Here is a 72,089-nt window from a genome sequence, read left to right as displayed (position 1 = left end):
TAAATATTTACGAATCTGATTTACGGTAATGGAGTCTCAGAAATGTACTTTTTGACACCCGTGACTATCAGGTCGTTACAGACACAGTCCACCCTAAACCCTAAACCCTAAATCTAGAACTGTAAGTTCCTCGAGAATTTCTTGCAGATTTTTAGACTCAATATTGCTCATCAATGAAGAATATTCATCATTTTCGAAATCAGGTAATCCAAAGAATTCATTAATAGCGTTTGAGGTTATTGAAACCTTGATTCCGTGAATAGAAACTTCCGTCAACTCGCTTGAGATTTAATTCGTATAAAATTCACGAACTAACTCTTCATCCACACTAGGTCTTTTCTCACAAAACAACTCCCAATTGAGAGCTTTAGCAACCTAACGAATGAGCCCATGAAATCAATATAATTGCTTTCTTTCAGTGTAAAGCCTTTCTCTGGATGCATTTGTTGATTCTTGAAAATGCTTTCGTATCTTGCTTTGGCTTCCTCACAGTGGAATGTATTTTGTGATTCGTCAATTTGAATAGAGGCCCGAGTTCTTTTGTGGGGCATGATTAACCTGAGCATAAGATAGAACAAATATTTTCTCAAAAATTTAATTAGTATAAAATATTAATAATTCAATAATTTGAAAAATTAAATAATTAAATAAAATTGAAATTTTAAGAGAAAAATTTGTATTACCACATTTTTATAAAAGTTAAGAACTCAAAGAAAATAAATCTAAAGCAAGAGAGGTTGGTTTAGGGATGGTTTTAGGGTGTCTTGATGGTGCGGTGTGAGTAGCAAGGCGACAGCGGCACGCTAAGGAGTAGCAGGGCATGTGTGTGCTGCGCAGATGCAGGGAAGTGGTCAGCATGCAGGTGCGTCGAGCAGACCTGGCGAGTTGTTAGAGCTGGACGGGTGACAGCTGTAGCGACATGGAGCGGTTGCTGGCGCGCACGTTGTGCGTGGGGGCTGCTAGGTTCGTGCGTGGGCTGCTGGCCGAATGGGTGAGGGTGGCAAGTGAAGCTGGGCAGTGTTGTGGCTAGAGAGTTCGGCATTAGGTGATTTGGTGCTTGGTGGGTTGTGGATGCTAGGATTTAATTGAGGGATGAGTGAAAAAAAAATGAAAAAGGTGGGTGAAATTTATAGTGGGAGGAGTAGAAGTTTAGTTAGAATTCTTAGAACAAATTAATAATTAAAATATTCTAATTTCTAATTCTACATAAAGTTAACAACTAATATTTAATACAATGTATATTAAATTATTATTTGCTATTAATTTATTAAAAAAACTCATTAAATAAAATATGATCAAATTTAAATTAATCCTAATTCTATGCAAAGTTGATAATAATTAATATATATTATAATAGATATAATTATATATTAATGATTATCATCTTATTTATTAAATGAAAAACATTTATTCTAGATGCCATTTGAAAATATTTACAAAAAGAGACATCTAATTTTTTAATATTTACAAAAAGAGCAACCAAATTTTGAAAATAATTTAATTAAGTACCTAGAATTAAGGAAAATTTGAAATTGAGTTGCAATTCAAAACTTAGATCAAAATTGACCCTTTTATTTGAAAACTAAAAATTTATTTTGCCATTTAGGTAATAATTTCTCGGAAGATTATGTTAAAATCAATTCTCAAGAAAGATTGGAGGGGTCACAAATGGTCCCACTTAAGTTCCAATCTCCTAGACAGAATTTATTTAAACATACTAATCCTGAGAATATACCCTAAATCATTTATTTAAAAAGAAAAACAAGAAAAATTAAATATATGATAAAATGAACGGGATTTGATCCCGTTCAATTTTATCCCCCTAGTAATGTTTTAAGCGTTGAACATTAACTCGAAAATTACCTCCCTTACTTTGAGGTTCGACAACTCCGTATGGATAAACTCAGTGAATCGTAAATGGACAGGACCAACGTGATTTTAACTTACTTGGAAAGAACCTTAATTTGGAATTGAATAACAAGACTTGCTGACTTGCTTTAAATTTTCGAACTCAAATGTGCTTGTCATGCCATCTCTTAAGTCTTTCCTTGAGTAATTTGACATTCTCGTATGAGAACATTCAGAATTCTTCTAACTTGTTGACGTTGAGCATCCGTTTCTCTTTAGCAAGCTTAAAATCCAAGTTGAGTTGTTGGAGAACCCAGTAAGCTTTGTGCTCTAACTCTAAGGGCAGATGACAAGTTTTCCCAAAGATTAACCTATAGGGTGACATCCCTAAAGGTGTCTTGTATGCTGTCCTGTAGGCCCATAAAGCACATCTAGTCTTTTGGACCAGTCTCGTCGGTTTGGGCAAATTACCTTTTCGAGTATGCCTTTTATCTCTTTGTTTGCCAATTTAGCTTGCCCATTCATCTGTGGATGGCAAGCTGTGGCAAACTTGTGCTTCACTCCATGTTTGTCGAGTAACCGTTTTAACCACTTGTTCACAAAATGGGACCCTTCATCACTAATGATGGCTCTTGGTGTTCCAAAACTTGTGAACACATGCTTCTGCAAAACTTCATCACAACCTTAGCGTCATTTATCAGATATGCCTCAGCCTCAACCCACTTAGACACATAGTCTACTAATACCAATATGTACTTGTGACCAAAAAATAGAAGAAAATGACCGAGAAAGTCAATACCCCAAACATCGAATAATTCTAACTCAATGATGTTTGTTCGAGGCATCTCACTTCTATTGGCGAAGTTTCCAACCCTTTGACATCGATCACAACTCTTTATGTAAGCATATGCACCTTTAAATAGTGTTAGCCAAAAGAATCCAACTTGCAATACTTTGGCTGCAGTACGTGTGCCTTCGAAGTGTCCCCCACTCGGATCTGAGTGGCAATGGTATAGAATCTTATGTACTTCATCTTCTACCACGCATCTCCTGATCATTTAATCTGCACACTTTTTAAACAAGTATGGCTCTTCCCAGAAATAGTATTTCACATCGTGAGGAAACTTTTTCTTTAAATGATACGTCTTATCAGTCGGCATCAAACCACACGCTAAATAGTTAGCAATATCAGCAAACCAAGGGGTATTATGAACATGATTTACCTTCAGTATGTGTTCATCTGGAAATGCCTTTTGAATTGGTATAAGTGGAGAATTCCCTTCTTGCGGCTCCAATCTGGACAAGTGGTCTGCTACTTGGTTTTCTACTCCTTTTCGATCTTGAATTTCTAGAATGAACTCTTGAAGTAGAAGTACCCATCGAATTAGTCTCGGCTTAGCGTCGTTCTTGGCAAGTAAATACTTAATTACCGAAGGGTCCATATAGACAGTCACTTTGGTACCTACAAGATAGGATCAAAACTTGTCAAAAGCAAACACCATAGCAAGTAACTCTTTCTCTGTTACCATGTAATTCAGTTGAGCTCCTATTAGAGTCTAACTTGCATAGTAGATGGGGTGAAAAACTTTGTTCCTTCGCTGGCCTATGATAGCTCCTATCGGGAAGTCACTTGCGTCACGCATCAATTTAAATGGCAAATCCCAGTCTGGTGTAACGATTATGGGTGCCGAAACTAATCGACTCTTCAAATCTTTGAAAGCTCTTAAGCACTCTTCATAAAATTTTAACGTCGTGTCCTTCTCTAATAATTTACATAAGGGTTTAGCAATTTTAGAGAAGTTATTGATAAATCTTCGATAGAAACTGGTGTGACCCAAAAAGCTCCTAGCACTCTTTACAGATGTTAGAGGTGGGAGTTTCTCAATAATTTCTACCTTTGCTTTATCTACCTCGATTCCATGTCTCGTTATCTGATGCCCTAGAACAATACCTTCTCATACAATGAAATGACACTTTTCCCAGTTGAGTACAAGGTTTGTTCTTTCGCATCGCCTTAGTACCTTGGCTATATTGGCTAGGCAATCATCATATGTATCTCCAAATACTGAAAAATCATTCATAAAGACTTCCAAGTATTTCTCAACCATATCAGTAAAAATATACATCATGCATCTTTGAAATATAGCAGGTGAATTACATAAACCAAAAGGCATGCACCTAAATGCAAATGTACCGTACGGGCAAGTGAATGTTGTCTTATATTGATCTTCTGGTGCTAGTGTAATATGATTATACCCTGAGTATCCATCGAGAAAATAGTAATAGTCTCACCCCGTTAGTCTATCCAGCATCTGGTCCAAAACCGGCAAAGAAAAGTGTTCTTTCCCAGTCGCCTTGTTTAGCTTCCAGTAATCGATACAAATTCTCCATCCCGTAACCATTCTAGTTGGTATCAACTCGTTATTCTCATTTTCAATGATCGTAATACCTCCTTTCTTTGGCACGCACTGGACCAGACTCACCCATAAACTGTTTGAGATGGGGTAAATTATACTCGTATCTAACCACTTGATGATTTCTTTTTTCATCACGTCCTTCATGATGGGGTTCAGTCTTCATGGTCCATCAATCGTCCCTTTTATTCCATATTCTAGGATGATATTATACATGCATACAGACAGACTAATACCGCAAATATCGGTTATGGTCCATCCGATAGCCTTCTTGAATTGTTTCAATACTAAGATGAGTTTCTCTTCTTGCTCAATGGTTAATTTCGCTAAAACAATCACAGGCAAAGTAGAAGCATTACCTAAATAAACATATTATAAATGTGAGGGAAGTACCTTCAGTTCTAATTTAGGTGGCTCTTCGATTGATGCTTTTGGTTGGGCATAATTCTCATTCTCTAACTCCAAAGATTCAAAACGGGATTGCGGATTAAATCTCCTTTGATTAGCTTCTAGCAAAGCTAAGTATTCGCCCTCCTCTTCATCACTTGGAGGGTCTAATGCCAAAATTTGTTCCAGTGGGTTCTCAATATAGTTAAGTTCCTTTTTCGTGATTAATTCCTCTAAATCAGACACTGCAGAACAATCATCTATTGTGTTAGGAACTCGTATAGACTTAAAAATATTAAATGTTACCTGATCATCCTGAACACACATAGTAAGCGCGCCCTTCTTCACATCAATAAGGGTCCTTCCAGTTGCTAGGTTAGGCCTTCCTAGGATAATTGGCACTTCTTTGTTTGTTTCAAAGTCTAGAACCCCAAAGCTAGCAGGAAAAATAAATTTGTTTACACGTACCAATACGTTATCGATTTTTCCTTCTGGATGTGCTAATGATCAATCTTCTAATTGAAATGTAACCGTAGCAGGTTTAACTTCACCTATCCCCAACTTCCTAAATATTGACACAGGCATCAAGTTTATACTCGCACCCAAGTCACATAGTGCCTTACCACAATATGTTGCTCCAATGTTGCAAGGTATGGTAAAACATCCAGGATCCTTCAAATTTGGGGGTAGTTTGTCTTAAAGATATGCATTGCATTCCTTCGTCAGGGATACCGTCTCAAATTCTCTAAGTCTTCATTTTTTTGATAGGATATCCTTCATGAATTTGACATGGTTCGGCATTTTTTCAAGTGCTTCAACCAACAGAATGTTGATATGAAGTTGCTTGAGTACGTCTAGGAACTTCTTGAATTGAATTTCCTGCTTTTGCTTCTGAAGTCTTTGAGGTTAGGGTGGTGGAGGCTTTTTTACTGGAACTAGTTGATTTGTCTTCTGTGGCAATTCTGCATCTAACGAAGTTGTTAGTTGATCAGAATTAGCTGGTTCTAAAGTTACCTTGTCGAATTTTGCAGATTCTGGTTTCGACGAAACTGGAATTTCAACACTCGATTGAACTTCCTTTGAGTCTTAAGCATCGGCTGGCTCCTTTTCAACTTCGACGGTGTTGGGCTCTAATGTCTTTCCGCTCCTCAATGCCAATACTTTACAATGCTCTTTCCCAGGATTCCTCGGATTCTCCGTATCACTAGGTAAAGCACCCCTTGGTCGGTTTCTGAGTTTAGTTGCAAGCTGGCCCATTTAATTATCCAAATTCCTTAGAGTGAAGTCATTTTTTTGCCTTGTATGCCTTAAATAGGTTCTCTAAGCTATTGGACGATTCAACTTGGGCTGGTTTCTGAACTTGTTGTTGGAAACCAGGTGGCTGGGTCAGTCTAGGTTGGGCGTAAGTGTTATTGGTTCCAGCCCATTGGTTACTCTAGGAAAAATTCAGGTGGTTTCGCCACGATGGGTTATAGAAATTGGATTGCAGTCCTTGCCTTCCTCGATTTTGGTTCTGGTTACCCATGTAATACACGGATTTTGGGTTCGATGGATATTCTTTGAACAAATTTACTTCCCCACAATAGACATAGGCTACATTTTCAAATTCGGTGGTTGTGCTGCAAAACTATTAAACCCATTAGTGGTAAAATTTTTAATCATTGAGAATATTGAGGATACCTGAGATGCGAGTGAAGTAAGAGTGTCCACTTCATGTATTCCAGTGACTCATCTACCTGACGTTGATCTATTGGTTGGCCAGTGATAATTGTTGCTTGCAATCCACTCCATGATTTCATAAGCCTCATTATAAGACTTAGAAAGGAGAGCACCATTAGCAGAAGCGTCCACTACCGTCCTCGTGTGTGCATTGCGACCATTATAAAATGTTTCAAGTTGGATGCAATGTGGGATTTTATGATATGGGCACTTCTGTAATAATTCTTTGTACCTTTCCCATGCCTCATACAATGGCTCATCATCCATATGTTGAAAATCAGTGATCTCGTTCCTCAACTTAGCATTCTTGCTCGGCGGGAAAAACTTCATGAGGAATCTTTCTGCTAAGTCTTGCCATGTGGTAATTGAATTTGGTTGTAATGAGTTCAACTAGGCTCGAGCCCTGTCGCATAGCGAATATAAGAACGACTTCAATTGTAATACATATTCGGGTACTTTGGCTAACTTGAAAGAATCGCTCACCTCCGTAAACAATTTTAAGTGAAGATGAGGATCTTCGGTTGGCATTCCACTGAATTGGCCCACTGTCTGAAGCATCTGGAACATGACTGACTTCAGCTCGAACTGTTATGCCTCGACTTCGGGTCTCCTAATTCCTGGATTAAGATCATGAAACACTGGCACGACATACTGTCTTAGAGCTCTATCCCTATCATCAGTAAGAAGAATGGGATTTTGAGCAGGGTCTGCTCCATTCTTAGATTCAAATTTTCGAGGTTCATCTCTTCGGTCATTCCCTGACTTGCTTGTCTTCTTCGCTGTCAAAAAGTTCGTTCAATCTCAGGGTCTACAGGGAGTAAATCGATAATTCGGTCAATACTCATAAACACCTGAAATAATCACAGAAATATTAATTAAGTTAAAATTGAACAGAAAAATAAACCAAAATGCAAAACTAAAAAATTCACAAATAACGACTTCTTAAAATAGTCCTCAACAACAGCGCCAAAAACTTGAAACAACAAAAATATGCAAGTGTACACAATCGCAACAAGTAATAAAGTGAAAAGTAAAATGTCGAGTTATCATGCCCATAGGGACTGTGAAAAGAATTATTTATGAATGCAATTTAAAAACACTTTGGCAAAGAAAAATATTTTGATTTGAGGAGGTGATTAAAAACTAGGATTTTAACAAAGTAAAATAACTAAAAATAAAATAAAAGTTCCAATGCACGATTTCAAAAGATGATTTTAATCAAGATGACATAATTGTGCTAGATTAATTACATTTCTTAACTTAGAAATATTAAACTCATGTTTATGTTGTTACGAATAAATTAACGACAACTTGGTAATTTGCTAATTAATGAACACACTTACCTACCAAAATCCATTTATCTCTTGACTATATATCTATGTCAATTCAACCGGTTAAACAAATTTTAATAAGCAAATGTGTTAATGCACATACATACTTATGAAATTAAAATAATCTCTTGTACATATCTCTATGTCAATTCAAACAATTAATTCAATCTCATAAGCACAGAAAAGATTACGTGAGGTAACAATGTATTTCTACCTTGAAATAGTTTAATCACAATAATCTTACAAGTTATGCAAGGCTAATGTATCGTTAGATACCGTTGCTAATTTAACCCTTAGCTACCTTAGATGATTAAACATGCACTGATTAAGTATCGTGTCAATTAATTATTATTTCAATCTATTTAAATAATTAATTCATTAGTTACCTTACAATTGTAATGCAAGAATAACTTAGTCATGGTTTTACTGAATCAAACATCTTATCGAGGCCTATAACAACACAAACACAATTTTAATAACTAAAGTAGACGAAATGCAATCAACCTAACATGAATTAAATTTAAGCCATATTAATTAAATTAAACATATCAAAATCACAAATATTCATAGACATGTTCATCATAACAACAACAAAATTAAAAGGATAGGGAACAATAATCAAATTCAGTGTTTCTCCAAGGCTTGACTAGTTTGCTCCGCTCCTCCTTCTCTGCTTGTTCTTGTTGAATCGAGGCTTCTACGAACACTTGAATGCTGCTCCAAATGATGGTTGAAGGAATCTTTTTCAAGAGGTGAAATCGGGAAAGGAATGGGAAAGAAAATGAAGAACAATGGAAGGGAATGAAGAGAGAAAAGTGAGAGAGAAGTGAAGAAATGAATGGGTTCGAAATGTGTTTGAAATGAATGGGTTCGAAATGTGTTTGAAGTGAGCAGCAAAGGGGGGTGGTATTTATAGGTTGGGATACTGTTAAAATTAGCAAAAATCAGCTGCCATAGAGTCCCCCCATGGCCGGCCACACATGTGGCAAGTTTGAAGGTTTCAAACTTGCTATTTTAAGGTAGGGGAAAATCTAAAAAGGCATAAATAGTGAAGGTGTTTTAATGCAATTTGAAGGAGTCTTCAAGGATCATTTTGAAAGTTAAATAATCAGCCAAACAAGCTGATTGGGCCAGCATGTGGGACGGTTTTGGGCTGCCCAGTGCTCAGTTGGTTCGATTTTCTCGGTTCAGCTCAACTAGGCCACTTTTCACAATTAATTAATAATAATTCATTTAACCAAAATTAAATTGGATTAAAATTAAAATTAATTATATTATGAATTAATACAAATAATTTGGACCACCTTAGGCTGAAAAATTATTTCGTCTTGATGCTTCAAAATTGTTTCTCAGTTTTGTGCTTCTAGTAGTGTCTGCCGAGCCATTTTTTGCCCTTTGTGCAAATCTGTCAAAAATAATAAAAAAGAATCAAAATTTGATATAAAATTAATTAAAATTTAACATGTTCATAATTTGGGTTTAATTTAATTATTTTATAATAAATATTTATTTTTCGACAAGTATTTTACTGAAACTGCATGAATTTGAGTTAAAAAAGGGCATGAAAAAGTGTGTATATTTTCGTGTTTCCACACTCCCAAACTTAATTCATTGCTCTTCTTTTTCAGGAGGTGAAATCGGCAAAATAATGTGGAAGAAAAGGAAGAACAATGGAAGGGAATGAAGAGAGAAAAGTGAGAGAGAAGTGAAGAAATGAATGGGTTTGAGATGTGTTTGAAGTGAGCAGCAAAGGGGGGTATTTATAGGTTGGGATGGCTGCTAAAATTAGCAAAAATCAGCAGCCATAGAGTCCCCCCATGTCCGGCCACACATGTGGCAAGTTTGAAGGTTTCAAACTTGCTATTTTAAGGTTGGGGCAAATCTAAAATGGCATAAATAGTGAAAGGGGTTTGAATGCAATTTGGAGTCTTCAAGGGCCATTTTGCAAGTTAAATAATCATCCAAACAAGCTGGCTGGGTCAGTATGTTGGACGGTCTTGGGCTGCCCAGTGCTTAGTTGGTTCGGTTTTCTCAGTTCAGCTCAACTAGGTCACTTTTCACAATTAATTCATTATAATTCATTTAACCTAAATTAAATTGGATTAAAATTAAAATTAATTATATTATGAATTAATACACATAATTTGGACCGTCTTAGGCTGAAAAAATAATTTCATCTTGATGCTTCAAAATTGCTTCTCAATTTTGTGCTTCTAACAGTGTTTGTTGAGCCATTTTTCGCCCTTTGTGCAAATCTGTCTAAAATAATCAAAATTAATCAAAATTTGATATAAAATTAATTAAAATTCAACATGTTTATAATTTGAGTGTAAATTAATTATTTTATAATAATTATTTATTTGACAAGTATTTTACAGAAACGGCATGAATTTGAGTTAAAAAGGACATGAAAAAGTGTGTATAATTTCGTGTTTCCAATATGTAAGGAAATTTTCAAAAAATTTGGGTAAAAATGTAGGTTTTCATAAGAAAGGACTAAGTTGTAAAGAAAAGAAAACTTTCTTTCTCACCCTTTCACTCATGTTGGAAGGATGATGAATTTCCTTTATCCTTCCTTGCTTTTTATACTACCAATTTTTAAATAAAATAATAATAAATATCTAAGTAAAATATTAATAAAATAATATTTAACTAATTAATTAAAAAATTAATAAAATATCATCATCAACATCATCATTACATTCTAGAATTCTCCCTCTTGCTAATTGACCATTTTACCTTTTATGATCTTTCAAATTCCATCCTTGAATCATCACTTAATTTGGTAAAATTATGATTTAGTCCCTCACAATTCTTACCTATTCAATTTGGTCCTTGCATGCCAATTCTATATCTTAGTAAATTGGATAATTTTTACTTTTGGTCATTTAACTTTCTCATTTTTACACTTTGAGCCCCTAAATTTTGAATATTTACACAAGCCAAAAACTTTGCATATATTTATGATTTAGTCACTTCCTTAATACATCACGTCATGCTTCTGGATTTAACTCTCTTTTGATATATTACAACTTTCATTTTCTTTGATCTTATACCTTATTTCGTTAAGATTTTATCTCATTATTTACGACCAATGGGGTTTTGAGGATGTTACAGGGATAGTGTGATAGGACTCCGAAAAAGTTCCAACCGATCGAGCTCCCGATGATCTACAAAACAAAAGAAAACAACTACATAAGCATTTAATGCTTAGTAAATTCATAAAAGGTAAACTTCAACTTATTGAACATCAATTAACAATCCATACAACCATGCTCTTTTCATCATTTAACATTAAACTTTCCTATGCACCATAATTCACGTGGTTAGTAGAAATCATGAAAACATAACATCTATGCATCATCTCATATACTAGGAAATAAATTCTATACTTTTCTTTTTCATCACATAATAACTTCCCATTCATTACATTTCATAAATTCATACACATCTTACCTTTCCAAATGAACATTAGCAATAATAGGTTTTTATACATGCCTTTCTTTCAAACTTTACTTACCCGTTGAACCGTATAGAATAACATTGGATACTCGGGAACACCTTTTCATATAACCGCAACTTTTTAAATAGCGCTCACACGAGTTGTGAAATGGGCCTGCTCACACGAGCTGTGGATCGAAATGTTGGCTACACGATACTGCTCACACAAGCTGTGGAGAATCCGCAACAAATGCAGGACCTTTGTCATCGGTAGGACATTCAGGTCCAACACCCGAAATATATAATCTCTAATGATATGTCATTTGTATCCTAAGTATTCTCTAGGTTCAAACAGGACTTGTAAGACCTCAAGTACTCCATTATCATATTATTGCTGAAGTAAATATATCTAACATATTCTTAACGAATAATCAACCAAAACAATACGTAATAAGCATAAAGTTCATACGAACTTACCTTGATACTACGATCATTTTAGTAGAGTCAAAAACTAATCCAACACCTTAACTTTGCCTCGATTTAAGTTTGGTTGTTGTTGGTTGTAGTGTATCTTGATCTAAATAATAATTTCATTCAATTAATTACTTCAAATAACCTCAATTATTCAATTCGACCTATAATTCATATTATCATAAAATTATAAAATTACCCCTCCTATTTTAACTTTTTCACAACTTAGTCCTTAAGCCCATAACTTAAAAATTCCTCGATTCTCTACCCAAAATATACTAGCTTATATTTCTCTATGCCTATATCAATCTATGTTTTTATCCATTTCACTCAAAATACATAGAATTTTTTATTTAATCAATTTACTCCCTAAACCTTAATTTCTCTAAAAAACACTTAACAAAACATGTTCATTTAACAACCAAAATTTATAACCTATCAATTAACATCAAAACACATTCAAACTTTATCATGGCAAGTCTCTCAACCTTCAGCAATTTCACAAATTAACCCCCGGGATAAGTAAACTAAGCTAAAACGAGTTCAAAAACATAAAAGTCATTAAAAACGAGCTTAAAATCTTACCATGCAAATGAATTGACAAAGACTGAAGCTTTTATCCCCCTTCAATGGTTTGGACAAAAGAGAAGAAAAGAAGATAATGACAATTTTTTTCATCTTTTAATTAAATTACCTAATTTACCTAATGACAAAATTAACCTTTAAAATTTATTAAAATTACACCAAAACCAACCAACATCATCCACTAACTTTAAGTATGGTATAATTACCATTCAAGTCCATTAGTTTATCGTTTTAAAGCTTTTTTATCTATTTGACTAATAGAAACCAACTTTTGCACCTTTTTTGATTTAGTCCTTTTTAACTATTAACTATCCAAACCTCAAAATTTCTTAATGAAACCTTAATACGCCCCTAATATAACCCTATAGACTTTAAATATTAACAACATACTAACTCGATTGTTAGAATCATAGTCCCAAAACTACTGTTTTTGACACAACTGAAAATGGGCTGTTACACTCCTCATTTTCGAGTTTTTCGCCTGTCTAAGTGAACCGACCTCTTTGTTACCACTACCTTCTCCTCATATCTCCTCCCTTATTGTACACTTGTATCAACATAATTAAAACTATATATATATTAAACTTAAAACTATTTCAATAAAAATATAAAGCAAGGTAACGTTATCCAAAGATATTAAAAGAGTACAAAAACCTAAGCTAATAAGTTTACCTCAAACACCCATTCCAAAGTCCCTTAAGATTGTTAGAACAAGCTAAAGCAACATCTAAACTTAAAGTTTTAGAAAGAAACGAAAGAGGATCATCCCAAAAGAATTCATTTGCGTACAATAAAACCCCTAAACTAAATAATAAGCTGCTTTATTAGCATCTCATCGTGTCCAAAGTATGGATAAATGTAAATAATCTTATGTTAAAGCTCCAAGTTTTAAAAGATCTAAGGAAGACATAATCAAAGTGTGTATAGCTAACAACTCTGCCATTTGAGGCTAAAAACAATATGGAAAGTACCAAAAAGCCTTTGATAATACTATTATTATGATCCTTTAGAATTGCAAGAAAAACTGAGCCATTAGTTTTAATTTCATATTACAATAATTAATTTTACTATCATATTATCTCATTAGAATCTGTTATATCCCTTCACCACCTTGACACGTGTTAACAAGGCAGAAGGAATTGATCTCCCATTTGAACCCACTTGAGACATTGTTTTGGTCGACCATCTGCTTTAATTAGAGGAATAACATCCTTCCATTTTTGGGATCACCCACTAGATAAGCATTCCTAACAAGTCTTCCCTGTAACAGCCCATTTTTTAATAGGGACAGAACAGTGGTTTTGGGACCACAAATTTCTATCATTTTGGCTCGTAAATATTCTTTATAGAAGATTTATGGATTCATTAGGGTCGTATTAATTTTTTTGTTAAGAAATCTTATCGTTCGGATAGCTAATTAAAGAAAAATTGCTAAATTGTAAAAGGTGCAAAACTTATTAATTAATGCATTTGGATGATTTAATAGCCTAATTAATAAATGTGGGAGGACCAATAGGTAAATTAGTCCTTATTTTAGATAGTAGACGGTAATGGGGTTTAATTTAAAGAAAAATTGAATGAAAATTAGGTATAATGGCAATTTTGTAATTAAAATAAAATTAAGTAAAGAATAAACACTTTCTTCTTCATTTTATCTTCAACCTTGCCGAAAAACCATGGAAATAAAGCTTGGAGAATCAACAAAACATAATACCTTGAATTTGAGTGATTTCTATAACCGTTTCTTGTAATTTTTATGTTTTTAAGATCATTACAACTAGGTCCATCTAGCCCATACTTTCGTTTTGGAATTTGTTAAAAAATTTGGAAGTTTCCTTGATGAATATTGGTTTTTTGTGATGATAATTATGTGTTTCAAGCTTTAAATATGATTTTTGGTTGTTTTGTAAAGTGATTTTCGTTAGTTTTTTTATTAAATGATTAAATTGTTAAAATATTAAAATTACATGGTTTATTGGTGAATAAGAAGTGTTTTGTGGACTGTTTTAAGGCCTAGAATATTTGGTTGTAATCTGATTTTGAGGAAAATGGTTAATTTGATGATTTTAGAGTTAAGAGACTATATTGAAAAGGTTGTAAAAGTTAGGGGCAATTGTGTAATTTCAAAAAAAGGTATAAAATGTAAAGTAAATTGGAATATGAAATGTAGGCTAATAATTGAGAATTTTACATTTTATATTAAGACCCTGTTTATTTATGAGGAAAAGGGAAAATTGTGGTAGTCTTTGAACTTCTACAACTTAGTCCAGGTAAGTTTGTATTATTTAAAATTTAGCATATATATGAAATGTTGGATGATATAAAATGGTATATTAGATATAATTGATTATAGATGATGTAAGGTTACTTGAGAAATGTTATTGAATTTCAATATTTGGATCAGATTGAATGCGAGATAGAGTACATTAAATATATGGTGTGTTATGGGGGATTGGAGTGGAGATTGTTGTGGAGTGATATATATATGTTTCCTGAGTAGACCGAAGTTCAACATTTGTTGCGAACTCTCGTGTTATACTCCCTACTTTGGTGTATTTTCGATTGGATTAGCTCTTTAGAGCCATTGGTGTGTTATTGGGTGGACTGGCTTGTATGAGCATTTGGTGTATTTCGGTTGGAATATCGATGTACTCATATTCATAAGTTGTTCATCAGATTGTAAATCTCTGTAATGCTACTCATATTCGTAAGTTGTTCATTAGATTGTAAATATCTGTAATGTAACTTGTTTAGTGATTTTGATGGTTATGTCATGAATTTGAGTTTTGAATTGAATTTTGTGATTCACCGGTTGAGATTGTGGATGACAGGGAACACATATGGTTGTATTATTAAATGATTTGTTATACTTATTTTGGTAAGATGTATCATATTAATACGTCGAACTTACTAAGCTTCAATGAGCTTACTTGTGTTATTTTATGTTTTTGTAGATATTTTGAAGGTTGGACGATCGGATCGGCACTCAAGTCACTCCATCCACTCATTTTTGGTAGTTTTTAAAATGTTCATTTCGGATTATATGGCATGTAATAGGCCTGTATGTCGTTACTATTGTTTTGATATGTAAAATGTTAAAGTATGATCTTAAGTGCAAGTAGTTAACGTAATATGATAGGCGAACTAAGGAAGATGTTTTTGTGCCAATATATGGTATGTGTTAATGGAATGATGTGATTAAGGTGCCTATGTTAGGCATATTGGTTGAATGTTAGATGGTGTGATTGAACATACTTTGAATGATAGTTCTTTATGTTATGAAATTGTATATATACTTGTGGAATCAATGAGGATACATTGGTTAGGCACTTAGGATGGTTGATTTATCATGTTTTTAACTTGTTTAATGTCACTTTGAATAGGTCTTTTGGCTAGTAAATGGATTACTTAAAGTTCAAGTAAGCTTGCAATAGTAAACTTGTTGTTTAAGGTTTATTTGGGTCCACATGGCCTGGTGACACAGCCGTGTGTCATCTGATGATTTCTTTAGGGTGCAAGTCAGTGAGTTACACGACCTAACACATGTCCTAGCACACGGACGTGTGGGGCAACTTAGAGAGTTACATAGCCTGACACACTAGCGTGTGACATAGTCGTGTGTCCTTACTCAGGGAATTACACAGGCAGGGACATGGGCTGAGACACGATCGTGTGTCCCTATTTCGAAAGTTACACGGCCTGGCCACACGGTCATGTATCCCATGTTTTGAAAATTTTCATATTTTTCTTAAAACTTTTGGTTTTTTTCAAATTGGTCCCAAATTATTTCTAGGTTATTTTTAGAGCCTCGAGGGCTCGATATAGGGACATTGTACATGATCATGAATGGTTTGTGATATGATTATTATATTGATTGATAAAATGTTCAAATGTTTTTGATTGTTTAGTAATACTCCATAACCCTAATCTAGCGATGGAGACAGGTTAGGAGTGCTACACTCCCACTCTTCGACAACGAGATAAACCCTTGTTTCTTAAGCACTCACTTTTTAAGTGTAAAAACTCTCCAAGTGTGAACACACTCTCAAAACAATAAGGAGCCCACCAGACAATAACAACCTATAATCAACATTTTTTTTTATAATTTATAAGATTCAAAACTAGTTCTAAATCTATAGTCAGCATTTTTCTAGCCCTTACGTTGAGATCTCATGGGCTTTTTAAATTGTACCATTTCTATTGAAAAGTACTTATAAAAATTATTGTGAGAAATTTTTGGAACATTTATTTTAAATTTATAAGAGTTTAAGTATTATCGTTGAAAAGTCCTTTTTGAATCTAAATTATTTATTTTAGATATAATGTTGCAAAATAAATAATATAATTGAATGATGTTTAAATTTATTAATATTATGATATTTTAATAAAAATATAAAAAAAAAAAAATTATAATTTTTTATTAATATTTTGATACACGATATATAAATTTTAAAAACTTTTTAAGTAATTAATATAAATTGTCTATAAATTTTAATCTGAATTAAAATATAACCATTTTAAAGTAACCATTTTAAAGTCAAAGCTATATATTTGAAATAAATTTCAAAAGAAAAATGACTTTATATCCAATATAAATATTACAAATAATATAATTAATGATAAATGAGAGTTAAAAAATATCATTTTGACAACAAAAAATGCTTTTACATTTAGGTTGAAAAGTACTTTTCAATAGTGTTTTTGTATTTAAAAATTATATGTTTAACATTTCTTAGGGCTTGAAAATGTTTTTATCCCAAAATGCTTTTGAAAAAGGTTAAATTTTGCTATTAGTCATTGTATTTTACGAAAGTTGTGGATTTAGTCCTTATACTTTAATTTGATCAATTTTAGTCCCTAATCTTTTTAAAATTTTGAAATTTTAGTTCTAACTCAAAAAATAGTGGTTAAAGTCGTTTGGTTAAATCCAATTACTAGTCCTATACTATGCATACATTTGTAATTTAGTCTATATTCTTCAATTGGATCATTTTAAGTCCCTTACTTTTTCAAATTTTGAAATTCAATGTTGATGCAAATGATAGTTGTTAATCCATTAACTATATTTTTAGTGAGTAATATGTGAAAATAACAAGCTGACATAGCATTACATATATGACAATATGTTTGTTGTATTAGATTTTGGAAATAACATAACTTAATGGATTTAACCGTTATCATCTGGCGATGACTAAAAATTTAAAATTTTAAAAGTAAAGGTGCTAATTGGTTACCAAATTAAAGGCATTGAATCCACAACTTTTAGAAAGTACAGGGATTAAAAAATAAAATTTAACCTTTTTCAAAAGCATTTTGGGGATAAAAACATTTTTGAGCCATAAGAAATGTTAAACATATAGTTTTTAAATGCAAAAACACTTTTAAAAAATATTTTTCAACCTAAACGTAAAAGCACTTCTGAAAAATGTTTTGCATTTGAAAAAAACACTTTTCTAAAATAATATTTTTTGATACAATGCCTAGAATCTTTTAGATAAGAAGATAAACATGTTTCAACGTGCTTTAACTCACGTTGTGCATTGACAACAATGCCAATGGCAACTGAACTAAGACTCAATCAAAATGATATTATTGATTTTGGTAATATTTGTATTCAAATATTTCAATTATTATTCGTTGTAGATTTAGAGAAAACGTGAATAATACTTTTTGAATGAATATTTAAATCTGTTCTAACTTTTGCGAACAAATTATTCAAACAATAGATCTAAATACGAATGAATTTACGATGGTAGATCATTTCGAATAATAAATTTAGATAATATGAATCTATTGTTGGCTATAGATTCTAAAATTTTTAATTTTAATTTTTTTAGCTCATTAGCATCAAACAATTAACAAATTTAAATATCTAAAAAAGTATTATTTAAATTAAATTTGAATAATACCTTAGATCCAAGTCGATCTGACGATCAATGCCGGAAATCGGAGAAGAAAGTTGTTTGGATTTTGGTTCGTAGATTCATGACGTTTAAAGTTGTTTCATGAAAAAATTGAACTGTAAAAAAAAAGAGAAATGAGAGCTTTCAATCAGTATAGATAGTGCGGATAAAAAATGTCATAATACATCAGCAAGTTTAATAGCTCAGTGGCTTAATGAAAACTTTCGAATAGTTAAATGATCATTTTGTAACTTTTTAAAGTTGTGTGACCAAAATATAAATTTACTAATAATTTAGTGACCTTGAGTGTAGTTTACCTTTTAAATATTTATTTCCATATTGGGATAAGTAACTTTTGGCCCCTGAACTTGGCGAATAGGTCCATATTGGCCGATGAACTTGACAACTAGGTTCACTTTAGTACCTGTGCTGTTTTTTGGGGGCCATTTTGAACTTAACAACTAAGTCCATTTTGATCCCTTAACTTGAGAAATCTAAAAATTTGATAATGTGGGACTTTGAGTTTGAAAAAATAAATAAATGATAATGTGGTACAATTTCAAAGTGTCATATTCAATATTTTAATAATCGAGCCTATGATTGAACTATAGTTGGAAAACAAAGAGACTGCAATGAAAGAAGAGACTACAACCATCTGTCTCTAAGATTTTTACTCCTTCTCATCCTCCCACCATTTCTATTCATCATTTTTTTCGGTTTCTCGTCTAAAATAGGTTGTGTTTTGTAAGTGTTGATGAATGGCAGCTAGTGGATCAACTTGGAAAGCAGGATGCTCGAGAACTACACTCAGTTATTTTCCTTCTTTCAATCTAATAAGAATTCATTCACTAAAATCAGTTGGTTATTATAAGAGATAACTGGTCATTATAACAAAATATAAAATTACACAACTGAAGCACAATTTCTCAAAAATAGTGGAGTTTTCGTTTCCCTAGAAATTTTATGAGATACAAAGATAAAATAAAGAAAAAAAACATTTTGGAATAATTAAGAGGCCCTTAAGCTTTAGTTAAAAGTAAAAAAGTGCCATGTGTCGTCATTAATTGGCTAATATGCCACGTTAGTAATTCGTTAGTAGATTAATGAAATTTTTTACGAAAGTTACCAATCTAAATAATTATCTTGATTAGAGTGACTAAATTGACAAAAAAAATAGAGTGATCAAAATAGGAACAACGCTATTTTAGAGTGACTTGTAGTGTAATTTACTCAAAATTTTAAGAATTGTTTTAGCTGAGTTTTTAGGTTCATATTTTATTTTGGTTTAAGTTTTATTATAAGGAAGTTTTATTCAAATTAGGCTTATGTGATTTGATTCTTAAGCTATATTATTTTTTTCACTTTGGTATTTAATTTTTTTTTTTGGTTTTGTTTTGGAATCTAAACGATTTTTCGTTTATAAATTTTAGTCTAAAAAGTTAATTATGTTAAAAAAAGAAGAAGAAGGTGCTTCACCTAATCAATGAGAACACCCCCACATGTTTGTCCTTTTTTTCCATGTCAACAATGCAGTGGTAATTGGTTATTGACGTTGTTGACTGTTAATCGATTCATTGATCGATGTTAACCATTCGTTAATTAACCCTAGATTTGTGTTGATTGATAGACATTTAGTTTGATTTTTTAAATATTTTTTATTTTAAGTTTTGTTTTAGGAAATAAATATATTTTTACTTTTTTTAGTTTTTTTTTGGAAAGTATATTTCAATTTTTAGAATTAGTGTATTATATATGTTACCATTTTTTGAATTTTTGACTTTTTTGTATTTTTCTAAAAATTAAAACTATTTTTTTAAGTTTTTGAATCATTAATATATTTTAATGTTTTTATAATTTTTATTTTATATAATTTATATATTATAAAAATATTGAATTTTTTAATATAACACAATTTTACATTTTTCTCAATATATGTTTTTTTACTATATATTTTAGATTTTTCATATATATTTTTTGAAATTTGGATACTGTAAGACCCCTAACTCGTATCCGTCACCGGAACAGCGTTACGGATCATTACCGAAATATACAAATCAAATACAGACATTTCATATTATTTAACATTCATATTAGAAATTATTCATAAAGTCTCTTATATGAGCCTTCGAAACTCAAAATAGGCATTATAAACAAGTCGAGACTAAACCGAGTACTCAGAGAATTTTTCGCAAAATTTTAAAATTTTTCCTAGGTGCAGGGGACACACGCCTATGTGGCTCATACGGCCAAGGGACATGCCCGTGTCTCAAGCCGTGTGGGCATTCGAAATAGGGCACATGGCCGTGTCTCCACCCGTGTCCATACCCGTGTAAGCTTTAAAGCTTAGTAAGTTCGTATAATGGAAAATTAACTTACCATTCATTTACATTTAAGGTAAGCATATAAAATACATCCAAAGCAATTTGGCCAATACCCTAAACACATATCCTCATCAAGCATGTTAGTCATGTAATTCACATGAATATCAAGGAACATATATGAGCTCATAATATTAAGGAACATATATGAGCTCATAATATTCAATTTCCACATACATGTATTTATCATTTCAAGTATCCATGAACATGTACATATCATATATTTGTATTTCAAGTATTTCTCTTAGTAATTCATCTTGAATTCATATCATCTCATATCAGAACTTTACTCGTTGAATCATTTAAAATATCAATGGATACAAAGGTAGTACACATGAAGTGTACGAATTTGAAATCTTTCAATTCATATTCGGGGGTGCTCATTAGAACATATAAATGAGAAGCCCTCCCTCGAGCCATATAACAGGAAGCTCATATGAGCCATATAACTGGAAGCTTATTCGGGTGGTACAATAGGAAGCTCATAAAAGCTATAATCGGGAAGCTCATGCGAGCCAATAATGGGTAGCTCTGAAGAGCCATTAACGGGATGCTCCGGATAGCCATATATCAAAAAGTTCAAGCGAGCCATATCGGGAAGCTCTCGAGAGCCATTAATCAAGAAGCTCATAAAGAGTCTTTAATTGGGTAGCTCATGAAGAGCCACATAATGGGACGCTCATAAGAGCTGTGATATGTCCACAACACATGCAGGATCACAACCGATCGGGATGCTCTAAAGAGCTATTAACGGGAAACTCACAAGAACCATATAACGGGAAGCTCGAGAGGGCTAATAACAGGATACTCTTTCAAGCTATGGTGTGTCTGCAACATATGCAGGACCACAACAATTGCTCTTTCAAACGGGACTTTATACTTATCGATCATTGCTAGATATGTGAATACTTTCATATACATGACAATAATACAAACACATACATACAATTCAATTAACACATAAAAATTCTCAATTTAGTTACATGAACTTACCTCGACAATGTTCGTGAACTTGTATGCTACTAATCCGTTACTCTTTCTTTACCTCGGTCTAGCTCCGTATTTGGTCTATCCGGATCTATACGAATAAATTTAGCTCAATTTAATACAATTCATATTCAATCCAATTCAATTCACATCTTAGGAAAAATTACCATTTTGCCCTTATATTTTTAATTAATGATGATTTCGTCTCTAGGCTTGGAAAATGAAATCCATGCAATTTAATCCTTATTCCAAGTCTAACCGATTTTTTACATGTAACATTAATAACCCATGTATTTCATAGAATTTAGAATTTTTCCATGAATTTTACATCTTTACAATTTAGTCCCTAAATCACAATTTCATCAAAATTTACTTTACAAAAATTGTTTATCTATCAACAACCTTTCATTTTCTACCATAAATTTCATAATTCATGCATATTCATCCATGGAAAACCTTTAATAATTTGATAACTTTATAAATTAATCCCCGAGATAGCTAGATTAAGCTATTACGATCTCGAAAATATAAAAATTACTAAAGACGGGACAATATTACTTACCTAATTACGCCAAGTAAGCTTGCTTGAATTCTTTTCTCTTAGCTAGGGTTTCCATGTAAAATAATTTGGGAAAGATGATAATATGGTGATATTTTTATTATTTTATCATTTATCATCTTTTATTATTTTACTTTCCAATTTCATCCTTTTTCTTTTTTTAATTTTCTATGGATGAATCATCAAACTTATCTACTAACTCCTCTTAATGGTCTATTTTCCATATAAGGACCTCCAATTTTTAATTCCATAGCTCTTTGATACTTATAGCTACTAGAACTCAACTTTTGCATTTTATACAATTTGGTCCTTTCCATCTAATTAAACATGAAATCGGTAAAATTTTCTTAACAAAATTTTTATACGATATTCCTATCATACGATAAACCATAAAATAATTTTTCTTACGAACTCGGATTTGTGGTCCCGAAACCACTGTTCCGATTTCACTGAAAATAGGCATTTACAACTCTCCCCCTTAAAGAATTTTTGTCCTTAAAAATCTTACTGGTAAAGAGGTTCGAATATTGCTTTCTCATTGTTTCCTCGGTTCCCAAGTAGCTTCTTTTATTCCGTGTCATTTCTAGAGAACTTTTACTAGAGCTATCTTTTTATTTCTCAATTCTTTCATCTCACATGCCAGAATTCTAATCGGTTCCTCACTATAAGTCATGTCAGGCTGGATCTCAACCTCTTTCGGGGAGATAACATGTGAAGGATCTGACCGATATCGCCGTAACATAGACACGTGAAAGATATTGTGAATCTTTTTTAGTTCCAGTGGTAAAGCTAATCGGTACGCAACAGGTCTGATTCTTTCAGTGATCTCATACGACCCAATAAACCGGGGACTCAATTTGCCTTTACGGTAAAAATGAAGAACTTTCTTCCAAGACGAAACTTTTAAAAATACTTTATCGCCAACTTGTAATTCTATTTCTTTTCGTTTAAGATCCGCATAAGATTTTTGACGATCAGAAGCTGCTTTCAAACTATCTCTGATCACTTTCATTTTTTCTTCAGTTTCATGAATCAAATCAACTCCATGTATCTTTCTTTCACTAAGCTCAGTCCAATACAATGAAATTTAACATTTACGACCATATAGTGCTTCATACAGTGCCATTTTAATGCTAGACTGATAGCTATTATTATATGCGAATTTAACTAAAGGCAAATATTTTTCCCAATTGCCTTCGAATTCCAAAATACAGCACCGAAACATATATTCTAAAATCTGTATCACACGTTCGGATTGACCATCTATATGAGGATGGATTGCGATACTGAAATGCAATTGAGTACCTAGAGCTTCTTATAACATGTTCCAGAATCGGTATGTGAACCGTAGATCTCTATCAGAAATAATGGAGACCGACACTCCATGTAATTTGACAATCTCAGAAATATAATTCTGCCAATATGTTTAAAGAGTAATCCATACGTACCGGAATAAAGTGTACAGATTTCGCCAAACGGTCGACGATTACCTAAATGACATCTTTCTTTTTCGGAGATAAGGGTAACCCTGACACAATGTCCATAGTAACTCTTTCCCATTTCCATTTCGATATCATGGCTGGTTGTAATAATCCCGAAGGTACCTGATGTTCAGCTTTAACTTGCTGACATATTAAACATCTAGATACAAATTTAGAAATATCACATTTCATTCCCGGCCACCAGTACATCTTTTTTAAATCATTATACATTTTATTACTCCCCAGATGCACAGACATAGTACTACTGATTGAAATTTAGTAGAATTGATATCAAATCTTTAGATGATAACAATTTTAGGTTTCGCCTCTAGAATAAAATTTGATTAAATCAAATCAAATTGAGTGAAATTTTTTTGAGTTAGTCGAGTTGATGAGTTCTAGTTCATCATCTTAATTCGATTTGAAATTTTTCAAGTGGAGTCAAATGAAATGAAATTGGAGTCAAATTGAATCGAGTGAAACTATTTGAGTTAATTTAAAAAAAAAAATTAAATATGTCAAATTTAAATTTGACATTTAAAATTTTTTTTGGTGTAATGCCAAATTTAAATGTTGTTACAATATAATTAATTGCATGTTAGAGCACATAAATTTGAAACAATATATATTTGAAAAAAATTAAAATCAAAATAAGAGAAAAAAAACGATACTTTAGTATGATAAATTTGAACTAATAATTTATTTGTTTAGGTCCTCAAAATTATTATTTTGGATTTTTTTTTAATTTTAAATTTTTTATATTCTTTAGAATTTTTTGGAATTTTTAATTTTATAATTTTTGTTTAGAGATGTCAATTTATTCATTTTCGAAATTGGTAAGAACTAAAGAGATATTTAAACCAATCTGTTATTCAAGTCTTGAAAAACCGATTTATTTATTCGATTTGAGTAAAAAAAATGAATAACTCAAGTCGATTGACTTATAATTTAAAATTCCTTTTATTTTTTTCGAGTTAAATCAAATTCTACTCACCCTTAACCAAGTGATTGATTTGCCGGACCTAATTGATTTTACCTACTTTATGTAAGACTTAAGTCATAAGTTATTAAACCCTAATCCACCCAAATTTAAAATATTTTTTAGATAATAAAACAAATCGAGCCAGAAAAGTTTTATAGAATGTGAGGAGGACGGTAGGTCATCCCTACCCCTACCACATATTTTTATTAATTTATAAGTGTATTTAATATTTATTCAATTTGTACAGGCCCAATTTTACCCGGGCCTAAATTAAACAAAGGTCCACAGTCCATTCAAGCCTAACTACTCACCTAAACACTAGCCCAATACCCAAATGACATTACAGGCCCAAACGGCCCAACCCCAAACCAACCATGGCCCAAACTTAAAACAATTTCAGCAAAAATCAAAAAAACCTAACCCTAGGGCGCCGCATGCTAGGACCTGTTGCCACCGCCCTTGTCCCATCACCGCACGTCCCATCTGCACCGGCGCCGTACACCTGCTCCATCTGCAAAATGAGAGAAAAACGCAAAGGCAGAAAGCAAGAAAATGAGAGCAAAAATAGAAACAAAATATTGTAAAAATCGGCTATAAAGAGCCGAATGCTAACATTGTAATCCTCTTCTATTCTTTTTACGACACCAGTCAATAAAAAATAGAAAAAAAATGTTGACTCTGGTTTTACGGCTCCGATTTTTGTTTTCTGTTCTTGTTTCTATTCTGTTTTATTTTCTTTTTTTTTACGATCCTTTAAACAAAAAAACAAAAAGGGAAAAGGAGAAAGAATCTTACCAGAATCGCCCCGCGAGCATCGTCGGCCGGAAAGGCGAAGGATTGAGAGAATGTTTTTTCCTCTCTGCAGTTTTTTTTTCTTTTTACACTGAAAGAATGAATTTTTTTAAAAAAATTGCTTTAAATAGGGGTTATGAAACGACGCCGTTTTGCCCTTAAGGGTCAGGAGCCAAAAAGACGCCGTTTTGGCCCTAACCCGCACGGTGACCCGACCCTGGGGAGGATCCGCGTGTTTTCTACTTTTGGGGATATTCACCGTTTCGGTCCTTCCAAATTTTCTATTTCTCTAATGTCGTTTATTTTTTATTTGCAATTTTGACCCTATTAATTTTCTCTCATTTCGATCTGGTCCTCGTCAAAGCAGTGCGCTCTGGAGGCTAGGATTAATTTCCTTTTGGCCCCGCTTACTTTCGCGCGCATCACGATTTGGTCTGTTACAGTGTTTGTTATCACCGATTTCGGCCCTAATGTTTCATTGAGTTTCGATTTAGTCCTCTGTTTAGTACTTTGATTATTCATCATAAAATTGATCATTTTAATATTATTATTACTGTATTTCACTATTATTTTCGTATTATTTTTGTTTACGTATTCATACATTTATATATATATATATTTCTATGTTTTGTATTTGATAATCTATATACATATATATCTACATACTCATACTTTATGATCTATATACACATATCGGCATGCATAATTTCATGATATATATATACGCATACATTTTGTAAAATATATCTATATGTAAACATTTTATATAAACATGTACTTATTTTCATATTTTTATAATTTATGTACAGCTCCATATACATCTATATACGCATTTTACTTTCACAAATGTATATACATACTTATATATATATACTTTTACATATTAAAATATGTATATTTTTACATGTATACATTTTTATCTTACCTTATTTTTATATTTCACATATTTTATTTTTATGAATACGTATACACATTTATATGTTTTTTTTATTTTCATATAATTTTTATATACTTACACATTTTTTGATATATACACATTTATGTTTTCTTATACTTCATAATAGATATGTATATTTATTTTACACATGTATATAAATGCGTGCATTCTTATAATTTTTAATATACTAATATGCGCATGTAAATATTTTATCTCTCGCTATTTGGATTGTTGATGTCATTCTATTGGATATTTGTTTGTTAATCCATTCATTGTGTTCATTATTATTCTTAGGAAATGCTTTAGTTTCTTTTATGTACGTACTTATTATTTCATACTTTTTTTACTATGTATTTTATTTTTATTATTGCTTGTATTAGTGGTGCTTGTATTATCATTTTGTTATACATGTTAATATTGCATTTGTTCCCCCATTTTATGTTAAATTAATTTTGTTTAATATGGTTTAAAATAAACAAAAATTTTGCATTTTGAAATGCGAGAAGATCGTACCCTAACTTACGGGGTTTCAATCTCCATGACAAATCAAAATATGCAAATCATTTCAATCAAATTTTTATATATTCTCGAGAATTAATAAAAGGTTGCGTTCTAACTCACGGGATATGACCTACTTTTTAAACTCGAGATAATCAAACTCTTTCAAAATAAATAATTATTTTTTAGGCATTCATTCTCGTATCGGGAATTTTAGATGTTGTGTCCTAACTTACTGGATATGATTCTCTTTCTCGGATAACGTAAAATATGCCCTTTTTCCTGAAAATTTTCAATGTTTTAATACAAGGATTGTATTTTTTTTAAACTCTTCAAAGTTCTCAATTTTTGACATTAAGACATTAACTAATCAACTAAGTACCAATTTTGGGCGTTACGAGGGTGTTAATCATTCCTCGTGCGTAACTGACTTCCGAACCCGTTTTTTTCTGAATTTTGTGGACCAAAATCGTTGTTTTAATAAAATCAAATTGTTTATTAAAAATAACCACTTTTTAAGGTGATCCAATCACACTTTATTAAAAAAGATTGGTGGCGACTCCCGTTTTTGTTTTCATTTTTCAAAATCCAAGTCAACTCCGTTTTCATAAAAAAAAATGGTGTCAACACAATTCAAATATAAAAAAGTTAAATTGTGTTTTATCTTTTTTATTGAAAAATAAATAAAAAATCAATTTTTAATAATAAAAAAAATTACTTACTCAATTTTCAAATACATCAAACTATTCACCTAACTCAACCTAAAAAGAGGAGAAAGGCAGGGGTCCCCACCCAGGCACCGATGCACACCGCTACATACCCAGAATCACTCGCATTGTCCCACTTATCCATCCAAACATTGTATTTATTGAATTATACTCTAAATTCAATTGATCTCATGTAGATACGGCCAACATACATATTGAGATATAAAAACTTTGTATACCCATATATTTAAAAAAAAATTGAAGAAACACAACAGCTTTTGCTACTTCCAAACAATGCCACATTCCATCCGATTTGAAGATAGAAAACCAAAAAGAATCCAGTACATGTTTAATGGTTGGTTGTATAATACTAATTAAAGCAGCAATATATATCCACATCTCCTGCATAATTCTGGGAAGAAGTAAACTTTGGTAAATTCACGCAGCAATGCCCCTCTCTCTCTCAAATCAATCACCACAAAAGCTTCCATTCTGCAATGTCAAATCGTATTCACGATTTTATCATTTTAGCAGAATTCGAATAAATATCATACCATTCAACCCCAGCTCAATTTATTGTCATGAACCAGATCCGATCCTAAGCTCAAAAGGTTAGCCAACCAAATCGGGTTTAAACAAGACACTGCTAATCAAATAAGTAAAGCAACACATGGTATCTCGCTAGGTAACTACTTTGATCAAGGAGGAACTTGTCCATAAAAGAATATCATATAATCACATCATATCCTAATGCATCTTAATAGAAAACTCCATCAAACTTGGTATGAACAAGTATGTATATAACAATGACGTTATTAAGTTGACTCAAGGGATAAATATAAAGGACACATGTAAGAAACATGGCGAGTTCACAGATGAAGTTTCAGATTTTAAGGACACACTTGTCCAATTCTGAGGCAAAACATAACACTTCCATGTCGTTTGACGCTTTCAAAATCAACCCAGATAAAACAATTAATATATTAGTTTTTTAAAGAATAATGAATGAAGAAATTACCGGTAATACCTTTTGTCGGTGAGGGAGGTGCCATGGCATAACAAAGAATCGAACGGCCCAACATCGAAATCGTTGAAACAATCCCAGCAACGTAAAAGAACATGAGCAGACCAAGAACCCAGGGCATCAGCACGAACCCTAAAAAGAAAGTCACTGATCCACAAAGCATTAAAGAAACCGATATCCCTAGCATCAGCCAAGCGAATCCCACCGCCGATATCTTAGTCGGAACCGGCGTCGGTGGCGATCGGAGGAGATTCAGGACTAGCGCCGACAGCTCGTAAATAACACACGATAACGGATCCCGATGTTGATCATGACTTTGCTGTTCACTTGGCATCATTTTTTTTATTTCTTTTTCTAGGGAAAATTGGAAGACGAAATCTATTTGTAAAACCCGAAAATGAAAATCGGAAGAAAAATTAAGAAAGATTTGGGAAATCAGGAACTAAAGTAGACATTGTTTTGCTAAAAACAAGGCAAATGGATAAAGTTGAGACAGTTAACAAAAGGGGCGTTTGATTGGAGGACTAGACTGGATACTTGTGTTCTGTGAGGAAAAGCAAAACTCAAATGAATGGGCAGCCTTTGGTTCCTATCTTATCGGTCTCAACTTTGACCTTATTTAGCAAATATTAAAAAAAAAGAAGCTACATAATAAAAGTAGATAAAAAGGAAGATCACACTCAACCTATCCTTATTGCTCCTCTTTAATTCGGCGTTTAACAATTAACATTCCCACTTGTATAAATTAAAATTCTAAACATATGACAAAAAATTGTCTCCAAATTTCTTTTTCACATCTCAAATATCATACTCTTTTTTTTATCCTTCTCCTTTTCCTTTAATTTATAATATCTACAAAAACAATTATTTCTATACAAAAATTCATTTGCAAGTAGGGATAACCCGAATCACTTGAATTGATCCACTTTTAATTATTTAAAAGAAAACAGATCTCTTATGTTTTTTTTTTCAATTTTGAAACTGAGCAAATTAGCCCCTCCCAATAAAATTGTAATAATTTAATCTTTGTCAATTTCGAAAGTAAACAATTAAGGACAATCACGATGTTAATGTCTTCCGTCAATTGCACACATTTTTTATTAGTATATAACAAATTTAGCCTCTAATGTTTACATATTTTGTCATTTAGGCCTTAATTCTAAAAAATTCAACTAATTCAGTCTCAACATTTACACAAATGTTACGAGATAAACTTATTAAATTAGGACCAAGTTAATATAATGTGTGAACTTTAAGGGCTAAATTTGATATTCTACCATCAGAATCATTTACAATTGATGGGAAATATTAACATCGTGATTAATTTTCCTTAGCTGCTCACTTTCACAATTGACAGGGATTAAATTGCTCTGATTTTTTTAGAGGGACCAATTTGCTCAATTTCAAAATTGATCTAAGTTTGAAATTATACCAATCACTTGTCCTTAGTTGCTCACTTTCAAAATTGACAAGGATTAAATTGCTCTGATATTTTAGAGGGACCAATTTGCTCAATTTCAAAACTAACAAGGACTAGATAGGTCTTTTTACCAATTTTTTTAATGAAAAGTTAATCTGGGCAGAACAAAGCAAATTTCTTTTTAGACTGTGAGTACAGGGTAACTATGGTAATTGCTTGTCCCACCTTGCCTAGCTATATAGTATGATCATTTTACCTTTATATATAATTATTAAAAGGATAAAATGTGTTTGAGTTCGTATAAAGTTTCATGTTTAGACATAGAGGGGTTTTATATTTAAATATATAATTTTGAAAAATAGTGTTGAAGTATTTGCTTACCTTTAGAATGATTGAAAATATTAAAAATAACTAGTACAAATCAAATTGAAGTAGAGCAAAGCAGATCAGAATGAAAGTATCACACGTCCATGAAAATAGTAGTCCTTTTTTTTTTAATTACACATCCATAATGGAACATGGTAAGTGGTGGGATAGAGTGTTCTAATTATCAAAAGGTAATGAATTTGGTAACATTCATCTCCATCTCGCTCCACTTGCATCCTATTTGCAAGTAGGGAAAATTAGAGAGCTCCAAGTAGTGATTTATATTAATATAAAGTATTAAACTTCATTTCGTGATCCATCATTCATGGCAGCCAAGCCGGCCTATTTTATTCAATGGTTGGTTATTTGACCAGTTTCGCGGACCTATCCTATATGATAACATTGTTATGTATATATCAAAAGGTCAATGAGAGAAAATTTATTTTCTTGGTTCTATATGTTGACAATATTTTTCTTGTTGCAAAGGACTTTAATATATTGTGTCGGATGAATGTTTTTCTCTCTAATAACTTTGAAATGAAATATATGAAAGAGGGATCCTGTAACACCCCAAACCCGGCCTAGACGTTATGGCCGAATCTGGTAATGTTACGATGAAGGGTTTTGAAATCAGTGTTACTTCGATAAAACTTTGTATAGTTGTTTAATAAAACATCCAAGTTTTATAATTCATTTTCGTTAATATAACTTTTACTAAAAACGTTATTTAATTAATTCATTTGCCAAAACATAATTTACAGCGGAAGTCTTAAAAATCGTTATATTTTAGAAATTCAGCTCGTATTTTTAGAAAAACATTTGTTTTCTTAAAACCGTGAATCTAGTCAAACGTCGCAATAAAAGAGTCAAAACGCATCCAAAACCAAATAAAAATCAAACAGTCTGGAGAGTCCAATAATTACAAAACTCTCAGAAAATATTCCTTAATTTAAATAAAAACCATTTTTTATACAGTTCACGAACTTGTGGTCACCGTGAGACTCCGTCGCACATATCCGTTTAAGTCTGTAGATTACCTGTAAAGAACAAACAAAAAGATGTGAGTTTTCGTAAACTCAGTGTGTAACTCAACAGAAGTAGACATGCAATATACACAAAAAATCATATACAGATAGATACAGATTCGAACTTAGGTCCATAATAGATGCAGATAACAGAATCAGATAAACAGAGCAGATATCCAGAATCCTACCCCCATCTTCTACACACCATCTTGGACCATCCCATCACACCATATGGGGTTAAAAACACCCACATATCCATATACACCATATAGTGTCGATGTGACACATGACATATAATATGTAGACAAGCTGCCAGAATATAGGCGAAAAGTCACCATACAGACCACTTCCTCTGCATATACCATTATCACCCCAATCAATGATACAAAATATAGATACAGTAATATCATGCATAACATGCTCATATACAGATAACATATATACTTAAGCAGAACAGTCAGTTATACATATCGGTGTCCTACTCGGACCAGACTATCAAAATATCAGATCACATAATTTAGGGTTTGGTTAGCCCTTACCGACCCTACGATAGGGCCACAATCGATGGGAACGACCCGTGCGACCCTAGAAAAAATTTCAGAATTATAAGCCTACATGCCCCTATGGGCCCACACACTCGTGTGGCCCACACGCCTAAATTGGCCTTCCCCGTGTGGCCCATACGGTCTAGCCCAAAACCCACACGCTCGTGTGGCATGCTCGTGTGGGCCCACACACCCAACTTGGCCTAGCCCGTGTGGCCCACACGGCCACACTCACACCATCACACGGTCGTGTCTTGTGCAAGGCCACACCTTCATCAGACACATGGGAGTGTCTCCCACACGGCCAACCACACGGCTGGCCACACACCGGTGTGGCATCGACAAACAGCACTTTTGACTTTCGTTGAAACTCAGTTTTTCGCGTTAGGAGTACACACCTGGTATGATTTTCATGCGAAATCACTCCTGAGTCAACCATCACCTAAAATAAATACAACAAATCTTCCAAAATCAGTCTAAAATAAATACAACGAAACTGAAAATGGTGAAATTTAAGTGTTCAACGCTTACCCGATTTCCCAAACGACTTCAACTACGATTCCGCAAGAGAATAACCCAGAAGCTCCTGATTCTCTGCTGCCAAAAACACAAATTCAATACCCACAGAAAAACAACATCGTTCTAAATAGATTTAAAGGAAATTTCCCCGAACCCGAGTAAAAACATTCTATCACCACTTACCAAAATACGCAAGGAAACTGAAGAACCGAAATACCGAGATTGAATAATAAAATTGTGACAGAAGTAGAGAGCAATGGAAAATAATTTGTCAATTGACTGAAAAACGTAGAGAAAGGGAAAAACTCGCGTCTAATTTCTTAAGGAGAGAGAAAAAAGAAAAAATAAAATAAAATAAAATAAACAAAAAAAACAAATTAGATAAATCCCAACTCCCCATTCACTCAGACTTCCAATCTCATCGAAACTCTCTCAACCAACTGAGGCAAAAATACCACCTACTCTCACACCTAGATTCAAACACAGGACCTCTAGCACAGCAACCTCTTTACCACTCGAACCAATAGGTTTATTATGATATGAGTTCCTAAAGATAAAATATAACCCAACCCACCAAGGATAAGGCTAGGATTAAAAATTACAAAATTTGCAAATGTAAGACTTGAACCCAAGACCTCAAGCACACACCCAGAACACTTAACTACTGAAGCAGATACACATTTTTTCAAATTCCACAAAAACAAACTTAAATTAATCAGGGCGTTACAATTCTACCCCCTTAAAAGAAATTTTAACCTCAAAATTTACCTAATCCGAACAGATGAGGATACTACTGATTCATCAAGTTCTCAGGTTCCCATGTGGCTTCCTCAATGCCATGATTTTGCCACGGAACCTTTACTAACAGTATGGACGTTCTCTTCAGAACTTTGATATCTCGATCTAAAATCTGAACTGGCTCCTCCTCAAAAGTCAAGTTCGATCTAACCTCGATCTCCTCAATAGAAACAACGTGAGATGGATCAGACCGATACAGCTTTAACATCAAGATGTGAAACACGTTATGGATACGATCTAACTCTGGAAGTAGCTCTAACTGATAAGCGATCGGTCCCACATGTTTCAGAATCTGATACGGCCTAATGAACCTAGGAATCAACTTGCCCTTACGACCGAACCTCAGAACTTTCTTCCACGAAGATACTTTAAGGAATACGAAGTTACCCACAGCGTACTCGATATCTCTCTTTTTCAAAACTGCATAAGACTTCTGTCTATCAGAAGTCGCCTTCAGACGATCCCGAATCAGTCTAACCTTATCTTTAGTATCGAAAACCAGCTCAAGACCTAAAATTTGTTATTCACCCAACTCAGTCCAATATAACGGAGTACGACACTTACGACCATACAAAACCTCGTAAGATGCCATCTGGATGCTAGACTGGAAACTGTTATTATAGGTAAACTCAGCTAACGGTAGAAAATCCTCCCAACAACCTCAGAAATCAATCACACAACTCCGAAGCATATCCTCCAGTATCTGAATCACCCTTTCAGATTGACCATCGATCTGAGGATGAACGCAGTATTGAAGTCCAATCTCGAACCCAGAGCCTCATGCAGTTTCTTCTAGAACTAAGAAGTGAAGCAAGGATCCCTATTAGAAATTATCGAAGTCGAAACCCCATGCAATCTTACAATCTAAGAAATATAAAGCTTCGCTAACTTTTGTAGAGAGTAGTCCGTCCGAACCAGAATAAAATGAGTAGACTTGGTCAGTCGATCTACGATGACCCAAACAGAATCTTTTTTAGTGGGTGTCAAGGGCAACCCACTAACGAAGACCATCGTCACTCGTTTTCATTTCTATAAGAGAATCTTAACAGGTTTAGCAAACCCGAAGGCAACTGGTGTTCAACCTTAACTTGCTGGCACGTTAGACAATGAGCAACAAAATCCGTTACCTCTCATTTCAAACTCAGCCACTAGTACAGTTCTCGGAGATCTTGATACATCTTATTACCACCGAGATGCATAGCATAATGGCTACTATGCGCCTCTCTCAGAATCAACCATCTCATATCAGAATCATTCGGTACATAAACCCGACCTCAGAAACACAGATTTCCATCCTTATTCAATTTAAAATCAAAAGTACTGCCATTCTCAACCTGATGAAACCGTAGAAACAAAGACTCATCCCCTAACTGATTTTCTCGAATCTGTCCAATCTAAGTCGACTTAACTTGAAACTCGGCTAACAGACCCAAATCATTAACAGAATAAGACGAGTGAACATTGCTCTCAAATTAGTCATCACTCTACGAATGAGAACATCGGCCACCATATTGGCATTACCATGATGATACTTTATCGTGTAGTCATAATCTTTGAGCATCTCAATCCATAAACATTGTCTAAGATTCAACTCCTTCTGAGTAAGGAGGTACTTGAGGCTCTTATGATCGGTGTAGATAATACACCTCTCACCATATAGATAGTGCCTCCAAATCTTTAACGTAAATACCACTGCAGCTAACTCAAGATCATGCGTCGGATAATTCCCCTTGTGTGACTTAAGCTGACGAGACGTATAAACTACCACCTTACCATCTTGCATCAATACACATCCCAAACCGACGTGCGACACATCATTGAACACCATAAACTCTTTACCAGATTCAGGTTGTATCAAAACAGGAGCCTGAGTCAGAACAAACTTGAGCTTTCTAAAGCTCGATTGTTGCGTATCAGTCCAGACAAAAGGAACATTTTTATGCAGAAGCTTAGTCAAAAGAGCTGCAATCAGAGAGAACCCTCAACAAACTACCGATAATAACCCGCAAGACCTAGAAAATTACGGATCACAGATACATTCTTAGGTTGTTTCCAATCAAGCACAACCCCAATCTTTCTAGGATCAACTCGGATCCCCTCAGTAGAAACCACGTGCCCTAGAAAAGTTACCTTTCACAACCAGAACTCACACTTGCTCAACTTAGCGTAGAGCTATTTCTCTCAGAGTGTCTGAAGCACTACTCTAAGATGCTCATCATGCTCATCATCAGTCTTAGAGTACACCAAATATCATCGATGAAGACTATGATGAATAGATTTAGATACGACTAAAATACCTGGTTCATCAGATCCATGGATGCAGCCGGAGCATTCGTCAAACCAAAGGGCATAACTAGGAACTCGTAATACCCATAACGAGTTCTAAATGTCGTCTTATACATAACAGCTTCCTTAACTCTAAGCTGATGATACCTAGATCAGAGATCAATTTTCGAGAATACTGAAGCCACTCGGAACTAATCAAACAAAAAGTTGATCCTCAGAAATGAGTACTTATTCTTCACAATCAGTTTATTCAACTGTGAGTGGTTGATGCGCATGATCATGGTACCATCCTTTTTCTTCACAAACAGAACCGGTGCCCCCTACGGAGACATTCTAGGATAGATGAAACCACGATACAGAAGCTCTTGAAGTTGAGCCTTAAGCTTTGTAAGCTCATTCGGTGCCATACGGTATGGAGGGATAGATACCGGAGCTGTACCCAGTAGAAGCTCAATGTCGAACTTAACTTTTCGATTCCGAGGTAAACTCGGTAACTCCTTAGGAAAAACATCCAAAAATTCCCTCACTGTTATGATATCCCCAACAGAAGAGTCCTCAAAAATTGAAACACTAACGTAAGCCAAATACGCCTGACCTCACACCCTTTCCAAACCAATTTCTCAGCCACTAGAGTGGAGATCACATTAGATAAGTAATCTCAATGCTCACCTATCATAACCACTTCCTTTTCATCCTCGGTCCTCAGAACAACCCTCTTAGTTGTACAATCCAAACTAACTCGGTGCTCAATTAACCAGTCTATACCCAGAATTAGGTCAAACTCCCCAAGCGGTAACTCCATCAAATTTGTCGGAAACATAGTCCATTGTACTTCAAACGGAACATTCTTATAAAGTCTATTTACTCGAACAGACTGCCCCAACGGACTTAGTATAGTAATCTCTTTCATGCCATACATTCAATCCATAGTACAAGTAAAATATATGCAATACCTATTGAACATGTTCCTCTATATTTATATAACCCAAATACCAAAATATTGAACATAAACATTTTATCACATCCAAAAGTTGCCACAAGTTTTCAACATCAATTATACCACAAACATACTTAACATTACAACCACTTGACACTCCTATGTACATGCCACATATAACCAAGTTCAAAATAATAAAAAGTCTACCGAATCGGGAGAAAGATGGTGTGAGCTTCTTGTTGATCCAATCGACATGTTCTGAATATCCAAAATCTACAAAGAAAGTAGTAACAGTAGGTAAGTATTACGAATACTTAGTAAACTCATACAATATAAACAATTAACTTACCTTAATTATTTAACATATACAAATCATTATGCAAAACAATTTCACCTATCATGGCATAACACAACAACTTCAGCAAGGTGAAATTTAATATATAATCACACTCATAATTCTCAAATGGAAATATTCCAAGTTCAAACCAACATACTTCACATGCTAAATTTCAATTCATTATTTACCATTATCAATATCATAATTTCACATTTAATATCTTTTATATTACCCGATGAAACATTATAAAAGAACTCAATACACAGATTGATATCACATCTGATGCTTGACCGCCTCCCGGCATACTAATGTTAGAAGTGAGAATACTGCAATTAAAGATAAGAACTAAAGCGGTGTTCGCAAGCATACAGGTGAGGTTGTAATATAGAAATTACAACGGAACACATAAGTATTCCGAATATCGTACCCAAAGGAGGCTTGATTACAATAATACTAACTTCTACGCTAATAGGTCTAAATAGTACTTAATCCAAATTATATTACGATTATTCATAAAATAAGTGAAAATAAGAATAATGCAAAGAATATAAAATATCAAAAGAAACAGATTATATATTTCTCATATTCTAAAGGTAGAAGACTAACTTGCTTCAATGTTCATAGTTAACTCCTATTTTGGGTTCTACTCAATCAGCTAGTCATTAACCAAGTAGGGCTTCTCGGCCTTCTACTAACCTAATGAGTCGGCAAGCACTACTTATCTCTCTATGTCACAGGTCAAACCGGGTCAAGCTAAGGGGTGCCCAGTAGATTTCTCCTCTCGGATTCCTTTCTATCTAAATGACTTCCTAGGGTTGTTAAGCCTAAGGTTTAAGTCATCTTTTCCCAAATTATCTGATCTGTTAAGAAGCCCTAACTAATTGTCAACTAATTCCACATCCGCTTGTTAATCTCCCTAAGGGTTTAGTTATTCATAGATCTATCAAACATCATCATAGATTTGAATTGAAACATATAAATATTAAAAATCAATTAAGGAGAAATAAAAATATTTTGAAGATTGTATTGAAGACTTGAAGTGCAATTCTTGATAAAGTCTAAGTGATCCACAGTCTGAATCAACCGAATGAACGAAATAAGAACAATAATAAACTGAAAGTAAAAACTTATAAAATAAAAACCTAAAACTAAAAGTATGAAACCTAATAGAGGGGGAAAATCCCTTAAACAGTTCTGAGTAATTAGATTTATAGGCCTTAGGTTAGTGTCGGTTGTGAATGTGTAATGAGAATGTGCAAGTATACATGTCAAATCAAGTAATAAAGTGATGATTGAGTATCGTCTCCATAAGAATCAGAATTGACTAAAATAATTGGTTATGCTATTACTATGAAACTAACTAATTAAACTGAACGAAAAGAATAGGTGATTAATTGATAAATAAATGTAATGAATGATTAAGAAAATCAATTATGACTAAAAATATGCTAGGGTAATTAATTTTATGGAAATTCTCAAAGAATAAGTAGGAAATAGTTTATATTGTTGAATGATAAAGGTTGGCATTACTTGGGTTTATTTCTATAATATAATAATGCTGGCAAAATCTTGACCATTCTACTGCTCAGGGAATCACTACTGCAGTCTGCTTCTTTCGAAAGCCAGACTTTGAGCTATCATTCTGAGTATTTGTATGTCTACAGAATTCAAGAATGATATCCGAATTTTTCTCCCATTCCTTATACAGATTGCAACTTCTATGTCTAGAGTGCTACAAATATTCTTTCAAATACTTGCCTGTATCAACCGATTATAATCAAATATAATTAATATTTTCAGAATTCAATCAGATCTAATAACATGCTACACAATCATCTATGTCTAGAGCTTGCATGCATGCATTAAAAATAATCACAAATCAAATAAAACAGTATTCAACTCAAAATCAAACCATGGTCATTACAGATAATAAAAATTCACCCAAAATAATTCCAACCCAAAGAAAATTAGCTTATGGGTTGAACATTTGAATCCATAATAAAACCATTCAACATCATTATTTAAATCCATAATGTTAAAGCTATTATTGTTAATCTTTCATAAGTTTGCCTGTTAAGATTTTTAAACTAGAAATTTATAGTTGTATTTTCATTTAGCAGGTCAGCTAATTAAACATATTAAAATGTTACTGATAATATGTGAACTAAGTTAAGTATGATTAAAGAAGGCATATTTGGTTGTTTTAGTCATGTTAATCGTACAATTTAGTTGTAAATTGTCCATAGTTTTTTTAGAGATGACGTGACATTTTGTAACCGGACCCATCGGTCGGGTCGGGTACAGGGTGTTACATTGAAGCTTTCGACCAAAGATTGGCTAGTACAATTTAGTCATTTTCTTGTAATTTTATACATTTGAGGTCATGAGGGCTTGATTTAGCTAGCCCATATACCAATTTATAAAATTGTTGATTTCTTGAAGTTTTTGGTGTTAAATTGATACATTTTAAGCTTAGATGTGAAAAGGACTAAATTGTAAAGCTTAATTGATAGTTTTGTACATTAGGGACCAAAGTGAATAAAATGTAAAATTGATTTTATAAATAAGAAATAGGAGGCCCTTTATGGATATTAGTGAAATTGGATTTCTATGTGGAGTTTTAAATTGAAATTTATGTTAGTCCTGATTTTAGTGACTAAATTGAATAAATTGCAAAGTTTGTGTAAATTGACAATTGATTTGGAATTGGTTGATTATTGATAGTGTTATATGTTTTATGTTAATCCATAGCTAATGTCGACCCGGATTCGTCGAGAGGGAAAGGAAAATCCAAAATCATCGAAAAATAGCTCAGAATTTTCGGTTTGTATTTGTATGATTCGGGACCAATTTAATTGATGCATTTTCATGTCATTTTATATAGTTATTTGAGGTGAGTTATTTAGGATTACTTGAACTAATTTGATGTGTTTGAGATTAATTTCCAAGATAGGGACCAATTGAATAAAGTAAAAAACTTATAATTTACTTGATATTTGATAATTGGCATGAAATTGTGTTGAAATCTGTTATATAAGTTATGGGATTGTGATATGTTGATTGATTTGTGATTATTGAATTGTAATTTAAACTATATATAATGAATCGAAAATAGAATACCCTATTAGTTGTTCAGACCGAGTAGGATATAGTTGGCATGCCATAGGGTCAGAGTACTGAGTAAAAACATCATTGTCAGGCAATTCGGGATGATAGATATTATGTTTTGAGTCATCGTTTTTAGGCAATCCGGGGTAAAAGATTGATTGAGTTGACAAAACCATTATTGTTGGGCAATTCAGGATGATATTATATATGTTATAGCACCATTATTGTCGGGCAACCCAGGGTGATGGATCCATATATCCACACCGAGTCCATATCTGGTTAATAAAGTTAAAAATTCATGAATTGGTTCAATGGTAATGAATGAAATGTAATGGAAATGTGAAATACAATATTATGCAAATTAAGTTGAAAATGAGCCCTGAGGGTTATTTGAATAATACTAATGCTTATGGACTCGGAAAATGTGGAAAGGATACATGAAATTGGGCATTTATGAATGTGTAATGTTTGCTAAATTATTTAATACATATTTGTCAAATGAATATGAATAGGCTATATGGTAAACTAAGCTAATATGAATATACACTTGAGTAGGTAAACAAAATTGGTGTAAGAATGATTATTTGGAATTGAAGTGTTTGATATAAATGACATGAGAATGAATACGAATTGAGCTTGATTTAGATTTGTGCATTACATAACCTTTTTTTATGTTATCTTGAATCATAAATTTACCACTGGGCGTTTTGCTCAGTGTTTGGTTTGTTTTTCGTATACAGGTTAGGTTCAATTCGAGATTTCAAGCATCCAATCAACAATCTTGGACTCAACAATGTTTGTTCGTTTTCTATTTTGTTCTTAACTTGGCATGTACCTAATAGGTTGAGTCATGTTGAATTTGATGTCTTAAACATGTTATATATATATTTTTAGCTTGTTTGATATGTGTATATATATATGCAACTTAGAATTTCCATAGTTTAAGGTATGAAAGATGGGATGATGCATTGAATGCAATGTATAATTGAACTAATCAAATGACTTGACATATGCTTAAATATGGTAGTATAAATATTATGAAAGAATGAGTATGTATATACATATATGTGAACTTGACATATGCTTAAATATGGTAGTATAAATATTATGAAAGAATGAGTATGTATATACATATATGTGAACATGTTTAACGTGAAAGACATTAGGTAAAAGTGATAATCTTAGTTTATAGGTTTGAAAGTATAAGTTTTGAATGAATTTCATTGATTATTTGGTTTATGATTAATAAGATATTTGAGTGTATAAATTAATGTTAGTATGTTGTCTATATTATTGTTGATGAATGGAATATGTCTAGAATTGAATTAGTAACATTGCAGGTTGGTAATTCATCAGAATTGCAGAAACAATATGTGACGTCGCGACGAGTAATGACCTATAATGTCATGACGAGACGAGGAACCTCGTCATCCAGACGAGACCAAAATAGTATGTCACGTCGCGACGAGGAAATCCCTTATGTCACGATATCAATATTGTAATTTGAATTTTTTACAATTCAGTCCTAAATCAATTCCGGGTTAACTTTAAAGCTTTTGTAAGCTCGTATAAGACTCGAGAATGATTATTTATTGTATTGTCTACTTATAATTTGTAATTCGTAATTTGATCATAGTTGCTCTGGCGACGAATGTGGCACATTATAGCTCAAACCTAGCGATCAAGTTAGGTATAGAGTGTTACATGAATAGTCAGCCCATCGATTCTCGATGCAATTAGTTCGATCGGTTCGATCGCCAAACTAAAAATTATTAAACAAATAATTAAAATTTCATTAAAATTTTAAAATAAAATATTTAACTAGTTCACCTGTCGATTTTTGTCTCAATTTTAGATTTTTACCAATTTTAAGCAATTTTTAAGTCAATCAGTTCAACCCTTTTGTTTGGACCGTTATATCGATTAGTTTTTTATCAGTTCGACCCAATCATATTCTAATAACATTAGTTACATCATCAAATTTTGACAGATTCCAATTGCAGGCACCAAAAATAATTTAGTTGTTAAGTTCAAGAATCAAAGTAGACTAAAAAAACAAGTAGAGTACTAAAATGAACCTAGTTACTAAATTCAAGGTAGAAATTATGTAAAACTAATTTCTTTTATATCTTTTTGTATAAGTAATACTTTAAGGACTCAATCTTTGAATTTATTAATATAAAATATGATAATTGAATATTACAAATCCGAAAAGATGTAAACTAAAACACTTGTGTAAATACATCCTCGCCTAGGGTGAGTTTATAAAAACAGCAGTGGCGGTGAAATTAAACACACTAGCGTGAGACAAAAAAAATAAACTAAATGCACCACACAGCACTCAATCGCCCATTCAAATCTACCCTTATTTTGATATTCCTTATCATATAATTTCTTACTATTTTTATAATAATGCAGATTTTTTTTTTATATTTTAATGGGGAGCTGTAGCAAAGAACTCCCTTTTTTTTTTCTTCTCTGTGACAAAGGAAAGCTTCCAGGAGACTTTCAATTCATGGAAAACTGACCATTTCTATTACAAATACAATAAGCGACAAGGAAACAAGACATAGAAGGAAGCGAACCAGAAACAGTGGCCACTCAATCCTTTCTTTCCCGGTAACCCACCTTTTCCTTTCATGCAATGTTTCAGCAATTTCATAGAAATCCCACTTTACATAGAATTCGAACCCTTTCTTTCTTTTCTTACATGCAAAATTTTCCTTCCTCGGCTGTTTCTAGTTGGCGTTTTCAATGAATTTCATTAGGCTGGCAATCACCATTGCTTATAAACTTATAATTGCAAAGACTTGTGTGGTTTGCCCTCTGTTTGTTTCTCCGTGTTTTTCTTTATTTCTGAAATTCCCATTTCTTGGCCATTAAAACTTGACTTAATGCCAACTAAATGGCATATACATTTTTTGTGAGGCTATGTTTTTTTTTCTTATATTTTTTCTGGAACCCACAATTTTTTATTTTCTTATATTATCGTAAAAGCGAAAGGAAAAAATGGAAATTGTGTTTCTGACTACTCTTGCTGAATTATTTCCCACCACTATTTTTGGATTTGTTGAATTTGCAGTACTTCATGTAGGAAATGTTATGAGGAAAAAAGAAAAAAAAAAGTAGATTGGTTCACGTTTGTTTGTAGATTTCTGGTTGTCTGCTGGTAGATGATGTGTTTTGCTTCAAGGTAAGGTGTCCATGAATCTTCTGTTGGAGGCGCCGCCAAGAAATTTATATTAGGAGCCGGAATAAAATAGGATCAAATTGTAAAGTTTTGGGATAAGTAAGAAAATTACTAAGATCCTAGTGAGTTTGGAGGAGCCAAGTTGCTTCAAGGGTCTCCGGTTTATCTTATATGATACAGAGAATTCGTAGTAACTTAACTTCAATAGTAATTGAGATATTGTTTGGAAGGAAAATGATAAATGTCTTACAATTTTACATTAAGCACTCTCACATATGGGTTGCTGGAGGAGGGCCTCCTTTATTTGTTTATTTCAAGCTGTTTTGTAAAATAGCCACTCGGAAACACCAGTTCAATAATTACTACTACTACTACTAATAATAATAATAGAGAATCTCACAAACACAGGGAAACTCCATTCATTTTCATTCTTAGTAACTGCGAATGATAAGGGGAACCGCATTTTGAAGTTTGCTTCTGCCTTTTAGAGCTCCAACACCAGATCTGCAAACACAAACCATTTTACGAATTAGGAATCTATTTTGATAACTCGAAATAGTCGCACACCGGTATATATGTGCAATAGTTGCAAAGAATTGACTTAAGCATATGCCTTTTTGGTATTCAATTCCACCATGTGCTAAAAATGTCATGACTCATCGACTGACACTATGCTTACTATAGGGTCATTATGCTAGAAGGATAAAAAGACATTAGAACTATGAAGTCCCCACTAGGTTTTATTGCATGGCTATAGGCATCCATATTAGGATCTCTATTATGGAAAGTAACTATCAGAAAAAAAAAATATTCTTAGAAAGAAATCAAGAAACAAATAACAAAATTAGACAAGTATGAGATTTCAACAATGAATTATAGGCTGTCCATGACAGGGTTTCTTATGGATACTGAAAATGTTAACTGCTTGTATACTTACAGTCTGCATCTGTTTTGATCCAGCACTCCCTGTTCCCGTTCGAATCATTGCAGCTAAGTGTGAATTGAGATGGATTTGCTTGGCTATTGTAACGTCGCATGTCCTTCGAAAGGGCTCTTTGAGGAAATATTACTATGTCTTCCTCCGCAAGGATCGGACCTCCATTCTCTTGACCTCCATTATAACCAATGCCTTTCTTGTTCTCATTCTTTTGGGGCTTGTCATGCTTATATGTGGCTGTTGAGCTTTCAGGATGAACTTTTCTGTGGAACTTGTGTAAAATCTACATGCCACAATTCTGGGAATTAGGGAACTCGACCTTGTCTATAATATTAATCTTAAGCACATTGATTAAAACTCAAACCAATGGTCATTTTTTAATTATTTGTAAATCTTGAAATAAAGAAGATATAGAGAAAAAAAACAACGGAAGAAAGAAAAAAGAATAAGAACTATCGTGAATGCATACTTGATATCCAGACCATTCAAATTGGTCCTTATCTTGGTTGAGTTCTTTTTTATCTTTTTGGTTTCAGCATACCTTGTGCAGTTTCGTTTCTGCTGAGGCAGAATCGATATTTCCGCCAGTAGCTGCAGTAGAGCTCTTAGATGCATTGAGCATTTTTTTCTTCAGGATTTTTTTCATAATGTGCACTGCAGATTTATCTCCTTCCTTCTCCATTCGCTTCTCCTCCTTGTCATATTTACTCCCAAAACTCTCCTCTGTTATTTTAGTCCTCTGAAGCAGCTCTCCAAGTGAGGTCCTGTGTTCCTTTTTCGCTACTGTAGTTGTTTCTGACAATTCAATTGCTGAGCCAAAAAGATAACCTTGGAGTGGACAAACTGTATTGCCATTCCCGTTGGAATCTAGACCTTCGATTGACTTTCTACTAAGTGTAATTGTGCTGCCATGGCTGCTTCTTCCAGTGCTTACATGACTGCTTCTTCCAGTGCTGACATGACTGTTTCTTCCAGACGAGTCGTTGCAGCCTTCTTCTTTTGCTTCAGCTCCTAGAACCCTCTCCAACTCACAATTAATGAGCTTCAGCTCATTCTCTGTTACGTCTGTTTCTTTTTCAGTTATGTTTTCTACAGAAATAGTAAATGTTGGTGTTGACGGGTCGGGAATGTTTGGGTCCGAACCAAGGGTACCAATTGCAAGAAAGCCATGGAATAGCTCCGATATTGCTGATGATGATTCTTCTTCATAGTCTTCTTCTTCTGCCTGTGCTGATTCTATACCAGCAAAAGACTTCCGAAGATGACTTTGGGGTTGCCTGAAAGGCGTGGTGCCATAGTATGGCTTTGAGTAGAATTGTTGGTCATCCAATGATGGCTGCCCTGTAAGACAATTACAAGAATATGTTAAAATACAAAATTTTGGATGATGGTGAGGTTAGATGGAAAATAAGTTCTAGCTTAACATTTCAGCAATGACAACATTGATTATTTTTCCTAACCATGATAAAATTGAGTTAGAAGGGAAAAAAAGCTTTATATTTATTCCATTTCTACGTATGTATCATTATAGAGTTTGCTTTGGTTCATCTTAAGTCCTATCCAATATCAAAGTGAGCAACATGAAGACTATGATGTTCGGATTTTTTTAGGATTCATGTTTTGAAGGCTCTTGTGGACATGTAAAATCAGTCATTAAAGAATGCCCCTTAAGTTACATCTCTCATATAAATGTCTTCGTAAAAAAGTTGCATTGCAAGATGACACTTACCAATGGCAAAATCCTTGAGCGGTTCACTGCTATTCTGGCGGAACTTACGGTGCATCCAACCTAGTAACTGCATCCAAGAGAAAAAAAATCAACCCATAGAATTGAACATCACTTTGACCTGCCATAGGTGAAAAGTGTATACCTTCATCTCTGCTCTCTTCAGGATACCAAATTCGGTCACTTGTTGTAGATGGTGAGTGGAGTTTGATCTACTTAACAATTTGATGTTGAACTGTTTATGAATGTGAGATAAATTAGGTCCTTGGTACCTCCTATCGTCTGAGATAAAGATGGCTGGAGAGAAACACAGAGATCATTACAAGATTTGGGTTGGCTGTTAATTGTCAAGATCACATCAGGTAGCCTAATGGAGAGGTGGGTCCTGTAGTCCTGGGGCTCGAACTTCTTTATGAGCAGGGGCGAACCGAGAAAAATATTTTTTTTTGGGGGGGGGGGAGGGGGGCAGAATTAAATTGTATATTTTTACGACAGTAAAAATGCAATTTCACCATTTTAATAGCCTATATCTTTATAAATTTTAAAGGATTAAATCAAATTTTTATTATTTTGGGAGGGGGGCAAAGTGCAATTTTACCGTCACTAATTTAAAATTTTATAAATTATAAAGGGGCCTAAATGGAAAATTTTAGGGGGGGCTGAGGCCCCTGCCAGCCCCCCCCTGGCTTCTCCACTGTTTATGAGCCATCCACTCATGTTTATGTGCATGGTGGGTATTAGGAGTTTTGACTTCTTCCTTTCTTTCTTTTGATTGTCACTTTTTTTTTATAGTTATTTTTGCATGATTTGTCACAGATTGCTACAGTTAAAAATCTTTCTTATGGTGGCACATATGAATCATTCATATGTCCATTAAATCTGTATGTTAAGATGCAATTAATCACCACGTTCAACTATTTCAGATCATTGTTTTGAAGTGTACCATGTTATATGTTACCGCCGTTTCCAACATGTAAATCTGCATTCAACTTTTTGCTTAGGATGTTGATGATTGACTATTATTATTACAATAAATGATTTACCTTGTATTTGGTGAAAGAAACTGGTTTTACTAGTGGGGGCTCCGGAGACTATTTTGTCGGATTTCAGTCGGTTCAAAGGATATGACAATAGAAGATCTTTTCTCATTATAGACACAAAAGTTAAGTCTGCCGATGCTCCTTTGTTGGTCTGCTTTTGTGTGGGGTATTCCAACTGAATAGCCATTGTGTGATGGATAAGAATAAATGATAATTTACTCAAATAAACATCTTAATACTCAAAACATAACAATAATGTTGAAGTTGAATTTAAAGAATTTTAATTTGTCAACCAATTTTCTATTTAACTTTGCCAGTTTGGAACATGGAAAGCATTGAGTTAGCTTATAACCACAGTTGCGACTAAAATCTAACTCTTCATATACACGTTTCTTCCCATGTTATGTTTCATAAATCTAGTTGCATTTAGTATGTTGTCAATTTGCCACTGTATATGAATAAACCCTCAATCAGATTTTACATCTTTACTGTGACTGCTAAGAAATTGTCTGCTATCTACTTGACTGCTGCCAATTAATGAACATTAGCAAAAGTTCATGGCTTGTGATCTCAGTACTTCGTAGTATTGCTTCCATGGAATCTTGAAGTTACTTGCATTCTTAGCCAGTCTCAGATATTATTCATTGACATTAGCATTTCTCCATAACATCTATTTTCTGCAGGCCTCATCAAGTTCGTTACTGTTGTCCATGAAAATGTCTTGCTAGCGACTTTGTGAATATGACTGAGCTGAAAAAGCGGCACAAAGGTAATAAAGCCATATTTCATGAATGACTACAAATATGATAGACTATGTTGCTTGGACTTGATTTTTCTTGAAGTAAAACTGCCTGACACTTATGTTTGACACATGGATCTAGGGATATGGGCTCCACAGATTCTCCAAATATATGGAAAAGCTTAGAAAAATCTAATTATACCTGTTTTAGATACATACCCATATTCGACACTCACACCTGAGTCCGAGTAACATAGATCATAATAGATGTTGCTGGTGGATCTTTGCTAAAGCTTTAATTAACAACTGTGAAAACAATATATTTGAATTACTTCTAGTAAATGTTTCACATCTAAAGTCTCTAATTTAGCTAAGCTTGTCTATGGATAGATATTCTTTTTTTTGTTGTACAAAAGGGAGTATGTGATGAAGCATTTAAATTTCTGCTAGATCTATTGCAAACTCGGGATAGTAAATAAATTGATTGCTATTTAGTAGCAATGGATGTAACCGTTATCATGATGAAAAAAATATCTAATTAACTTTTCAAGAAATGTAGAAATTGTGAGTTTAATATAGCTCCTCTCTATTATGCTATTATAGCAAGTATTTAATCACTGAGATGTTAAGTTGAAGATATTAACTAGTCGAATGTGGCTGATGAGAACAATAGAGGGTAGTCAATGTTGAATACTTTTACATGCTCTGATTCTTCATTTTTCTTGAAGTACCTGCATCCGAGATGTCCTATACATTTTAGGACATTGATATGTAGATGACCCTCCCAATAAAAGTACATTTTAAAAAGTTGAAAATATACGTGTTGAACACATTCCCATATTCAAGACTCACACCTGAGTTTGAGTAACATAGGAATTACAAAATGACTTGGTTCTAGGTGGTGATGGAAATTCCTGCATGGTTATCTACATATCCATCTTTGTAAGACTATAAAGTTACTGTGTGTGTTACTGCAGCTTTAGTGATTCTAGGTTTTAAACCAAATTTGAAAGTTTTCAGCCACTAGTTCAGTAGGTTAACTAATTCATAATTTCCTTCTTTTTTAGTTTTCCTTTTCGTCCTTCTTACTGAGAGTCTTATGTCGTGTGTGATATGGTCATGCATAAGAACAATTACATACAGACAAAATAAAATGCTTGGGAAATGAAAAATGGGTCTGACAGAAACAAAATGGCATGTTAGGCATCTGTGTTGAAAAATGATAATATATACAAGTGTAGGGTCAGGTGAAATTTCGTGCTTTCCTGTTTCACTTATCCAACATGAATCTAGAATACGAACTGTTGTGATAATTTACGGTCTCAAACATGATAAAACTGACAGCTTGGAAGACACTAAAAGGTTCATTTATTCCTTGTTGACTTATTATATTTTATCATTGAGACCAAATGCATATACCCTACTGCAATGTGAATTCATGGTGGATATATTGTTATGGTCATATTTTTACTGAACCTTACCAAAGGTGGGTCTGTAGGTTCTCTCTTTGCTAAACAAAGGATTCTTGCAACCAAAACAGAGGAGAATCAGTTAAATAGATAGTGTCAAGCAGGCGGCGCAGTGATGAATCAGTATAAATCAATGCTGTTGGACCTGTGGTCAGTGATGTTGATTCTGCGCAATGATTGGCCCTCAACTAATTGAATTGTGGTATGTCCTTATGATCCTTTTGCTTCTTCTGTAGATTGTAGAACTCGTGAATTGCTGCCACACACTTGTAATGTCATTGATCGAGCAAATGTAGATAAACAGTAAGTGTGCCATCGATTCTGGCTTTCTATTTGGTAAGCAATCAAGAGACAACCCATGTTTTTGATCAATAGAGAGCATAATGACTTTCTATTTGGTTTTTCATGCTCGGTTTGTCCTGGACTTCTAAAAATCATGAATAGGCAAATTGCCCCAAATCTAGATATATGGCTTAAAAGCTCAAAAGAATCTAAGGTTAAGACATGCCTTCGAGCTTTTGTGGTCAAATTTTGTTATAGTACAAGGAGAACAATTATGTTTTGTTTGGCTGGTTAGTGTCATAACGTGAAGAAAAGTTTATTTAGCACATAAGTACTAAAATAGTTGTAATGACATCAGTACTAAAATAGTTCACTGTTTGATAGAGAAAAATGTTGAACAAGTGTATGAAATATCACTTTTATCCTTAATGAAGGGAAAAAACCTAATAACTTAATTATTTTTTTCCCGACTTGATAAAAAAATTTAAAATGTACTTCTATAAATGTAGTCTTAATTTTTATTTTTCAAAAATGATATACCAAATATATTATATTTATAAAAACTACATGCTGAAGTTTTATAATTTTTTTATGTGCTTATGAAAAAATTTTAATTCAAAGAATATTTTTAAATGATTTTATAAAATATTTATAAAATAAAAATCAAACAAAATTTGGCATGTAATTTTATAGGAATAATATATTTGGAAAAAAATTGAAAGTTATTGTTACTTCTTGTAAGTACTTTATAAAATTTTTTAAATTATATAATTTTAAAAAAAATTAAAGAAGAAAAAAACATATTAGTTGAAAATAATGCTAGGAGTAAAGAGGGAAAAAACATAATTGTAGTTTTATTTTTTGGAGGAAGAACACTCTTGGAAACATAAAAATTAGAGGGAGGAAAATTTTTTGTATTAGAATTTACCATTTCAATAAGTTAAGGAAAAACATAAAATTCCCAAGTTAAGGAAAAATGTCCTAAGTGGTGTGATAAGTAGTTGGTTCAAACAAGTGGATATCATTAACTAGCGTACTTAAAAGGTGTATTACAATGTTACTACTCCTCCAAACGAGGGCTTTTAATTGTTCGGGTTTCTAGTTTCCTTTGTTAGGTTTCTTTTTCCTTGTTCTAATTTCTCTCACTTTACATAACTTTTAGGAGCTAGAGCTGCCTGTTTTGACTAACCATGTCCCAAATACTGCTAAGTTATGTTGCTTTGACTCTTCATTTTGCTTGAAGTACTTGTTTCCGACTTATATCCGAACATAGGTATGGAGATAAGACCCTGCAATGACCTGTATATCCATGTTGCTCCAGCCCTTCATTTTGCTTCAAGTTCATGTTTCCAACTTATATTTGAACTTAGATATGGAGATAAATCCTTCAATGACCCACAAACTATGGTACTTCAACTTTCAGCTTTCTTATAGTACCTGTTTCCGACTTATATTTGGACATGGATAAGGAGAAAAGACCCTCTAATGACCCTTCAAATACATTGAAAAGCTTAGAAAAAATTGAACATACTCATGTAGGAAAAAAACCCAATTCCAACACTTACACCTGAGTCCAAGTAACTCAACTGCCAACATCATGCATTCAGTGTATCTAATTTCAATTAAACTCTTCATGTTAAAAACATTAAAAGAGGCAAAGAGCTAAAGACTAGAAATAAAATTGCTCAATGCTACTTTGATATTTTAATTCTATCATTTGATTTACTAGTGCCAAAAGCTAGCTGATGATTTCTCTTTGGAAAATTTATGTTCACTGGAAACTATTTGCAAATTTGTCCCCTGTTCCTGCTTGCCACAAACAAGCACTTGAGCCAACTACTTTGGCTCTCTTTTTTGATCTTTGTAACCATTATTTGCTCAGCATCTCATGAATCAAAATTGGTTGTGCAGTCAGTTTCATTGCCGTTCATCTCAATGGACCCGCTTCTTTTTTCACTTACAGTCGGATGATAATATTTTGATTACTAATGATATTCTTTTGTCATGTCTAATCTGGAGCCAGCTGCATTAGCAACAATATAGGGTAAGTTCTAATATCAAGCTCAGGCCTGCCTAGGGAGGGTATGACCTAGTTGGTAAGGCAATGGGAAATTATGTTAGTCAGACCCGGTATAAGTGCTAGATACATGTATGTTTTTTCATATATTTGGAGGGTCATATCCCTACACCCATATTGTGATGTTAAGCTCAAGTAGTTAAAAGAAAAAGAGTCAATAGTAATTGTGGAACTAATGCATTTCAATCCTTATTTATTTTTAGTTAAGAAAGTAAAAGCAAAAATCCCAGCAGTGTTGTTTGATGTGAGATGACTTCAGTCCTGGGGAGGAGTTGTTTGTTATTGAAGTTAATGTGAGACATCATTCTTTTGTTGGTGATAGATTTAATATAATTTCAGTAGTTGAAATATGCTAATCTATTGCTCAACTTGAGGTAGTCTGTTGGGCATTTCTATTTCAAGGATTCTTCAAATATAGATAAAAAGCACATATTTGTATCCGATATATACAAGTGAGTTGGCGTGTACTTGTTGCACCCAAAAGGAAACTGATAGTATGGTTGAATTGCATTTTTGGACACATTTTCTCCTATAAGATATCCTCATATTTGTACTAAATTAGGCATATTCTGTTGGGAGCCATCTATTATTAGATTTGGACTTGGATTGAACTTAAATCACTAACCTGAATTTGTTGTCATATAATAATGACTTTATTACTCCCTAAACAATCATTACTCAACTTTATTGGGTGGATTTTAATCAAATAATGGGTAAACTATAAAAATAGTTTATTTTATTTATCTCAAATTACATTTTAATTGCTTATATTTGAAATGTTATATTTTGATTGCTTCCGTTATTGTTTTGTTATAAAATGATCATTCTACCATTAAGCTCCGTTACTTTTCTAACAGCGATCTTGCGTGACAGTCTAAATTATATTTATTTAATTAAAAATTTATTTTCATCTGAATAAGTAACTAAACATTCAAGTTGGCATTTATAACTTATTTGGACTGTCATGTAAGACTGTCGTTAGAGAGGTAACGGAGTTTAACGGTGATCACTTCGTAATAAAACGATAATTTAAGTAACTAAAATGTAATACGAGACAAACAAAAGTGATTATTTTTGTAATTTATCTAAAACAAAATAAGCCATGACTGCATCAAATTAAGAATACGTCGAAGAAAAACAAAACAATAAATAAAAAACATGCCATATTTTCATTTAAATTTAAATTTTTATTAAGTTTAGGTTTATATAAAAAGAAAAATAAAGTATTTATGATTTACAATAATAATGCTACTTTGTTTCTCTTTTATGCTTCATTTAAAATACAAAAATCTAAAAATAAAATAAAATAAAAATATGCAATCGTAAATGACCTAATCTTATCCCATACCTTTCATGAAAAGCACCTAAACTTGTAACTTAGTTCCTAAGACAAATAAAAAGCCATTAAAACAAGAATTAAATAATAATAATAAATAAAAATTTCTGAATTTTAAGGTCTCGAAAAGTTCCCCCAAAAATATTTATACATTTGGATTCCAAAGACGCCATAAACGAGAATTAAATAATTCTAATACGTCCGGCAACATTTTCCTAGCCAAACCTTTGTGGTTACTCGTCGCCGTCGCCGTTGCCGCCGCTCGCACTTCCCCGTCAGCATCCTTCGCTACTTCCGTCACTTCTTCCACTTCATCTACCTCTTCTTTCTCCATTGAAATGACGTCATCAGAAAAAAGGGTTGCTTCCATGGTAGGATTCTCCAAGCCGGAAACCTCGTTGTCGGGCTGAACCGGGCTACCGGATACCGGTGTAGCGGTTCTGCTGTTACAGTCCCTTCGTTTGGGGCGGGCGTTTTTCTTGGAAAGCTTCTGGGATTCCCCTTTGGTTAAATGATCTTCGAAAGCTTCAATAATTTGATGGATAAGCTCAAGGTTAGGGGAAGAATCCCAACGAAACCAGTAGCTCGTGTAGCAGTCGAAACAATCGCAGTCGAAAACAGGTGGTTTGTGGGTGGAAGCGCCACGGTTTTGGGTCAGTTTGGAGACGGTTGGCGGTGGCGGCTTCTTGGGAGATGCTTTCTTAGAAGAGGGGAAATCTTGAGAGGTCAAAGAAGGGTTGTTGGAGGCGGAGACGGCGCCAGCGGCGACGGTGGTGGTCGTTTTGAGGGACCTGGTTATCATGTAAGCTAAAACTTCTTTGTCTTCGACGGAAAGGAGTGAAGCTAGAGCTAAAATGGCGGCTGGGAGAAGCTTCAGAATCGAAAGATAGTCTTCGCCAGACGAAGACGGCAGAGGCGATGGAGACGGCGACGGCGGAGAAGGGGAGGGGTAAACTTTACCTTTGTTTTTGTGCTTCATGGTTGCTTTTGTTTTGCTCCAAGGTTGGTTTGTTTTGATTTAAAGGGGAAAAAGGGGAAAGGGATTTTTGTGGAATAAGGGAAAGAATCGGACAATGGTCTTTGTATTTGTATTAATGTTGAAAAGGTTTAATGCATAATTTTTCACTTTCTCAACTACATTATCCTAACCAATAGCGTTTTAAAAACCATTGCCCACTTCCAACTAAATAATATTCTTTATTTTTTAAAAATAATTAAACATTTTACAAAATTACTATTAACTTTTATTTCGACTTTTTAAATATTTTAATAAATATTTTAGATTGTTTTTTTTTTGTAGTTTTTTAAGAAGTTATTAAAAAAATTTCTGTAGGCCTATTTAAAGGGTCGGTTACCTACTCAAATTTGAAGATTTACTCGAAATTTTAAAGGGTTTCAATCAAAATATTAGGCTCAAAAATTGGCTTGGGCTTGAGCAAAAATGTTAGGCTCATTTAAAATATGGGATAGGCTCAAACTCAAATATTCAAGGTCCAAGTCTGGCTTGACTCTAGTGGTTTTCTAAATTTGTAATATGTTATATTATTTTTATATATTATGTAATTTATAACATATAAAGAATTAAATCTATAATGGTATATAATACAAAAATGTAAACACCTATATATAAATTTCAAAAATAAATAAAAATTTAAACTAATAATAATTTTAATATTTTAAAAATAATATGGGCAAGCTTAAAATAAGTATAAGTTTGTCATTTACCGAAAATTAAACATTTTAAAAAATTATTAATAAGTTTGACCATCATTGATTGATATTGACTGACGTTTGAGTTTGATCGATGCTGATCAACCGTTGATTGATGTTGATCAAATTTTTATTTCAAATTTTTAATATTTTAATAAATCTTTTAGAATATTTTTTTTGCAATTTTTTTAAAAAAATTATTTTTATTGTAAATCTATTTAAAGGTCGGGTTAATTGCTCAATTTGAAGATTTATTTGAAATTTTAGACGGTTTTGATTAAAATATTAGGTCATGAAATGAGTTTAGGAAAAAAAAGTTAATTTAAAATATGGGATAAGCTCAAGCTCAAATATTCAAGGTTCGAGCTTGGCCTGACCCGAGTAGTTTTCTAAGTTTGTAATATATTATAATATTTTTATATATTATGTAATTTATAACACATAAAAAATTAAATCTATAGTGATATATAATACAAAAATGTAAACATTAAAATTGTTAAGTTATCTATATATAAATTTCAAAAATAAAAAATTATTAAACTAATAATAATTTTAATATTTTAAAAATAATATGGGCAAACTTAAAATGGGAATGGGTTTGCCATTTATAAAATATGTTAATATTATGCTTAAGTTTAGCCCAGTTTAGCTCATAAATACATCTATTTTGTTAGTATTTATATATAGGGTGAACTACCCGGTTGGTGATCCAACTTTTATAACGCTTTCATTTCGGTAAAAAAAATCTTTACAATTTTGTCACTCAACTTTTAGAACACTTTCATTTTAGCCATTCAAGCCTTAAGTCCTTAAGGTGACTGACTGTACACGCCAAATCATGTCTACACTGGCACACCATGTATACACTTTCATTTTGGTCACTAAATTTCTAGGTTACTTTCATTTTGATCACCGATTTTAAAGTATTGGTTTGGGTAAAAAAATAAGGATTACAGTGAAAAAATGGTAGAATCTAAATGTAACAGCCTGTTTTTAGTGAAATCGAAACAATAATTTTGGGACCACAAATCCGATGAGAAAATATTTATTTTATTATTATTTTAATGTCTACAGCATGTTAGTAGTATCGTATAAAATTTTCTTTAAGACATTTTACCATTTGCATGCTTAATTTGATAAAAAAGACTAAATTGCAACAGGTGCAAAACTTGAGTTCTCTTGTAACACCCGTAACCCATATCCGTCGTCGGAATAGGGTTTCGAAGCATTACCGAAGTTTATCGATCAAACAGGTAAAATTCTCAAACATTTCATATCATCAAAACAAATCATCAAAGCATTATTTTAATTCAAATAATAAACATACCAAATCCAAATCAATTTGCCTAGTTCATGCGCACTTAAACATAGAATTAAATTCACATGCACCGATCAAGATTTAGTTCAATTTACCATGCCATAATATGGCTTCAAAAAACAAACACATATTTATATGTATAAAACTAACCAATATTAAACTTATAATCTCATTTACATTCAATCAACAAAATAACTATTATTTAGACACCCTAGGAACATGCCGACACAAAAGAGTAATCATCACCACGTTTGAGTTCTGGAGCGTTGTTGGATGCTGAATTGGCGATCGAAATTAAAATACCTAATTTGCGCACGGAAAACAAAACCGTACGCTGAGTAAAACTCAGTGGTATTTCTATAATTCGAATATTTAAAGAAAAAAATAATATAATATGTATATTTTAATTATAAGCATATTTTAATATTTAAGACCATATTTATTCATACAATGGCATTAGCCATTCAATATTCAATTCATAAATACATCATTTCATATCATTCTCAAATCTCATCGCATGCTATATAATAGCTTTTCACAATTTAATATATATATATCATTTAAACAATAATATTTTTCAATCCATATCCAATTCATGAATACGTAATTCATGTGTCTCATTTTTATGCTTCAATTCATTATCCCATTTTCATTCACACACAATATCATCCAATATCAATCATAGTACTATGTTATTTAATTACCCTTATTAACACGACTCGAACTTGGATGGATACACGGATCCAACCAACATACTAGTTTGGCATCGAGTGCCTCATCTGATAAATTTGAAGTAATAACTGCACCCAACGCTATATAAATTTGACACCCAGTGTCTCATCGATTAAACCGAAGTCGAAGAAATCCCTGAACTCTTTCAATCCTATGGCATGCCATCTATATCCGACTCAGCCCAATACAGTTAATAGAGTTTAATTTCACTTTCCAAATACAACCAATATTCAATTATCATATTTGCGCATATATATTCATTTCAATTCAAATAATCAATATATTCATATTTGCGCATATATATTCATTTCAATTCAAATAATCAATATATTCATAATATATATATCAATTCAATCTATTCAATCAACTTTTAATTCAATTCAATGTCAAAGTTCCAAATACTCACCTCAACACTTACCATATGCATTAAATAAAAAATACAACAATTAATAACTAGTTTCGTATTATAGAAATACAAACCAGGAATTCCGAGCTATTCCACGTCAACTTTATCTTTCCCCTTTTTAGTTGAGGATTTCGGAACGACGTTAGCTACGTAATTAAAACAATTAAAATTCATCAATACAACACAATTCAATTTCTTATTGAATATTTCAATTTTTATTTAATATTTGCCTAAATTCCAATTTAGTCCCTAAACCGAGACTAATTTTTATTCTACACAATTAATTCTATATTTTCATAAAATTTCTACTTTAAACTAAATTTAACTCCCTATTTTCACTTAAATCCCTAAATTTCAATTTTTTCATAATTTAGTCTCTATTACTCAAAATTCACAATTCATTCTACAATTTAATCCTTTTTCATTTCTAGCTTAAAAATCTATCAATTTAATCCCTAATACTAAAATTATTCAACATTAAAAAACACTTAAAAACTCAATAGTTGCTAAAATTTTGACATGGGTACTTAACACTGGGATTCCAAAAACATAAAAATTACAAGAAAAATGAACTAAATTGACTAACCAATTGAACTTGAAAACTTTGAAACCCCTAAGCCTCGCGCTTCTTCTTTCTTTCCCTTTTTTTTTTTCTTTCTTTCTTTCTTTTTGTTTCGTTTGGATTCTTTCTTTCTTCTTTTATTATTATTATTATTATTATTATTATTATTATTACTTGTTTTATTATAATTATATAATATATATACTTAATACTTAAGATTTTATATTATAATATATATTAAATTTACAAATAGCTTACCTAATGCTGCCTCATTAAAGAACAATGGAATAATTTCTTCTTTAGTCTCTTTAATTATTCTTTAATCTATAATTCAACTTTTACCCTATATGCAATTTAGTCCTTATACCTAATTACTCTTAATTCATACAAATTCACTTAACCAAAACCTAATTAACTACACAACTAACTTCATAAATATTTTTAATAAATATTTACGAGTTTGATTTACGAAAACAGAGTCTCGAAAATGTACTTTCTAACACCCTTGACTATCGGGTCGTTACATCTCTAGGCTAAAGCGACCTAATGGCTATGCTATTAAATGATTGAGGGTTTTATGTTGTAAATAAACCATTAATATCATGAGTGGACAATTATGGACATTATATATGTGTTTTTAAAAGGTTAAGTAAAAAGTTAAATTTGTAATTTAGAAATTTAAAGTAAATTAAAATAAACAAAATGGTTGTATCATCTTCAACCTTAGGTGATGCCACCGAAATTGAAGAAAAAGAATGAACATTTAGGGCTTGAAAGCATTCGACCATCTCTCCCTCTTGCATGTAAGTATTTTTCATCCCATTTTTAATGATTTTTATGTTTTTGGAGTCATTGTAACTTAATCTAGCTAGCCCAAGGACTAATTTGCAAAACTGTTAAAAGACTAGGGTTTTTCCATGGATGTATACATGTTTTTTATGATGTTTGATGGAAGAAAATGAACCTTTGTTGGTAGATAAACAATTTTTGTAAAGTGAATTTGGTTGAAAATGTCAATTAGGGATTAAATTAAAAAAATGTGAGATATTCATGGTGAAAATTGTGAAATAATGAAATGTATGAGTTGATATGGATGCATATAAAATTTGGCTAGACTTGGATAGGGATGAAATTGCATGAATTTTATTTTACGAGATTAAGAACTGAATTATAAAGAAATCAAAACATTAGGGGCAAAAGTGTAATTTTGCAAAAAGTGAATTTGGATTGAATTGAATAGAATGGTTATTAAATGAATTGAATTTATTTGTCTAGATCAAGATAGACCTCCTACGGTTTTAGATCGGGGCAAAGAAAAAGTTTTGGATTAGTTGACTCTGTTTCTACATTTTTATCGTCGAGGTAAGTTCGTTATATGTTTATTATTAATTGTATTGAATATTTTATATTATTTCATTATTGGCTAAATCTTGAATGTAATTTAGCTACGTTTTAAGAAATAGAAATGTAATGTTATTCGGGCTCCATGCCTAGCAGGCTTTGTGCCGGTGATATTTGGGCTCCACGCCTAGTAGGCTTTGTGCCGGTGATATTCGGGCTCCGTGCCTAGCAGGCTTTGTGCTGGTGATATTCGGGCTCTGTGTCTAGCAGGCTTTGTGCCAATGATATTCGGGCTCCGTGCCTAGCAGGCTTTGTGTATGTATATTGAAAATTAATATCAATTTGAATGTTTTTGGTTAATAATAATAAAGCTATTATCGAACTTACTAAGCCTTCTTGTGCTTATTAGTTTGATTTAATTTTTGTAGGACTTTTGGAACCATTGCCTTGATTGGTTCAACTCAGAAGTTTCACACTATCATCAATATTTCGGTAGTCATTTTGGTTCTTGCTAGTTGGTTTAAGTGGCATGTATTAGGAAAGGTTTTTAGTACTTCAATATTTTGTATGTAAGTAAATATTGAATGTTGATATGTTTATGCTTGTTGCTAGTGAAAGACATTTTGAACTTGTGTGCATAATTAGGTAAATCTTTTGGAACACATGTAAGTAGAAGATGTACAAATCTCTTTGGTGCCAAATGATGATACTTGAATACTTCAAATATGTTATGTGTATTAACTTAGTTATAATGAGCTATGATGCTTAATTATGATAAGTTTTTAGCATGTTTAGATGATCTTGTTGGTTACTTGAAATTGAGGTCCCTTGTGGGCATATTGGTTGTATGAATAGATACCATATTGACCTAGCTTTATTATGCATAATTTAGGTACATCTTGAATGCTTGAATATATGTACAAATGGCTTGTAGGTGTGCGCATGGTTTGGGTAAAAGAAATGGCTTGAACATGACCTATTTCTTGTCCACACGGCCTAAGACATAGACGTGTGTCTCAGCCGTGTGTGACACACGACCATGGAACAAGGTCGTGTGTACCCTGTAGGTTCCAAAGGGTTGCAAGTCAGACAGTTACACGGCCTAGCACATAACCTGGCACACGGGCATGTGAGGCCATTTCAAGAGTTACACGGCCTGACACACGGGCGTGTGGCTTGGCCATATGACTCAATTCAGAGGGTTACATGGGCACGAACACGGTTTGGGACACGACCATGTGTCCCTACTTCAAATGTCCACACGACCTGAGACACGGGTGTGTGTCTCAACCGTGTGAGTCACTAGGCCTGGCCATATAGCCGTGTGACCCCTACAGTGTGAAAAATTCTATCATTTTCCTTCAGGTTTCAAACGTTTCCGAATTGTTTTTAAAGTATTTCTAGGACCTCGAGGACTCGAATAAGAGATATTATGCATGTGTTTGAATGAAATTGTTATGAGTTATGAAATGTTTAGAATTGAAGGTTTTAAATTATGATTTATTCATTAATGCTCCGTAACCCTATTTCGCGACGGATACGGGTTAGGGTTTTTTTTACAAATTGTACTTGTTTATCTAATTTCCAGAAATTCTAAATTACTTTTTTTCCCAATCTTGAAATTATAAAATTTTAAAACATCAAAGTCAATTAAATAAATTATTGTAATTTTTTATCTCTTGATAATGTTAGCCGATTTACTATAATATTGAAATTAATTAAATTAATCTCCTTCAAAATTTTATTTCATGTTTTTAAATTATCCTTAACGAAATCAACTCAAATAACTCATATTTAATAATTATATGTGAAAATTAAATTTATTATTTAATTAATTGCAAGGATTTTTCTTTGTTTTTAGCTTAACATGAAAGATTCAAGATTATATAATGAAAAGAATTTTAATTTTAATAGATAATTATTAAAGATGAGTTGTTTGATTTGATTTTAATTTGGAAACATAAAATAAAATTTAAAATTTAGAAGGAGATTAAATTAATTAATTTCAATATTAATTTATATTTTTGGTACAACTATGATTTGAACCTAGTCTTTCCCCGAGGAAAGTGAACACCCGACCAATAGGCCACAATTTAAAGTTCATTAATTTCAATATTATAGTAACAAATCATCTAACTAAGAGATAATTTTTTTCAATATTTTATTTATTTGATTTTGTTGTTTTGAATTTTAAAATTTTAATATTGAAAAAAAAAGAAAATTTAGTACTTTTTGCAATGCGGTAAATAAATACAATATAACAAATTTTTAATGTATTATTTTAGTTTCTACTGCTTCTTTACTTTAATCCTTAATGTTTTTTTTATCCTCATTAATACTTAAAAATAATTTTTTAAACAAAATGAATGCGACCTAGAAATTAGGTGATCAAAATGAAAGTGTAAGTATAATGTGGCGTGTACAATCAACAATCGCTATAGATTTAGCACTTGGGTGAATAAAATGAAAGTATCCTAAAAGTTGAATAGTTAAACATATATATTTTCTAAATTTAACTATTTTTTTCAATTTTTTTTTATTTTTTCCTTATATTTTTCGGGTTTTTTTTATTCTTTTAAATCATTGCAATTTATTTGGAGTAATTATATATGTTAATTTTGACTTCTTTTCTAATTTTTTAAAGTTTAACTTTTTTTTTCAGATTATTGTTATTTTTTAGTTTTTTGAATTTATATATTTTAAAAGTTTCTAAGTTTTCTAGAATTTTGAACTCTTCTTTTGTAAATTCCTAAAATGTTAACTAAAATCTTCCATTTTTATTTTTTAATGTGTAATTATATATTTACAGTTTTCTAAAATTTTATTTTTTTTAAAAATTCATTTTTCTAGATTTTTTTTTAAAAATTAAATAAAAATTAATTTTTATTCACATGAATGCCACATGTCGCATTTTGATCGGATAGAAATGTGACAATGGGACTTTTCAAATACGTGAAATGTGTTGGTCGTTTTTTTAATATTGTTAATGCCACATGTCCAAATCAGTTAATGGAATGTAATGTTAACTACCAAAATCTAGGCGGTTTATTTATAAATTGAAAAAAAAACCCGATATAATTTAGGGGTTAAGTCAAGCATTATTAACGAAAAAAATAAAAACAAAAACTAAAATATAGTTATGAGTTTTAACTCGATTGGTATGAGCATTATTACCAATGCAGAAGGACATAAATTAGAGCGCGATAAAATATATTACCCCATTATTTATGGGTCGAAGAGGGACTATGGGTAGTTCTAAACATTGCGTAAAAAAGAGCAGATATAATCAAAACCTATAATGAAATTGTTCAAATATATATAATTATTTTATTATTTAAAAAAATATAAAAGTAATTTTTTATTTATTAAAATTAAAATACTTAAACACTCCTCTCTTTATTTTATTATTATGATTATTAATTTCCAACTTTAACTCATAACACCAAATTTGGGTTATAATAATTACGGATAATTCAAAATAAATTTGGGTGGAATAAAATCTATATAAATATATAAAAGGAAACTAAAATTATACAGTCTATTATTTCTAGCTTAAATGCTCAAATTTGATTGGGTTGTTCAGTTCACGTAAGAATTAAATCTTTTAAAATGGTTAGATATAGTCAATTAAGAACCTAACATTTTCGAACGTGCTCAAATAAAGGTCAAATGTTCTCATTAAGGGCTATTCAAATGTCATATATTGGGTTTTAAATTATGTTTTGATTGTTTTATTTTCTCTTCAAGTAATATCTGATTCAGGTGTCATGTGTTTTTATCCAAACACGTCAACATATACCTAATTTTTTTTACAAATTGAGCTGATGTGCGTGAAAAACTCTTATTTGAATACTTCTATAAAGGTTAAACTATTATTTAACTATTTTAAAAGGTTTGACTCTTATATAAATAATCTCTAAAAGTTGAACCCTAATACGAGCCCTTCGAATTATCTCCAAATATTTTTACTAAAAAAAAGAATTTACGAAATTTCATGGTTGAAAAGACATCAACAGAATCTATTACCTTTCTCTTCGAAAATTTTATGATACGTTAAAAAAATGTGTATATTAAAATTTTTAATAGTTTTATTAAAAATTTTAGTATTAATGAAATGCTAAAAGTTTTAATATAAACTTAAAAAAATTGATAAAAGATAAAAAAAATTGGATAGGCTTTTTTTGAGCGTATAGCACAACCGCACCTTTTTCTTATTTGGAGTTAGAGTTGGTAAAAGGAAGCTTGCGGACTCTAACGCTAACGTTCAAAGTCAAATGAAAGAGCGAAGAGGCTACCGGTCAATTTAACGAGTGGTGCATGATGTGTAGGCCGCACTTGCGGACTCTTCTATTATCTTTTTATTATTTATCAAAATATTTATGTTTTCTTTTTCTTTTTTAAAATATTTTTTAATTATCTCAACATCTATTAATGTCGAAATGTTTTCAATATTAAGAGATGGATTCTCGCTAGTTAAATTGACATTGACATCTATGAGTGTTGTCACTTTAAATGCTTAAATTCTTTTTTTTCAATTAAAAAGGATCAAAGTTTTATTTTTTTTAAAAAAAAATTAAATAGAATGTGTCAAGTTTCTATTTGAATACCTTAACAGAATTTTAATCCTAATTTTTTTTAAATTAAAAAAAAATAGATTTCAACACCCTCAATGCCATTAGTGATGAGTCCTGTTTGAAAACTATAACAAAACTATAATCTTAAATAAATATTTTAAAAATTAAATAAAAATTTAGAAATACCTCGATACCTCTAGGTTGATTTAAACATGGTAACAAAATCCTAACCCTAAACTATATAAATAGCCCATCTTAAATATTTTTCATAGCAAACTCAGAATTCATTACCTTAAGCTATCCTATATACTTATCTCATAAAGTAATTTCCTAAACCTAAAATTTTATAATAACTTCCTTATTAAGATGGTATGCAACTCAATTTGCAACTACAACATATAAAAAGTAAATGTTTCAAGGTTGAGAAAATATGAAGGTAGGACCATTATATATGTGAATCCATGAGCACTAACAAGATGATGATCACCTTTCCATTAGTCAAATGGACCATTTTCAGCTAGTGCCAAAGTTTATTTCTTCTCTTTTTTAATGCTAAAGGCTCGAGACTCTTACCTTTCATTCTTTATGTGCTAAAGCCATAATAACTGTAACACCGCTTGCCCGGTTAGGTTGCCGAACCTGAGCTACAAGATGTTACCACACAAGGCTCACATAACATACACGTACTTCAACATACGTGGCAAACCGTGTTGCAGACTAATATGTGGCGGATCGATCTTATGAGTCATCCAACTGCGTAATAAATTACAGATGGCTAAACTGCGAATTATCCCACTGACACAAATATTGCAAAAAATAAGGCAGATATCTATTTTCATAATTTCCTGCATATACTTAAATGGAAAATTGTTCCGTGAATACCCCATACTACGATAGGTCTCGTGGAACTTGTAATGTGAAACATAATAGAGCCTGAGTTCATTTTATTTACATACATCAAGAGAGTCCAAAGTAATCACTTTCAAAATTTAACAAATTTTTTTACAAATAACCCAACGTCTATATACATGCCACTTAGATTGATCTAAACAAAATCAAAAGTCTACCACAACTTTGGGTGGATAGTGTGAACTTCTTGCTAATTCGATTGACACGTTTTGAACGTTCAAAATCTACAAAATAAAAACAACCTAGGCATAAGCATTAAGAATACTTAGTCAGCTCATACAAATTCAATAATCAACTTACCTCACATAATAATTATGTGATAATTTAATATGCAAACATAGTTTACCTATCAATCAACACAATTTGTCAACAAGGTAAGTGCATATACTTTATCAACATACGGTATATTGAGTTTTCCAACGGTTGTCTTCTAGTTGGTTTAACGCTTGATCTATAACATGATTTAATTCAACTTAACAATTCTAAACACTACACATTAGCTTAAAATGCATTTAAACCAGTTTCAAACATTTACTCCTTAGTCTTTATAGTTAAAAAATAACAATTATTGCTTTACCAAGTAACTCTTTTTCATATCTAAATGTCTAATCTAATCATGTAGCTTAAACATTTCAAGCATGCCTCAATGACAACACTTCAAAACTTAACAGTTTTGAAAACAAACACATGGTTTAGCTAAATCAAGCTACCAGGTTCACAAAAATATAAAATTTATGAGAAACAAACCAAAATTTGCTTACCATGCAAGGCCGAAAGCTAAGGAAATTCTTGAAGCTTTAATTTCCTTTTACAATGGTAAGGTTTTGGTAGAGAAGATGAGAATGAAAATCATTCTCTTTCTTTCCACTTAAATACCTACTCACACGTTTATCCTAATATTATTTTACTAACCTTTTAACATATGTTCATCCAAATCTATCCATCAACCGTCCACTAATAAGAAAAGTGGATAATTTCCATATAAAACCTTTTAACTCATAGAGGTCAAGGTCAACTAACTTTTACCACTTTTACGATTTAGTCCCTATACTAAATCAATTATCTAATCAATCAAATTAACAAACCAAAATTTCATATTAACGCTATAATAGACTAGCAGATATTAAATATTAAAACTTATAGACTCAATCATCGGTAAACGTGGTTTTGAAACCACCGTTTTTGGTACCACTAAAAAAGAGTTGTTACAACTCTCCCCCCTTTTAGGAATTTTTGTAACACCCCATACCCGATCTAGACGTTAAGACCAAGTCTACAGAGCTACATCAAATAATTTTAGAAAAATCCAACCTTTAACCATTCAAAGTTTAACATTCGACAATCCTTTAAATAGTTAAACCAAACATGAAAATCCAAACTTATAACCAATAATTCGAAATAAAACACACGATAATATAAATATAGATAAAAAAATAGATAACTAAGAGGGATATGACCGAGCTCCTGCCATACTAACCCACCTAAGCCTGTGGGTTACCTGTAATCTAACAAACAAACTAAATGAGTCAATAACTCAGTGCGTAACTTACACTTATAATTAATCAATAACATAAAAGATGCAATTTTAGTTTTCATTAACCATCCAACTCTCGAAATTAGATACAAAAATAGAAAGAGAAAACATTAGATACATTTGTAGAACATTTCAAATTTAGATGCAGATTCCTAACCCCAACTGTTACACACCATCTCCGTCTATCCCTATACACTATATAGGGTATCAAGTACTCATCTATCTCTACACATCACATAGTTACTATGTGTCACGTTTCAAAATAACTATAATCTAGCTGCCAGATCATAATGCAATAAATCGCCAAAGTCAGATATATGTCTATGGCTTAGCCACCAAATTCGACAAGTTATTAAATTGCTCACACTTCCTCCTTTTCACAATCCCAACCCAATACAAATGCAGATTTAATGGATATCAAATATGTATCTACAGTAGTACAAATTCAGATCATGCTTATGTTATGTTATCACACTTACATATCAGATTTCATATCAAGTGTTTACATGAAAATATAGATTATTCAGTAACAGATCATTATATGACGGTTACATTATTTAATTCAGATCATATAGACCCTACAGTAGGCCTATGTTTGATTCGAACAACAATTACAACCCTAGGGAAAAATCCTGATATTTGGTCCACACGCCTTGGATGGCTGGTCTGTGTGGTTCAAACGGCTGTACGGCTTGAAACAGTGAGTCACACGGTCTATACACATGCTTGTGTCTTTGGCTTGTGCATCCCTAATTCCAATATAGTGAGTTACACGACTTTGACACATGCTTGTGCCTCTAGCCCGTGTTCCTCTAATTCAAAAACAGTGAGTTACATGGCCTGGACACACACCCGTGTGCCTCTAATTCCAAAATAGTGAGTTACATGGCCTGGACACACGCCCGTGTCTCTAGCCCGTGTGCCTCTAATTCCAAAACAGTGAGTTACACGGCTTGAACACACACCGTGTCTTTAGCTCGTGTGCCTCTAATTTTAAAACAATGAGTTACATGGCCTAACACATGACTAGAGGTGATCATGGGCTGTCGGGCCCAGAAAAAAATTTATTTTAAAAATAAAAAAATAAAAAAACTATTTTAAAAATATTTTAAAATTAAAAAATATATATTTATTATATATTCGGGCTGGGCCCGGGCCAAAAAAGTGGTGCCCGAGGCCTGACCCATTTTCTAAACGGGCCTCGTTTTTGGCCTAAACTCATATTTTGGACCTATATTTTTACCCGAACCTTCTCAAATTTTGGGCGGGTCGTCAGGCCGGGCCGGGCTGCCTAGCCCATGATCACCTCTACACATGACCGTATGGCTCACACGGCCTACCACATGACAGTATGGCATCGAAAACCATGTTTTTTGGCCTCTTTTGTTTGCAAGATTTCGGGTTTTCATTGCACACCTAGTACGATTTTGACATAGAAGCAATAAAGAAGACTTGAAACCTAAAAATGACAACCAAATCCGATCTAGAGAAATTAACTGAGTCAAAATGCTAAATTAACCAGCAATTCAAATTACATCGAAAACTTCGATGCACAAATTTAGAAACGAAAATTATTCGCGTACTGACGAACAACAACAACTAATTGAAACTAAAGCGTTGGAGGAAATCTCCCCTCGAGATTCTCGCTTAAAATAATAAACCAATTGAACTATTAACAAATAACTCGGAACAATTGACAGTATTATTCAACCATAACTAGAGTAGACAAAATTTAGTGAAAATAGAGGAAACAACGACAACAGTTACACTAATAAATTTTCAATTGAACAAGGAAAAAAGCAAACTCCTCGATTATACTTGTCACAAGCCACAGAGTTAAGCAAAAAGAAAAAAAAGAAAAAAAATAGAGAAAAAGAAAAAGCGGTATTGAAGAAAGAAGAAGAAGGGAAAAGAAGAAAAAAGAAAAAGGAAAAACGTAAAAAAATAAGAAGGAAAAGGGAAACAATTTGATAATTTAAAATAACTAATTTTTCTTATAAATTAGTAAAAACAATATGTTCCCTTCTCGCTTACGCAGAGACCTGAACACAAGACCACAAAGTATACAAAAGCTTAACCATTAAACCAAAAGGCTCATTCTTCATACAAGTTAATGTAGATTTAAACTTAAGTCGAGAGTTCAAGGATAAGGGTTAAACCAAAATAAATAGTAAAAGTTCAAGAAGGGAGACTCTAACTCTTGATCTCTAACACATAACTATAACACTTAACCACAGATACAAAGACTTAATTATTGACAGAATTTATCAAGCAGATGTGTAAAATTTGGGGCATTACAACTCTCCCCCCTAAAAGAAATTTTGGCCTCGAAATTTACCTGACTCGAACAGATAAGGGTAGTGCTGACGAATCGAATCCATAGGTTCCCACATGGTTTCCTCCATGTCATGATTCCACCATAGAACTTTAAGTAGAGGAAGGGTTTTCCTCCTCAATACCTTAACGTCATGATCCAGAATCTGAACAGGTTCCTCTTCAAAAGTTAGATTCGGTCGTACCTCAATCTTCTCGATGGGAATAATATGAGATGGATCAGATCAATATCGCCTCAACATAGAGACGTGGAATACATCATGAGTAAGATCTAATTTAGGAGGTAGCTCTAGTTGATAGGCAACAGGTCTAATATGTTTTAGAATATGGTAAGGTCCAATGAATATCGGACTCAACTTGCCCTTAAGTCCAAACCGGAGGACCTTTTCCAAGGAGATACTTTTAGAAAAACTTGATCACCCATCGAATACTAAATATCCCTCCTCTTTAGATCCACATACAATTTCTGTTGATCAGAAGCAACCTTAAGATGGTCTTAAATCAATCGAATCTTATCCTCAGTCTCAAAAATCAATTTAGGACCCAACACTCGACGCTTACCTAACTCGATCTAACACAGAGTGGTACAACACTTACGACCATACAAAACCTCGTAAGATGCCATTTGAATGCTGGACCAAAAGTTGTTGCTATACCTGAACTCAGTCAATGGTAGAAATTCCTCCAAACTACCTCAGAAATCAATCACATAGCTCCGTAACATGTCCTTTAGAATCTGAATAAATCGCTTAGACTGTCCATCAATCTGAGGATGGTACGCAGTGCTAAAGTCCAATCTATTGCCTAGTGCCTTGTAGAGTTTCTTCCAGAGTCGTGAGGTAAAATACGGGTCTTTGTCAGAGATTATCGAAATTGACACGCCGTGCAACCTTACAATCTCAGAGACATAAAACTTATCCAACTTCTGAAGCATATAATCTGTCTTGATAGGTAGGAAATGAGCATATTTGGTCAATCAATCTACGATGACCTAGACATAATCTTTCTTAGTTGGTGTCAGGGGCAACCTACTAACAAAGTCCATAATCACACACTCCCACTTCCAAAGGGGCATCTTAACCTGTTGTAGCAAACCTGAAGGCAGTTGGTGCTCAGCCTTAACTTGCTAACACGTCAGACAATGAGAAATGAAGGAAGTTACCTCCTTTTTAAAACTAGGCCACCAGTATAACTCTTTGAGATCCCTGTACATCTTATTTCTATCGGGATGCATATCATAATGACTACTATGCGCTTACCAAAGAATCGATTGCCTCAACTCAACATTGTTGGGCACATAGATCTGACCCCTAAAACCCAAAACCCCATCCCTATTCAATCCAAAATAAGAAGTCCCACTATCTTCGACCTGTCGAAAAGGCAAAACCAGAGACTCATCACTCAGCTGTTTAACTCGAATCTGATCAACCCAGGTCAGTTTTGCAACACCTTTAATCCGTATCCGTCATAGAAACAAGGTTAGAGAGCATTACTGGACCTACCAGACAATTTACAATTAATATGGAAACCAACACATTTTCACATTCAAACCTATTTAAAACATGCCTTTCATAAGTAAATACTCATCATATACCAAATGACCAAATGGTCATCTTGAACCATCACCAAAACCTTTATAAAAAAGACTCAAGCCTATACATGCCTTATAACCAATATCACAAAGCTTATAAATACCAAACCGTAGCTGAATAGTGTGATGAGATCTCTGATGACTTCTAACCCGAGCAAGCCTCTGAAACTTTATAAACATAGGAAAGAAAACAAAGTAAGCTATAAAGCTTAGTAAGCTCATATGGAAATAAACTCATGTTATTAAATAACCACATTTAAAACAATTATTCAAAATGTGATATAATTCATATGATTGCACCATTCTATTTCAAATTCATGCACATAGTTAATCAAGATTTTCATGAGTTTATTCATTCAAAACACGTATAGTTTGAATACTTCTTATCAATTCATTCACATTTTCATATGCATAAGAAATTATATTTATACTTTATTCAATTCAATATTCATCACCTTTTTTTTAGCGAAGTGAATTATCATCAAATAACAATATTTCGCACACTATGTGCCATATGTATATTTAGTTCAAACAACTATAACTCGTATCTCACATATCATCTATACAATTCACATAGATCATATTCCAATTCATTCTCAATCATATAATCGGTAATAGTATAATGCCCGTTGAACCTAATGAAACATCTAAGGATACTTGGGTGATGCACATTATGTGCATTAATTGGTAATTCATCAATTCATTATCATTTCCGTTCTTTCGAGCCATGATCGGTAAGCTCTATTGAGCTAAAACAGTAACCTCATAAGAGCTGATATATCGGTAAGCTCATACAAGTTGTGGTGAGTCTACAACAAATGTAGGAGCTCGACTAAAACGGTAACCCTAGTGACATGTCACTCGTATCCTACGATTTTCTATAGTTCAAACGGGGCTCAGTATTACTCAATACATTTCAAATTAAGCAATTCAATATCGTTTATTTCAACTATTCAATTCATATATATATACATATTCATTTTATACAATTACAATTAAATGAAAGTTCGATTCTAATTATACGAACTTACCACATTGCATAACTTAAGCAATTAAATCAAAATGTCCAACTCGAATATTCAAATGCCTATCGCACATACACCTCAATAGGTTAGAGTGTCAAATATGCATATAACCAACATTTCATCCATGAATGCGCATTTTATTCATACATTTCATAAAATTTCATTTCCATTTCCATACATCCTCATAACACATATCATATTTCATATACATGATACACTAAGAACTTACCAAATTACCTTCATTTGATTCCCATTTAGGTTTTGTACGTATCTGTATCACTTAATTTGATTGTACTTTTATTCTCGTCTTAACTTTTCCCATTGATCCATTTGAAATCGTTAAGGATACTCAGAAATCATAATAGCTCATACAATGCCATATCCCAGATACGATCTTACATGTTATCACATATCGATGCCATTGTCCTAGACAGGGTCTTATACAAAATCATATAACGATGCCAATGTCCAAGACATGGTCTTATACGTAATCACAATACAATGCCAATGTTCCAAACATGGTCTTACATGTTATCACCTTTCAGTAATCCTAATGTCATGACATTTGTATCCTATTCTATTCCTAAGGTTCATCGGGGCTTTTGGATGTCGTAACTCTGTCGATTTCGTCTCGTATTCATGACCATTCATCATTCAATTCAATTCAATAATAATTAAGCATTTATAACACAATTTAAATATGTTATTAGCATACGAACTTACCTCGTTCGCTGTAACGACGAATTAGGTCAACTAATCCAATACTTTATTTTCCCCCATTCTAGATCTGAATCCTATTTTTCTCAATCTATATAATAAAAAATTTGCTTATTTAATCATTAATTCATTCAATTTAACACAATTTACACATTTTGGCAAAATTACACTTTTGCCCCTATTATTTCACATTTTTACAATTTAGTCATTATCACATAAAATCACAATTTTATGCAATTTCATCCTACCCATGCTTAGCCGAATTCTTCTTATTGCCTTAGCAGCCCACATTTTCCAAATAATCACATTTTAACCACATAATTTCAATATTTCACAATTTAATCCCTAATTTGCATTTTTATCAAAAAATTACTTTATAAAATATGAAAATTTAACATCAAATATTCTTATTTCACCATTAAACATCAAAGAACACATAAGCTCATTAATGGAAACTATCAAAATCTTTAACAGTTTTGAAATCGAAGACACGGGCTAGCTAGTACTAGTTGCAACGATATCAAAAACGTAGAAATCATTAAAAACAGATTAAAATCCATACCTATTTGAGCAAAAATACCATGGACGAAAGTCAAGCTCATCCATGGTTGTTTCAAACTCCATTTTTGGTTGTAAATTGGATGAAAGAAGATGATAATTAACTTTGTTTTATTTATTTTATCTTTTATTATCAAATACCAAAATTAACCTTTAAAAACATTAGTAACTACACCAAATGCCACTCCACTATCATC

The 72,089-nt window shown here is 32.6% G+C and overlaps 3 protein-coding genes, 1 long non-coding RNA gene and 1 other non-coding gene across 8 annotated transcripts; 2 read left to right on the top strand and 3 right to left on the bottom strand.

Moving 5' to 3' along the window:
* The first annotated feature begins 6,561 nt into the window (after positions 1-6,561).
* Positions 6,562-6,668, top strand: LOC121218082 (small nucleolar RNA R71). Its single transcript, XR_005914346.1, has one exon. It is a non-coding gene; the product is annotated as a small nucleolar RNA R71 (small nucleolar RNA).
* Positions 6,669-27,635: 20,967 nt separating this feature from the next.
* Positions 27,636-29,289, bottom strand: LOC107903960 (uncharacterized). Of its 2 annotated transcripts, none has more exons than XM_016830190.2 (2): positions 28,439-29,289; positions 27,636-27,912 (listed from the first exon to the last, which is right to left on the bottom strand). In XM_016830190.2, the coding sequence occupies exons 1-2, from the start codon at positions 28,779-28,781 to the stop codon at positions 27,893-27,895; spliced, it is 363 nt and encodes a 120-aa protein (XP_016685679.1). In that variant the 5' UTR covers positions 28,782-29,289; the 3' UTR covers positions 27,636-27,892. The 2 variants fall into 2 exon arrangements, with proteins under 2 accessions (XP_016685679.1, XP_016685680.1); XM_016830191.2 differs by having other exon boundaries at positions 28,448-29,257.
* A 12,893-nt stretch (positions 29,290-42,182) lies between these two features.
* On the top strand, positions 42,183-51,433 carry LOC121217975 (uncharacterized). 2 transcript variants are annotated; one of them, XR_005914248.1, is made up of 3 exons: positions 42,183-42,404; positions 47,362-47,447; positions 48,904-51,433. It is a non-coding gene; the product is annotated as an uncharacterized lncRNA (long non-coding RNA). The 2 variants fall into 2 exon arrangements; XR_005914247.1 differs by having other exon boundaries at positions 42,197-42,404; positions 48,916-51,433.
* On the bottom strand, positions 43,167-46,060 carry LOC107903959 (protein LAZY 1). 2 transcript variants are annotated; one of them, XM_041094774.1, is made up of 5 exons: positions 45,784-46,060; positions 45,642-45,708; positions 44,454-45,253; positions 43,913-44,195; positions 43,167-43,479 (listed from the first exon to the last, which is right to left on the bottom strand). In XM_041094774.1, exons 1-5 carry the CDS (start codon positions 45,787-45,789, stop codon positions 43,460-43,462), a joined length of 1,176 nt encoding a protein of 391 aa, XP_040950708.1. In that variant the 5' UTR covers positions 45,790-46,060; the 3' UTR covers positions 43,167-43,459. The 2 variants fall into 2 exon arrangements, with proteins under 2 accessions (XP_040950708.1, XP_016685678.2); XM_016830189.2 differs by lacking the exon at positions 45,784-46,060 and having other exon boundaries at positions 45,642-45,714.
* Positions 51,434-52,572: 1,139 nt separating the features above from the next.
* LOC107903958 (uncharacterized) lies at positions 52,573-53,721 on the bottom strand. Its single transcript, XM_016830188.2, has one exon. The coding sequence runs from the start codon at positions 53,558-53,560 to the stop codon at positions 52,727-52,729; it is 834 nt and encodes a 277-aa protein (XP_016685677.2). The 5' UTR covers positions 53,561-53,721; the 3' UTR covers positions 52,573-52,726.
* Positions 53,722-72,089: the final 18,368 nt, after the last annotated feature.

Source organism: Gossypium hirsutum, chromosome D05 (genome assembly GCF_007990345.1).
Source record: "Gossypium hirsutum isolate 1008001.06 chromosome D05, Gossypium_hirsutum_v2.1, whole genome shotgun sequence".
In the NCBI taxonomy this organism is placed as follows: Eukaryota; Viridiplantae; Streptophyta; class Magnoliopsida; order Malvales; family Malvaceae; genus Gossypium; species Gossypium hirsutum.
Note: the sequence above shows the minus strand (reverse complement) of the source record. Positions and strands in the feature narration are given on the sequence as shown.

Coding starts and splice junctions, on each gene's coding strand:
- LOC107903959 (XM_041094774.1), bottom strand. Junction 44,196..44,453: donor CAGAAACGAAACTGCACAAG/GTATGCTGAAAC, acceptor TGTGGCATGTAG/ATTTTACACAAGTTCCACAG. Junction 43,480..43,912: donor GATCAAAACAGATGCAGACT/GTAAGTATACAA, acceptor TTGTGTTTGCAG/ATCTGGTGTTGGAGCTCTAA.
- LOC107903958 (XM_016830188.2), bottom strand. CDS start 53,560: ATGAAGCACAAAAACAAAGGTAAAGTTTACCCCTCCCCTTCTCCGCCG.
- LOC107903960 (XM_016830190.2), bottom strand. CDS start 28,781: ATGATGCCAAGTGAACAGCAAAGTCATGATCAACATCGGGATCCGTTA. Junction 27,913..28,438: donor ACCGACAAAAGGTATTACCG/GTAATTTCTTCA, acceptor TTGACATTGCAG/AATGGAAGCTTTTGTGGTGA.